At 39.6% G+C, this 72,089-nt stretch overlaps 4 protein-coding genes across 4 annotated transcripts; 1 reads left to right on the forward strand and 3 right to left on the reverse strand.

The window, feature by feature from the left end:
* Nucleotides 1-19,609: 19,609 nt before the first annotated feature.
* Nucleotides 19,610-20,347, reverse strand: LOC123319200. Its single transcript, XM_044906064.1, has one exon. The coding sequence runs from the start codon at nucleotides 20,345-20,347 to the stop codon at nucleotides 19,610-19,612; it is 738 nt and encodes a 245-aa protein (XP_044761999.1).
* A 1,699-nt stretch (nucleotides 20,348-22,046) lies between these two features.
* Nucleotides 22,047-23,672, reverse strand: LOC123319201. Its single transcript, XM_044906065.1, has one exon. The coding sequence runs from the start codon at nucleotides 23,670-23,672 to the stop codon at nucleotides 22,047-22,049; it is 1,626 nt and encodes a 541-aa protein (XP_044762000.1).
* Nucleotides 23,673-32,327: 8,655 nt separating this feature from the next.
* LOC123319204 lies at nucleotides 32,328-34,510 on the forward strand. The gene is made up of 2 exons (XM_044906068.1): nucleotides 32,328-33,628; nucleotides 34,299-34,510. The coding sequence occupies exons 1-2, from the start codon at nucleotides 32,836-32,838 to the stop codon at nucleotides 34,508-34,510; spliced, it is 1,005 nt and encodes a 334-aa protein (XP_044762003.1). The 5' UTR covers nucleotides 32,328-32,835.
* A 4,858-nt stretch (nucleotides 34,511-39,368) lies between these two features.
* LOC123319205 lies at nucleotides 39,369-42,896 on the reverse strand. The gene has a single exon (XM_044906069.1). The coding sequence runs from the start codon at nucleotides 42,894-42,896 to the stop codon at nucleotides 39,369-39,371; it is 3,528 nt and encodes a 1,175-aa protein (XP_044762004.1).
* Between the last annotated feature and the right edge of the window lie 29,193 nt (nucleotides 42,897-72,089).

Genomic DNA, 72,089 nt, shown 5'->3' on the forward strand with positions numbered 1-72,089 from the left:
ATGTCTGGATTGATAGCTGTTCCAGGAAGCTATCTGGAGCAGATGGATAAGCCAGCCTGACTAATCTCGCCACATCAGCTTCAAACTCTTGGAGATTTTCCCCTGTTTTCTGCACTCGATTCTTTATTTGTGCACGGTATACTTGTTGTAGATGAGCATCACCATATCTCATCTGAAGTTTCGATGTAAGAACTTCGTAACAGGCTTGTTGGCTCTCCGGAATCGTTTGCAGAATGTTGAGCGCCTCTCCTCGTAGAGCTATTATTAATGCCGTGGCTTTTTCGTTATCGTTCCAATTGTTTGCCAGCGCAGCAGCTTCAAACTGTTTTTGGTAAGTTGACCAGGGTATTTTTCCATCAAAAGTTGGAGGCTTGTTCTTCATTCTACTACCTTCGCCGTCATTTTCCGCTTTCGCTGTGCTGTAGGGTGTTGAAGCCAGAATATCTGTTCTGTTTGACATTCTTTTCAAGGAATCTATCAATTTGGAATGATGTTCAATTATTCCTGCCATTTCCTCCAATTTTCCATTAACGTCGTCATAAACTTTGTCAAACTTTTCGTCAACTCTTTCATAAACTTTGTCAAACTTTCCATGAACACTTTCATAAACTTCGTAAAATTTCTCGTTCACTATATCAAACTTCTCGTCTACTTTTTCAAATTTTTCATTTATGGTTTCCAGTTTCTTATCCAATTTATCTGTAAGTTGACTCACCACATCATTACAATTTTCCTTAATCTGGTCCATTTTCTCATTCAATTTTCGAGAATTTTCTTCCAACTTACAAGAATTCTCGTCCATTTTCTCATTTAATTTTCTCAAAAAGTCCATTACCGCTTGAGTCTCCATCGCGTTCTGCAGTCTTGTGGTCACTGGCATGAACTCCAAATATCCAAAATTATTTATTTAATTCGAACGATGTTGAACCGCACACTTGACACCAATGTAACGTTTTCTTCGCTTGATTAAAACGTCCAACTTATTAAAATTATTTATTTACACTTAATACACATATAACTCACAAACTAACTATTACACTATTTATTTGCACTCTTGTTTATTCCCACTAGTCGCTTGCACTGTAACTGTACTTGTACTTCCTACCTGCTCCTCCGCTGGGCTTATATAGGCGCCGGAAACATTCAGGTAGATTCGCGGTTATTCTGGAATTTCTCGACCGCTCTGTTTCTCGAAAGGTCCGACCGCAAGGGCCGGACTGGTTACAATATTCATAATGTCACTCTCAAGACTTCTTGAGCACTGGTTTTGATTCTCAGCTTTACTTATTATTGAAGCAACATCTGCAAACATTATGACATCATTTTTGGTAATTTGTATCAGATCGTTGGTATAGATTATGTAGAGTAATGGTCCCAATATTGAACCCTGCGGTACCCCATATGATACTTCTTTGGGATCAGATAATATTAAGTTTTCGTTTTTTCCCCTACTGATTGTCCTCTGCATTCTATTTGATCAATTTCCTTCATCTGGATCCAAATGCTCCACGACTCCTTGCCATGATACCTTCTTCAAACTGCAAAAAAACTGCTCCATTTTAGTATTAGTGAAAATCCTCTTTCTCACACATGTATCCTTAACAGTGACTCCATCACTATCAACTGTTATGAACTGAGCTGTGTTATGGTCTGCCAATAGTGAATGTTATGATTATTTCTAAATGTTGTGGTGTTGGTGATTATATTATCAATTAACGATTTGGTTGTTTTTGTAATTCTTGTCGGTTTATCAGTTGTTGGCTGTAGATCATATGTGGAGAGGATTTATAAAAAATATCTTTTTATATGGTTATCTTCCAATATATTTATTTTGAAATCGCCACAGAGCACTACAACATATTTACTGAATTTCACACTTTTTTCGTGAAGTATTAGGTCTAAATTATGGACCTGAACATCACCCAAACAGGTCCTATAACGAGACAGGATTAGTATTCTCCTGGAATTACTAATAGCACATGATGTTTCTATTTGCTTCTCTATACTCATGTCATTGATCCATTGGACGTTCTCAAAGTCAGTAATATTATCACGGACTAAGATTGCTGTTCCACCATGTATATACATCTTCCTTGCATAGCTCGATATTAGACAATAATTCGGAATCTTCAAGAATTGAATTTCATCTTTATCCATCCAGTGTTCACTAAGACAAATTACATCTGGAACATCAGTAAGTGAGTGTATGAATAGTTCGAATTCTAAAAGCTTGTTTCTGATACATTGTATGTTCTGATGTAAAATATTTAGGAATTCTTTCTTTGCTTCTTTATTCACAAAAGGTAGCTCCTTGGTTCTTGCTAAGGAATTGTTTATGTTTCGTGAAGTTGAAACGCTTTATTCCTACATTTTCAGGCCAGAAAGATGGGTCATACATATTTTTTTTTTGCTGAACGGGGCTACAACTAAAAATCTTTTATTCAATTCGGGATTTCCTTCTATTTCCTTCACTTCCACCTCACAGGAATCAAAATTTGGCTGCTTTTTAATGTATTCCATTATCATAGTAGATGGTTCCACAAAGTTTCGAATGCAGAAGTCTTGCAGCGCGCGAGTTGTACAACAATTGAGACTCAAGTAACGAGGGCCCGACTCAGATGGAGCGGCCACATTCTGAGGATGCAAGACACAAGACTCCCCAAAATAGCTCTATACGGCGAACTCACTGAGGGAGCCCGGAAACCAGGAGGCCAGTATAAGCGGTTTAAGGATACACTACATCAATCCCTAAAATCAGTTAACGCTAATCATCACTGGGAACAACTAGCGTTAGACAGGTCACAGTGGAGGTCTTTGGTCCACAGTTATAATGGAGAATCGAGAAGGATACAGCGGCGGCCAGATCTGGTTGGAGACTATCCATGCCCTGAGTGTGGAAGGATCTGCAGGTCACGGTTGGGTCTCTTTAGTCACATGAGGGCACACAGTCGCAACTAGCACTAAGAAGTTACAAGTCGTTTCGATTTTTTTTTTTTTTTTCTTTTTCTCTTCTTCTTTTTGTAGATTTATTCCCGGTAACGGGATACAGCAATGAATGAATGAATGAATGAAGATGTGACGTGATTATTGATGCGATGTAAATAAAGCCATACTTTCTTTTCAACACCAGAGAAGCCTGTTTTCTTATCGGTTTCTTCGATTTTCGCTGTTCCAAGATTTTTTGTTCTATTGTTTCTTTTATGATATAATACTTCCTGAAAACGGTTGTATTTCAGACAGTTTCGGTTGATTTACATTTGAGGTAGGAGTGTGTTTATTTTCCGACGAGGACAAGATGTCACCTTTTGTGGTTATGTTATTTTTATTTCTTGTCGTCATCAATGTCAACTGTTTCTGCCTCGGTGCTTCTTTCTGTTCAAGTTGCAGGTTTCTTCGCACTGTTTGCGCGTAGTTCATAGAACTGTTTACTTCCAATGCGTTTGTTGATTGATAATGTTCTGTGGTGTGCATTTGTTTTTGTGGTAATATATTGTCAATTTTGTTATCATTGTTTTTGGAATTTTTTTTTGTATTGTTTTGATTTTATCTAACAGTAATGAATTATTTAGGGTTAACACTTTGTTTTTATCACGCGTTTCCTCCAATAGTTCCTTCAAGTATTCAACTTCCATTTCAAGTTTAGAAATCGCCTCACCATCGTTTCTTGCATAGGCTGTTTGCCCGGTGGAGTTTTCATGACAGCACAGCACCTATGTTTCGTTGAGGTAAATGATGTTTTTCACCTTTTTGAGACAACTATCGTGGTACAATTTATAACAGTTCTTGCACACATAGATTTTGCATGCTCTTGAGCAGCACGATAACAAATTTTTCTCCCTCGTAACCACTTTTTGAAGAATTTTTTTACCTTCGCGATCGGAAACGTCCGTTTCGTTCGGCGCCATTTTACATGAACATGACCCTGTTTATCCCAAGCGAAGGCACTCAGGCGATTAAAACCTCTTGATACGAGTACAGCCTGATGACATTAATTCATGGCATCCATTTTTCGCATTCTTCCCGGGACATCCTGTGTATTCCACTAAAATCATCTGAAGAAGTGTTCATTCGCACCAGTTCTATAGCATCCAGTTGCTTTGATTCAAATTATGGATATAATTAAATTAATTATCTCACCTTCTCGGTTGCCCCTTTCTTCATCATTCGAGTTTTCCTTATCTGATTCAGAGTCGTTGCCACCTTGTGCCAATTCTAATATTCTAGATATTCTTAATTAATATCTCCCTACTAGCTATAGGTTGACGATAGTGCTCTTTGTGAATTTTGCTGCTTTGTCCCATGAAATTAGCCACATCTGTGACTTCAGTTTCAGAGAGGTCGAGATTGATGCAGTTGGTGGCAATGTGTTTCCTCAGTTTCGTTCCTCGCAAACTACTTGGAAAACATGCCCCAGAAGCCTCTGCGAATTTCCGCATCAGAACACAAGCACGTAAATACTTATGTCGACTTCTCTCGAAACCAGGGATACCAAAAACGTACCTGTTTTCTCGATGGACCCTCATCTCATCTCTATGTTCGATTATACTTTCGATTCACTTTACTTATTCGCGAGATAAGAGTACAGGTACAGTTCGGTTGAGTTTGCCGCGAATTACAAACCGAACATAAGGTTTAGCTAACTTTTGAGCATCAGAAGGCAAACTCTTCAACTCATAAGGACTTATTTGAGCATAACTCCTGAAATCTTCTATAAAAATGCGTTCTATTTCACCTGCTCTACGGCGGTTGAACACATGAACCGAAGTTAAAGCTGATTCTGCCAGTGCCAACCAAGAGTCTTCGCTGAATTTTGTCTGTAATTCATTGAGAGCGAGTTGCCTCCTTTCTCTCAATTAAGTATTAAAAGTTTTAATGTCTTCCGTTGAAGGCATTTCAATGACTTTCCTCCTCGCATTTCTGGTCTGAGTTTCCTCAACAGTTTCATTCACCGTCACTCGTATATCCTCAGCCAGTAGTTTAAGAAAATCTTCCGCATTTTGTTTCTTTTCAGTTTCCTTTGCCCTATAGATACATAAGAGTGTTCGGGTCTACACCGGCTACGATATTTATGGCCGAAATAGCATCATCAAAATGATTGGGAACGTATAAATCTTCCAGTTCCAATATGTCTCTATTAATGGACTTCAAGCTTATTAGGAATCTTCCTAAGAGTCTCAATTGAGCCCTTATCATGTAGTGTTGTTGTTGCAAGCGATACTTGCAGCACATTTTATTTCCATACAGAATTATAAGTCCATCGTATCGGATAGACTCGATAACATTACCTAACTTAAAACAGGAAATATAGCTTTTCGCAAGATATCGGATGCATCCGAATGGATTCTTCCTATTACCTTTCGCCCCATCACCATAACGGTTCGGCTTCTGGAGCCATCATAGTTGAAACACTTTTTTGCATGATGTCTAATATTGTTCTTCGTGTAGAAACCCTTACAATTCTGACATGCAATATAATCTGATGCTGTCTTGTTCAATTTGTCACCAGGCCTTCGACTTACTATCAGGTCACCATCGTTGACGTTGTGGTTTGTATTGTAGAAAAATTGAGACCGTTTTCTTATGGTCTCGATGATATTTCTCCTCTCAGTACAACCTTTCTTCAAATTTATCAATTTTTGAACCTCTGTCTCATTCGAATGCACCAATTCAATATGCCTAGCGAATTTACTTTGGAATTTTCCGCAAAACATACAAAAGAGCTTTTTATTTTTAGGATTTCTTTTAGCTTCACTATTACGAACGAACATATCATTATCATCCTTTGACGATTTTCCATATTCATTGTCCGTCAACGATATTTCCAAGGAACGTCTGATGTCATCGTTGGGAGTTGTTCTAACAGTTGTAGAATTCTCTTTACGTTTCGGAGTAGAAGAGTTCTTCTCAAATTCAGAATTCGAAGAAGAACCTAGGTACTCACTATCTTCATAAGTGTCATCTCCAAACGTATCCGCGAAGTCATCATCTGTGAAAAAATTCGCACATTAACTATAATCAAGAATATTTTTTTTAATTTTTTTACGTAAGTATATATTCCGTGCGTACCTTATATTTCTCTTCATTTAATATAAAGATTCGTGCGTTGTAGGGATTATCTGAATAAGGCTAGTATTCGTTAACATTATTTCAATAATTTGAATTGACTCCTTCAAAGGGAATGACTAAATAAAGATAAATTTCATCGAAAAAAACGGAGCCTATACCGGGTGTTTCATCATAAACTGGACAAGCATAATGGTGGGTAAATGACACCGGGAGAATCACTTTTGCCTTATGACATATACCCCGTTTTCGACGCATAATCGTATTTGGGCAATATTCTAATGAATGTGGACAGTTATGTATGAACCTCGAAGTAACGTTTTTTGGTCTCATCGGAGTTTTTTTGAGTGCTCAATTCATAAAAGATGAAGAACCCCGAAAAAAAAATTCGAAATGGCGGAAAACCTTCAATATTCGTGTTTTTTTTTCGGTTTTCAAATTGAATTTCATTTTCTGAATGAATACAATTTTCTAATTATTTCCGTGAAAAAATTTTTCCATAAATCGAACACAATTTTTTTTTACATGTCCATAGCGAAAAAAAAATTCACCAGAAATTGTTGAAATGTTACCCGATTGTACTTCTTTTTATACCTAACACGAATATGGAAAGAGAATCGAAAAATATCAAACCGTTTCTTTACTGCAGCCGTCCAAATATCTCGTAGGAACCTCCAACATAATTTAAAAAAAACTGGTTGGTATTTGAGGCCCAAAATTTTTACATTGAGCTGTCGAAACATTCAAGATGGAAATATAAATTAATCACAAAAAAAATTTTTTGGTGAAACTTTGTTGGGAGGCGAACTCGCAACTTTGTGGTATTTCCCTCACCTGTGGAATGTAAATTGAAACTAATCGAATACTTCATAGGTGGGTGATATTTTAAGCTGAATATAAGAATATTCAGAGTTTTTGAATTTCATGACATAACAAGGTTATCCAATGACAATAACACTCAATGGGCGTGGGTGATGTTAAGTCCTAGACCTTATTTTTTATTTTTTTTTGGTGTAGCAGGGGGAAAATCTGCAAAACAGACGAACACACCCTCTGCTGAGGGAGAACAGTGTGGGGATTCTCACTCTCTGAGCTCGAGACCCACTAAAAACCCTTAACTGCTTCTTCATAGGTTCCGGGCATTTTGCCTATTAACCAGTTGACTCTTATGGTTTCTGGACTCTCACACGATCATAGTCGTATTGATAGTTGTATGCTGCCTATAGCTTTTATAGGTTAAGCTCTTCTTTGGTTACATTTAAATCCTTAACTGATCTCTCAGTCTTCGGTGGTAGGTTCTTGACCTTCTAGCTTCTTCCGTTGGATCGTAGTCGACTAATCTTCGTAGTTCCTCATTTGGATGTTGTTTGGCTTTGTCGAATATCCTTTCCGCCTTTCTCTTCATAAATTCTGTAACTGGTTCCCATTCCAAGTCCTTGTAGATTTGTTTGTTCCCAACAAACCAGGGTACGTCCATCGCCATTCTACGGAGTTTATTCTCAGTGGCCTGTATTCTCTTGATGTAGGTCTTGGCTGCGAAGCCCCATGCCGCCGATCCATATGTGAGTTGTGGTCGCGCAATAGTTTTAATCATCGTCAACTTGATGTTCTTATTCATATGACTTCTTCTGCCTATGAGTGGATAAAGTTTACTCATTGCGGCTTTTGTTTTATCAACAGCACATTTGATGTGGTTTTTCCATGTAAGTCCTCTGTCAAGCGTCACTCCTAGGTATGTTGCTTCATTTTTCCATTCAACCTCTTCTCCATCAACTTCAAGGTTTTCTTCCATCCTCAATCTTCTCTTTTGCAGTAATATTGCTTGAGTCTTTCTTCCATTGATTTGGATTTTCCATTTGATGCACCATTTGAGTAATTCATCTATGGCCTCCTGCAGTCTCCGGTGTATGATCTCTGGGCGTCGATGTCTGAACGCTATTCCTGTGTCATCTGCGTACAAGGTGAGCATATTTCTAGCATTCTTCGGGATATCATGAACGTATATTACGTAAAGCAGAGGTCCAAGTACCGATCCTTGAGGCACTCCCGCTTCCAATTGTCTGCTTTGAGAGGTTGCTCCATCTATCTTCACATAAAAGTTTCTATTTCTTAGATAGTTCCTTATAATCTTGCATAGCTTGGTCGAATATCCTGCTTTTTTCATCTTGCAGATTAGGTCTTACTCTATCAAAAGCTCTCTCGATATCCATCAGAACTAATTCTGTGGCCTGTTTGGTCTGCATTCCTTCGGTGACGTATTCTATGAGCCGTAGTTATTGGAGTTCAGTCGAGTGTTCTCGTCGAAATCCAAATTGTTCGGGTGGAATTATCTTCAACATTTCTGTTTCCTCAGACCTTATAATAATACCATTGAGTATATATCCAAACAGTGATAGGCGGGGTGAATTTCCGCTTTGATTATCAATTTGAACGAGCGTGAAAAAGCTTCTGACTTTACGTCAGTGCTTTCCTAATTTTTTTGATTAATCAGAATCAACTGACTATTGAAGTAGGATTTTTGGAAACTTCATTGTCCTACGCCACTGTTGAAAGGGAAATATAAGTCGGCCATATTTCTTCTCTATTCCGGTCAAATTGAAATATGCTCCTTCCTGTTATTCTATATTTTAAGATCTGAAGTCTATTGCGATAACAGGGTTACCAGAATTCAGATGAGAGTTCTCGTAAATTGAGCATAATACGATTGTTACTGCTTTCGACTCGATCTTCTTGATACAGATACGGATTCGTGACTCTGAGTGTAGTTTACAATTGATCTCAAAATTTTATATACATAGAAGAAACGTTTCAGTCAGAGTATGAAATTAAACTGAAAAATTAAGGGCATGTAAACAATTATTAACATTACTTTTTCCAGAATTCTGTCTGCATACTGTTTTCATCTCAAAATTTAATTTTCGTCCGAAAATTAATTGGGACTATCTTCAGGACGGTTGTTATTGATTAAATATTTTAGCATTTCCGTTAATATAATAGAACCTGATGACGCTTATGAGATTTAGCAAAGTGCTAGACCTAAAGTATTTTTACCCATTTCGACACTTGTTCGATAATGATTTACTGTTAAGGTTTTACAAAAATCACACAAATTTACTCCCCCCATTTGTTTATTGTATTCTTTTACAATTTTCGGGCACACGATTTCCACTCTCTTTTATTCTGATTTCTGTCATACCTCTCGATTTTCGTTTTTGGAAGTGTCCCGCAGAATGTCGACGCGAGGGATACTGTTTTATTGTCCTTCCATGATACCAAATTAATTGGTACACCTTCCATTTCAGAAATATATTCTTTACTAAATCTTCGACTTTTTTTATCCATTTCATTTTCAGCTGGAAGGGGACACTTAGGTATACGATTTATGATGGTAGCCAATGCTTGCACACCGCGATGGGATAGTTGTGCGAGGAGTGGAAGAGAGGTGTGATAATTATCGAAGTAAATATGATAATTCGAATTGTTTGGAATGTTACGTTAAGAGTCTTGTCACAATATTAGCACATGCCCCCAAATCTTTCTCGTTTGGATTTGTTCTATTTTCTTGGCCACTATAAATTTCGAAATTATATGAATACCCCGAAATTCCTGCCAACACATAAATCTCCAAGCCCCATTTATGAGGTTTTGCTGGCATGTATTGTTTCAAGTAACTCTTCGTTTTGGTTGGGCACATTTGTTCATCTATTGATAAGCATGCCTCATAGGGTACATTTTGATAGCGATTCAGAAGGTGATCAATTATTGGTCGAATTTTGAAGAGACGATCATGCATCAAATGCGTTCTGGGCAACATTTTTGAATTATCATTGAATTGAAGATTCCTTTTTATCTTTTCGAATTTCTTCAATGATATGGTATTTCTTATAATATCTATACCGATTGTACTGGACCAATAGCTTCTTATATTTGGCATATGTATGACCGATATAAGAATGCATATTCCTATATATCTTTTCACATCAGTTTTCTGTAGGCATACGGGATTGGTGGGATCTAACTGAACCGAGAATAGATTCGATTGTTCTACTATGAGTCCAATGAGATATTCATCGAAAAAGAATTAAAAAAACTGGTATGGTGTTTGTAACTCGCATATTTTTCCGAAAAGAGTTTCGTTACCTTTGAAGGCAACTGATTCCGCTTGCATATATCAGGTTGTCTTCCCTCCATTCCAGCGTTGACAAGATATTTCTGAATTTTTTTTGACAGATTTTTTTTTCTTTCTATTTCCGCATCATTGATTTCTTCGGCGTTCTTGCGTTTTCGATTGGACCGTAAGATCCGATCGATTTTTACATTTTCAGACGTTGATTGATTTTCCGGTGATAAAATTTCCATGTTATCAGATTCTTTGGGTGGATCTGGTGAAAAATTGGCATTTTGTCTATATCGAAAAGCTCGTCTGTTTCATCTTCGATATCACAAGGTGAAATATTTTCTGAATCTTTAAGAACGTCCATTTCATCATCTTCTGAAAATTCTTGTTCGTCTTCACTGATTTCTGATAAGTGATCAGCAAAGTATTCCATCTCGGCCTGCGTCAAAATTTTGTTTTTTGTTGCGTCCTCCTGAAAAAATGAAAAAAATGTGAAATATTTTCATCGGAACTACAATGGGCACAGTTGCAGATATGAAACTCTTTAATGAAAATACTTCATGCTCACCGGGGCATTGTAGCATAAACGCAACGCTTATTGAAATAGCGCTGAAAACTTTCAATTGGGACTCATATTATCGAAAATATGAATTTGTAATACTACTTACCATATTTGACTTCACTATAATTTTTCGGCACAAATTCACTGCGAAATTTTACTCCAGGAAGACAGAAAATTCCGACAAATTCGAATGATCTGTCTTGTACGCAGTCGCTGAAATTTGAACTGACGTTTACCATTAGTTAGACCTCCATCTATTTATAAACTTTTGAATTATCGAAGTATTAGTTTTCGAGTGAAGTATTCTTCACAGACCTTTCTAATTTGAATCTTTTGCGGAAATAACGAACATGAACGCTAGCGTAGCATACAGGGTCTTTCACGAGGAACCTCACCCATATTTATACGGGAAACAACTGAACGTAGTTTCATGAAATTCAGCACATTATTTTTTAACGTAGATTCAATATCTGCCATAAAAAATGGGGTTCTAATTTGAAAAAATTGATTTTTCACGATTTTGTCATCCCTAACTTTGAAAGCGATTTTTTCACCCCCTGTATCATGAATCGCGATTTCGATTTTTAAAGTGGATACATCAATCTTACATATTGAAAAATCCCAAAAATGAAAATTTTCCATCCAAAAACCTCGAAGTTATTCTTGTTTCAGCGGAGCTCTCTTTTCGAATTTTCCCGCTCAGAGAGAATTTTCCAACCAAAACTGAAAAATGTTACATCAAAATAACTTGAAATTTTCTAAGGAATCTATTTCTGCAATAAAAAAATTGTGTTCTAATTTGAAAAACGGAAGTTGACGTCATTTCCGGAAAAACCGGAGGTGCTCATGCCTTGAAAATATTTTAGATTTCATCAGCATCGTGAAATACTTATAAGTGCTGAATTTCATGAAAATACGTTCAGTAGTTTCCCGTATGAATATGGGTGAGGTTCCTCGTGAATGACCCTGTATATGCTACGTCGCGCAGTTAAGGGTTAAATCGTCCCAAGTACGCTTGCATGTTTCCATGTCCTGTCATTAGTTGCGTGGCTTTAAACGTCAGTACCAGTCTGTCAGTTCCTATGTGTTTACAATATTTGTAGAATTCTCTTCCAGTTTCGCCACCATCCCAGATTGATTGCCACTCATTCCCTAATTTCAACATGCGTGCTTTCTTTCTTTCTTCATTTTCTGCTCTATTATGTACGTTTGCTTGTGCAGGGTGTCCACTGTTTACTGTCTTAGTTCTTGTGTTTTGTATTGTCGTCTTGTTCTGTTGCCAGTCATCATGTATTGTTTTCGCCTCTAACCACCATGGTAGCGTGCCTGCCAAGTTTTGTAGCGTCAGTGTTCCTGTTGTGGCGTATGCTCTCTTAATCGTTAATAGTAATGGTCCTTGTATATCTGTCTTCTCTGATGGGTGCGGTCTGCTCTGTCACCCCATATCTCAGAAGCGTACAGAGCAGCCGGTTTCATCACTCTGTCCGTTATTTGTCTTATAATTTCCCTGTCGTGTCCGTATGTTTTACTTATATTGTTTGTTATTATAATAGTCATTTTGTTAATTTTCTGTTTTGTGTTTTTCATGTGTTGTATGTATGTCAACTGTCTATCTATTGTTATTCCTAGATATTTTGTTGTATTTTTATATTCTATAGTTTGTCCGCGTATCTTTATTGCTGGTGGTCTTATCTAAGTTTTTAATGGTATAAACATTGTTTCGGTCTTTTCCTCGTTGTACTTGACTCCCGTGTGATTCTCCCATGTCTTGCATGTTTCCCATATAAAATTCCACTTATGCTCTATTTCCTTAGACGAATTGCCTGCAATGACGATGAACATCGTCAGCAAAAGCTAATATCGTCGCAATGTCGGTTATGTATTTTGGCTCTATGTTTTTCCTTCTGGATCCCTCGTTTTTCCACCTTTCGTTCGCTCCATCCATCATTCGAAACCAACCCTGCATGACCAAAAGCCATAGGGTTGGTCCCAGGCTGACCCTTAGGGGCATCCTTTAGTCATGGATCTGGTTACTCTACCACAAGTTCTGACGGTTCATAATAAAATCCTCACATATTTCCCTTAGTGTTCTGGGTACATTGGCAATTTCTAACTCATACTTGATGTAAGGAGTCCATGCTATGTTGAACGCATTTTGTAGGTCCACCTCAACAAGTAATTGATGTTTGTTCATGTTTTTATTTTCTTGTAGTTGTTCTATTACTTTGTCTATTGCATCGACTGTCGACAATCCCTCTCTGAATCCAAATTGTCTTGGATCAAGTACTTTGTTTTAATATTGTAATCTGTTATTTAGCACTTTATCTAGGCTCCTACCTAGTGCTGGTAATAAACTTATTGACCTTAATTGGTCATCTTTTTAGGTATCCATACCACTTTTGCATTATTCCATACATTGGGAAAGATTCGGTTATGTACACAGTTGTTAAATTCATTCATTCATTGCTGTGTCCCGTTGCCGGGAATGAATCTACAAAAAGACGAAAAAAGGGAAAGAAAAACAAAAAGAAAAGAAAAAGAAAGGAAAAAAAAAAGGTGCGAACAGACTTATAATTTTTCAGGGCTAATTGCGACTGTGTGCTCTCCTGTGACTGAAGAGTCCCAACCGTGACCTACATATCCTACCACACTCAGGACATGGATAGTCACCAACCAGATCTGGCCGCCGCTGTATCCTTCTCGATTCTCCATTATAACTGTGTACCAAAGACCTCCACTGTGACCTGTCTAATGCTAGTTGTTCCCAGTTATGATTGGCATTAACTGATTTTAGGGATTGATGTAGTGTATCCTTAAACCGCTTGTACTGACCTCCTGGTTTCCGAGCTCCCTCAGTGAATTCGCCATATAGAGCTATTTTGGGAAGTCTTGTGTCTTGCATCCTCAGAATGTGGCCGCTCCATCTGAGTCGGGCTTTCGTTACTTGAGTCTCAATTGTTGTACAACTCGCGCGCTGCAAGACGAAACTTTGTGGAACCATCTGATGTGCATTATCTGTCTTAGATGACGTTGTTGCGTTTGTTCAAGCTGTTTAATATGTCGCCTGTACGGCGTCCAGCTTTCGCTTCCGTAAAGAAGCGTTGGGAGGACGACTGCTTGTAAACAGCTGTCTTGGTTTTCAGATTGAGGTCGTGATTTTGAAACACTCTATCCTTTAGCTTCCAGAATGCCCGTGATGCCGAATTGATACTGTTGTGTATTTCCGTGTCAAGGTTAGCCCTAGTATTTATGAAGCTTCCCAAGTATTTGAACTGCTCGACCTGTTCTAGAGTTTCATTCTCCAGGCTGATATCTGTTGGAAGGCTTTCTGACGGACTAACCAGGATTTTGGTTTTGTCGATATTTAGTCTAAGGCCTAAAGCTTCGTATACCGGGTGTCCCAGAGCTTTTAGGCCAGCAAATATTTCAGTTACCTGCGGAAAAAAAAAATTGAAAAAAATACTTGTCGTAGGAGACCATACGCTCTTTCATGCAGCATAGCAAAATCCACCCCCTGACAAACAACCCCCGAGAAACCACCCCTAACTTTTGTTTTTCAAATGGCACCCCCATGTTTGTTTGGCTTCAACTGACAGCTCTTTTTAATTCTCAATCAATGATATATCATAATATGTAGTTGTAAAGATAGTCACTCGATAAAATTGAATTCGTTAGTGGGTACTGTTAATTGGACTGATCGAATTAGTCCACATTGTAGAGACAAGAAAAAGTGGATGTTGAAAAAAAAGAGTCAATAAAATGTTAGAACTTTTTGTGTGGCAAGTGCTGGCCAACATTTTGAACATTTTCTTTAGTATAATGTTGCAGTAACAATACAGCTGAGCGTATAAATTCGTATTTCATTTGTATTTTTATTTTCCATAATTCTGCATGCCATTCTAGCTACCATGATATATCATTGAATGAGAAATGAAAAAAACTGTAAGTTGAAGCACAACAAACATGGGGGTGCCATTTGAAAAACAAAAGTTAGGGGTGGTTTCTCGGGGGTTGTTTGTCAGGGGGTGGATTTTGCTATGCTGCATGAAAGAGCATATGGTCTCCTACGACAAGTATTTTTTTCAATTTTTTTTTCCGCAGGTAACTGAGATATTTGCTGGCCTAAAAGCTCTGAAACACCCGGTATATGTTTATAGGTGTCCAACATTATCTGTAGATCCTCCGAGATGCTAGCGATAAGTGAACAGTCGTCTGCATATTGAAGTTCAGTGATAAACTTGGTACTGGTTTTTGCTCTGAGGCGCTTCAGGTTGAACAGGCCTCCATCAAATCTGAATCTTATCCCAACACCTCTTACAGGCATACTCATGTCAGCAATCATCGACACAGCTATGGCGAAAATATTGAACAGTAAAGGCGCTTATACGAAGCCTTGTTTTATTCCAGAGTTGGTTGAGAAATGGTCGGTTGTAGAACCATTATGCTGTATTCTAGCGGTGTTGTTGGTTTGAAGGCTTTCACACACTGCTAAGAATTTTTCGGGGACTTCAAGACGTGCCATGATTTTCCATAGCGCTCTCCGATTCACCGAATCAAACGCCTTACTTAGATCGATGTAGGCTGTGTGTTGATTGTTGTTCACGGGCCTTCTCTTGCAGCTGTCGCAGTGTGAAAATTAGGTCCACCGTACCTCGATTTGGTCTAAAGCCGCACTGGGATTCAGGCAATAGCTTGTCCAAGAGTGAAACCAGACGATTAGCCATAATCTTCGAGAGAATTTTACCGGCCACACTAAGCAACGATATGCCCCTGTAGTTGTTGCTATCCGACGTATCGCCTTTGTTCTTATAGAGGTTGATAACTAAAGCGTCTCTGAAATCTTGTGGCACATCTCCCTGTTCCCAGATCTTGCGGAATAGTGTTAGGAGACTATTGACAATGTCTTCATCCAAGGCCTTGAATATCTCCGCTGGAATGCCGTCTAGACCAGGTGACTTATCATCTTTTATATTTTTAATCGCACTTATGATTTCCGACATTGAGATTTCGTCATCAAGGGATGTCATCGGACTATACGCGGGGAGAAGGTCTAAAATGGACAAATCCGAGTCGTTATTTTGATTCAAGACCTGTGAGTAATGCCCCTTCCATCTTTCGAGAATTTTTCTATCATCAGTAAGAATAGCTCCATCAGTATCTCTTATAGGAAAGTTTGCTTTTCTGCTTGGACCATAAACAGTTTTAATAGCTTCGAAAAAACGCCTGTAATCATGGTTATCGGCGTAAGCTTGTATTTCCCTAGCTTTTTCGTTCCAGCAGCTGTCCTTGATTCTTCTTATTTCTTGACGGACCTCGCGTTTTATGTTAGTAAAACATTTTTGGGCTGCAACATCGCTAGGCTTGTTAATTGCTGTTTTCATCGCTTTGTGTTTTGCCTCCAGAAGGGGTGCGATATGAGTTTCTTTCTCGGCGAACCAGTCTGGGGATTTTCGGGAGCGTTCTGTGCCCAGTATTTCTTTCGCTGAATTTGTAAGAGATGATTTGAAGCGAAGCCAATGACTCTCAATGTCTTCGTCATAATCCGGTGGTGTTAGGCTATCTTTGACGGCAGCTGTGAAGCTTTCCTTTGTAGAAGGGTTTTGTAGTTTGGAGATTTGAAGGCGCTCTCTTAGTAACTTTGGCCTGCGTTGGTATTTTGGGAGCATTGAGATCTTCATTCTCGAGATTACCAGCCTATGATCAGTCCAGCACTCCAGATCTGCTCTGGGTTCAGTGACCAACACCTCTTTGAGATCTTTTCTTCTCACGATCACATAGTCGAGAGTATGCCAATGCCCTGAGCGCGGGTGGCGCCAGGTCCTCCTTGGATTGGGTCTCGTAATGAAGAAGGTGTTCGTTATACAAAGATTTTGTTCTGCACAAAGAGCCAGCAGACGTTCTCCGTTCGAATTAATGCTATCTGTGCCGTGTTTCCCTATTATTCCCAGCCATAGTTCTGTGTCTTGACATCTGCCCACTCTGGCGTTGAAGTATCCAAGGAGGATAATTCGTTCCCGTTTTGGGATTTTACTTAATGTAGCAACTAGTGATTCGTAGAAAGTGTCCTTTGAGTTGTCAGAGGAGTTCAAAGTGGGTGCGTATACTGCAATGATGTTCACAAACGTGTTGTTTGCTGCAGGAAAGCGTAGAGTCATTAAACGTTCTGAGATGCCAACTGGATTTTCGGTTAATTTGGCGGCCAGGTCGTTTCTAATGGCAAAGCCTACACCATGTTGTCTGATTTGGCCTTCTGGCAAGCCCTTCCAGAAAAAAGTATAAGCATGTTCTACCAAGCTACCTTCCTCCGAGAAGCGTGTCTCGCTTAAGGCAACTATTGCAATGGATGTTCGTTGCAGTTCCTTATCGATTAGGGCAGTACGCCTCTCTGATCGGTCGGCCTTGCTGTTGTCTAGCAAGGTTCTAACGTTCCATGCTGCAAAAGCTATGTGCTTTTCATTGGTTGTTGTACGATGATTCACTCGCTCAGGCACCCTCCCCCGGAGATCCGAATGGGAGGGTATTTTACCTCCGGATACAAGTTTTTTCCTGTTCGACTGATCCATCTTTTTGTAGGAGCTGCGTTAGAAGGTGTTTTAAAGCTGCATTGGTAACGCTGTCAGTGCAACTTTGGTTGCGGTTGCGACTAGATTATCTTGTGGCACAGGTAACCTGAGACGACAAGGTCTGAGACGTAACTTAAGCAACGCAGAATGCCATTTCCTGCTCAAGCCAATTTTTGGGCTAGGTGATCGTGGGAAACAGAGATAAATGCTCATGTTCGGTCGCCAGAGCCTCGTTAGTAAGAATAGGGTGCACCGCGAGAAGGTGAGGTTGGCATTTGTGTGGAGAGGCTTCAAAACGCATCCTTCCCCCTTACACCCCAGTTGTTAAATAATAATAATAATAATAATAATAATAATAATAATACACTCTGCAGAAAGTAAAATGCAGAAACTGATTGGCAAACCTTTGCATGGGAGGCACCAGAACGAGGTCAACCATTGTTAAAAAATCGAGGGTGTTATGATTTTTAATTAAAGAGTAGTGGACTGTATTAAAAGATAATTGAGTTGGAGATGGTATAAAAACATTTATTAAGAATCATTCACAACCATAAAATGAATATGTCACCTGCATGAAGCTAATACAGTAAAAAGCAACTAATATTAACAACATCTATAAACTCAGAGAGACAATATCCAATTAAAAACAAGAGATGGTCAAATGAGTTCAAATGAGAAGTCACTTGATGTCAGACTTAGACGTTGAGGAGTTCAATAAATTCAATATCAACACAACGGTTACACAGTGATAGGGCAATCAATTGAAAATTGATTGCGAGAGCCTCCTTTTTCTATCAGAAAACGCGAAGGTTAGAATATTGAATTTTAAAGAGAAGACGCGAGAGTACAGAGAAATAGGCCCGAGGTGAAACTGCAATGTCTAAGTCTGATCATCAACGAGAAATCGATACATTAAATTTGAGTAGATCAATAATGTTAATGTAAATATGAGCAGAACAAGAGTAGCACAAGTTAAATGAGAAGCACAGAATTAATGAATTTGAGAAGCACTCGAATATTAAAAATAATATGAAAAGGGCAATCAATTCTAATTAAATGAGAAGTTCGATAATAATTAATTAAATGAAAAGGACAATCATAATTAATATGAGAAGAACAAAGTATAATTCATATACATTGAGATGATCTTGAAGAGAGCAAAAATCTATCAATGTATTCAGCATTTACAGAGACGAACTGCTTACAAGTAAGCACGATTAGAACGTTCATCAGAAAAATAGAAGAAACAATTGATAAATTAAGAGAAGTCATGAGAGTACTGAGTTGAATAAATCTCTAATCGTAGATTTTGAGATGTGCTGAAGGCTGAGAAAACTAACATGCATGTTGAGTCCGATGAATGAATATAGAAGAGAAACAATGAGAGTACATATTATAAAGAGTAGACCATACCAAGTGAGTAGACATGAGTGTTCGTGCAGACTTTCCAGGGTGGAGCCTAGGTCGAGGTGTATCGAGCAATGTCATTGATCGTTTAACTAACGTTGAGGTGTTCACATCCTTTTCTGAGAATAACAGCTACATCCAGGGTCCACCCTGGAGAATATGAGGATTCATTCATCTGAAACTCAACACCAATGAATTAGTCATATGTATAAGAGGTGATCATAAGAGTTGTTATAAAAATGATAAAACTGATTCTAATAATAAAGAATATTACGAGAAGACAATGAATCAGATATCAATTCTATGAAGATGAACTTGAGAAGTTTCAATCCTGGTGCTACATACCCATTTTCATGTGAGATGATCTAGAGAAGTCTGAAAATCTATATAAATTATGAAATATGATAAAATATATAGTTTTGAGAGGACAATAGTTCGATTTGAGTTGAGTAGACATTTCAATTGAGCAGTGCTCGCAAGGATTCGGAATCTATTTCTAGATTCTGAATCTCTTGCACGTGGACTAATTTCAGTATAATGAAATTATCATGAAAATGGTGTAATGTATGATGTTGAGCAGTCTGAGAGTACTTTACCTTAAGAGATGAACAATTTAGCACCAGGATTGATGCGAGATGACTTGAAAATTAATAACTAGAAGAGGTGAGCGTGAAAATGAGAGGTTAGAAAAGCACTATGAAAGCTAAGAGACGTTACTACTACAGAGCTAACAAAGAGAATGAATTAAAAATGGCTTCAACGGAAACTGGACATCTGACATCTTGTAGAGGGGGCTGCGCCGTCGATGCTGTCGAGTGGAACATCCTTGAGAACTGCCAGTGGCGTCGTTGAGAAGGGGCTGAATTTTTAACATTCCGCCCGCCATAACTAACAGCGTTAGTTATCGAGAAGACTTGAGGGGTTGAAATTCTTTCTTGCTTCGTCTGGAGTGGACACTGGCAGGATTGCCAACTTCGAGATCGGTCTGGTTAGAGTGGACGTGGAGGTCTTGAGAGCGACGACACGAACAAGGCCGTCTGTCCCTGGGTGCACAGCCATTACTCGCCCTAATGGCCACTTGCATGGAGGTAATCTTTCATCGGTGAGGAGTACTAGTGACCCAACCTTTATGTCATGGGCTGGATGGTGCCACTTTGAGATGGACAGTTGACGTTGTAGAAATTGAGTTGACCATTTGGACCAGAACTGCTGGGTGCGTTGCTGAATTAACTGCCATCTTGACAGTCGAGAAGTCGAGAGGTCTTCGAGAGATGGCTCAGGTACGGTGTTCAGAGCTGTACCTATTAAGAAGTGGCCTGGTGTGAGAGCGGAGCAGTCTTCAGGATCATCGCTGAGCGGTTCGAGAGGTCTAGAATTGAGGATGGCTTCGATCTGTGTGAGGAGTGTGATCAGCTCTTCCATGGTGAATGGCTGATCCTTGGTAGCCCGGGCGAGGTGATATTTGAAAGATTTCACTGCTGCTTCCCATTTTCCTCCCATGTGAGGAGCTGCCGGTGGGTTGAAGCACCAGTTAGTACCTTCTTTCAAGAGGAGTTCGGCGATGACCTGGTTTTGTGAGGTCGAGGAGCACGTACACTGGCCAGTGATTTGAGATCTTCTCTGATGGTACACCATCTTTCTGTGAGTTGAGGTGACAGTGGTTCGTCCCATGACAGTTTCTGGAGCCAAAGTTCCTGCAACAACATTTTGGCCCTGATCGTGACAGGGGATACTAAACCAAGTGGATCAAAGAGTTGAGCGATATGAGATAACATAGTACGTTTAGTTACCACAGACCCAGATGAGCTTGAGTTGATCTTGAACGAGAAGTAATCCTCTTGAGGATACCAGAGGAGGCCTAGAAGTTTCGTTGAAGTAGGACAGTCGTCAAATGAGATCGGCGATGGTATCATTTCTTCCTCGGTTACCATCTTGAGCGTACTTGGAGAGTTCGATTGCCACTTTGCTAAGGGGAGGCCGCCCGCCATGCAGAGATTTTTCAGGTCGATAGCGATTTCTGAGAGTTCTTCTTTCGTGTCTGCACCACCATAGATATCATCAACATAGCGACCTTTGGTGAGTGGTGGAATGGCGAGTGGAAACTTGTGACCTTCATCTTCGATGAGTTGGAGGAGGACTCGAATGGCCAAGAAAGGAGCAGCCTTGGTTCCATAGGTGACGGTGGTGAGGTGGTACGTCGCTATCTCATCTTCTGAGGTTCGCCAGAGAATGCATTGGAGATCCCAATCGTCCAGAACAATACATCAATCACATCTAACTGAAGTTTCGCTCCTGTGTGCATGATGTCGTTCAGTGAGAGGCCGGTTGAGGTGGGACTGGAACCATTGAACACTACTCGCAATTTGGTGGAGGAGCTGTCTGGCTTGAGAATTCCATGATGCGGCAAATAGTATCTGGGATGCGAGATGTCTGAGGGAGCCTTCTTCATGTGCTCGAGTTGTTCATATTCAGTGAGGAAGTCCTTGTAGAGCTGGCAATATTCTTGGTTTCCCTCGAACTTGCGAAATTGTCCTTGGAGGCATCGGAAGGCACGTTGTCTGGAAGATCCCAAAAGATTAGATGATGATTTTAATGGGAGTCTTACCATGTATCGTCCAGAAGGAAGTCGAGAGTGAGTGGTCTTGAAGTGGTCTTCACATTCCTGCTCGTCAGCAGTGAGGTGACTTACGGAGGTGGACTTGACTTCTTCTTGTTCCCAGAACTTTTCGAGAAGGCTTTGAAGGTCAGATTCTTGAGTGGCATGGTATTGAGGAGACACACTTGAGCAGACTTCTTGATGAGGGCATATTGGACCTAGGACCAACCATCCAAAGATCGAGAGCTGAGCTGTTGGAGTTGACCCATCTGGCCCTTGTCGGAGTTGAGGAAGAATGATGGAACCATAGACATCAGCACCCAATATGATGTCGATTGGCCTTGAGGTGTAGAACTCTGGATCGGCGAGCTTCAAATTGTCGAGGTGTGGCAAACGTGGTCGTGTGCAACAATTGAAAGATGGTAAATTAGTAAATGGAGATGACAAGATATGAGCATTTATATTCACGGTTTTGTGATTGTGAAGAGATTTCAGTGTGATCAATACTGATCCTCTTGATCTTGAGGTGGCTCCACCAATTCCAACGATGGTGACTTTGGATTGGCTTCGAGGAAGGCTGAGCTGTCTTGAGAAGTCTTCAGAGATGAACGAGAGTTCCGATCCTGAGTCGATGAGAAGTCTTGCTTGGTGCGAGGTGACTGGAGTGAGAACGTGAGCTAGAGCGGTCGAGAGAAAGGTGAGTTGTCTTGGAGAAGTTTTGACGACTGCCCGAAATTTTCAGGCCCTTTTTGAGGTGGCTGGCTTAGCTTCACTGGGCTTAGAAGTAGGCCTAGACGAGGAGGCTTGAGGGGTTCTGGCTGAGGAGGCTTGAGGAGTTCTGGCGGAGGAGACCATGATGATGTGGTCATGGAGTGAGGAGTGATGTCGATCAGAGCACAACCGGCATGTTTGATGAGACCTACATGAGCGGACATTGTGACGGCCAAGACAATTGTAGCACAACTGTCTTCGATGAACAACTTCGTGTCTTTCCGATGGATGACGGCTGTGGTAGCGAGGACAAGTGGCGATGAAGTGTTCGTCACCGCAGTCGTCACAATTGTAAGAGGGCAATCCATTGGGGCGAACTGGTCGTTGAGGAGACTTTGCGGCGGTTTTCGCCACAACACGAGGAGGCACTACACCCGAGACGGGCTTTGAGCAGACCTTTGACGAGGAGACTTTGGATGAGGTGGCAGTGGAGGCGGCAGCGTGCGAGTACGACGTTTTAGGTCGTGAGGCGGGCGTTTTTGAGGAGTCTTCAGGTTCTTCCAGCCACTCCAAAGAGCGGGTATGGGCCTGGAGGAAGTCCATAAGTTTGGTGAGAGGAGGCGATTCGGTGGAGGATCCCAGTTGGGATTCCCACTTTTCGCGAGTTGAGCGGTCGAGATGTTTCGTGATGACATAGACCAGCAGGAAGTCGCATGAATCCAGTGACTGGCCGAGAGCGGTCAAACCTTGTAGAGCTTCTACAAGGTTGGTGAGGAGTGTCTTGTAATAAAGACGAGGATTTTTTTGAGGAGAACAGTGAGGCGTTGAGAATATCTTATCGCAAAGAGCTGCCAAGAGAAGACGTTTGTTCTCATATTGAGAGAGGAGGCTATCCCATGCTATGGGGAACGAGGCGCCAGTGAGGGCTAAGCCAGAAATTAGCTTGAGAGGAGTTGACTGAAGAGACGATCGTAAGTAGTGGAGGCGTTCGACATCAGATATGGAGGTGTTCTGGATTACAAGGGACTGGAAGAGGTCCTTGAATCCTGGCCAACTGGAGTAGTCGCCTGAGAAGACTGGAAGAGGTATATCAGGGAGGCGTGGCTGAGCGGACGTCGACGAAGCAGTCGGTTGAGATGACGGTTGAGATGACGGTTGAGGGGGCTCGAGTTCTTCCTTGAGATGACGGATTCGAGAAGACGATGAGGCGTACAGGAATTCTTCTTCGACGAACACGTCGTTCGAGAAGTATGGATGTTCTATTTGAGACTCCGGCCATGCGCTCTCAAAATGAGCGTGGGTTTTCAAGAACCCTTTATGTTGTTCGTCGAGGCGTTCTTGAAGACTTTCCAACTTTGAGGTGGTCCATTCACTGGGCTCGTCAACGAGCCCAGCCGAGATGTCTTTCATGATCTTGAGGCGGTTCAATTGAGTGGCCATTTTGATCATTAAGCCTGGCGTCACCAGGCGTGATCTTGAGCGGGTCCTTGGTCCCTCTTTCGGAGGGTCGATTGAGGAGGCTTCGTCTTGAGACGGCATGAGGTGGTCAGATGATCCTTCTTTCCGCTGATCAGAGGCGGTCGAGTCTTTGAGGGGGTCTGTGAGCTGGTCTTTGAGCTGGTCTTTGAGAAGTTCTTTTTTCGAGGAGGCCATTATTGATGCTTAAGAGATGAACAGAGAAATATGATTAGTGAAGATGATGAAATTCCAACTCAATCATCCGGCTCGAAGGACCAAATGTTAAAAAATCGAGGGTGTTATGATTTTTAATTAAAGAGTAGTGGACTGTATTAAAAGATAATTGAGTTGGAGATGGTATAAAAACATTTATTAAGAATCATTCACAACCATAAAATGAATATGTCACCTGCATGAAGCTAATACAGTAAAAAGCAACTAATATTAACAACATCTATAAACTCAGAGAGACAATATCCAATTAAAAACAAGAGATGGTCCAGAGCAGTTCAAATGAGAAGTCACTTGATGTCAGACTTAGACGTTGAGGAGTTCAATAAATTCAATATCAACACAACGGTTACACAGTGATAGGGCAATCAATTGAAAATTGATTGCGAGAGCCTCCTTTTTCTATCAGAAAACGCGAAGGTTAGAATATTGAATTTTAAAGAGAAGACGCGAGAGTACAGAGAAATAGGCCCGAGGTGAAACTGCAATGTCTAAGTCTGATCATCAACGAGAAATCGATACATTAAATTTGAGTAGATCAATAATGTTAATGTAAATATGAGCAGAACAAGAGTAGCACAAGTTAAATGAGAAGCACAGAATTAATGAATTTGAGAAGCACTCGAATATTAAAAATAATATGAAAAGGGCAATCAATTCTAATTAAATGAGAAGTTCGATAATAATTAATTAAATGAAAAGGACAATCATAATTAATATGAGAAGAACAAAGTATAATTCATATACATTGAGATGATCTTGAAGAGAGCAAAAATCTATCAATGTATTCAGCATTTACAGAGACGAACTGCTTACAAGTAAGCACGATTAGAACGTTCATCAGAAAAATAGAAGAAACAATTGATAAATTAAGAGAAGTCATGAGAGTACTGAGTTGAATAAATCTCTAATCGTAGATTTTGAGATGTGCTGAAGGCTGAGAAAACTAACATGCATGTTGAGTCCGATGAATGAATATAGAAGAGAAACAATGAGAGTACATATTATAAAGAGTAGACCATACCAAGTGAGTAGACATGAGTGTTCGTGCAGACTTTCCAGGGTGGAGCCTAGGTCGAGGTGTATCGAGCAATGTCATTGATCGTTTAACTAACGTTGAGGTGTTCACATCCTTTTCTGAGAATAACAGCTACATCCAGGGTCCACCCTGGAGAATATGAGGATTCATTCATCTGAAACTCAACACCAATGAATTAGTCATATGTATAAGAGGTGATCATAAGAGTTGTTATAAAAATGATAAAACTGATTCTAATAATAAAGAATATTACGAGAAGACAATGAATCAGATATCAATTCTATGAAGATGAACTTGAGAAGTTTCAATCCTGGTGCTACATACCCATTTTCATGTGAGATGATCTAGAGAAGTCTGAAAATCTATATAAATTATGAAATATGATAAAATATATAGTTTTGAGAGGACAATAGTTCGATTTGAGTTGAGTAGACATTTCAATTGAGCAGTGCTCGCAAGGATTCGGAATCTATTTCTAGATTCTGAATCTCTTGCACGTGGACTAATTTCAGTATAATGAAATTATCATGAAAATGGTGTAATGTATGATGTTGAGCAGTCTGAGAGTACTTTACCTTAAGAGATGAACAATTTAGCACCAGGATTGATGCGAGATGACTTGAAAATTAATAACTAGAAGAGGTGAGCGTGAAAATGAGAGGTTAGAAAAGCACTATGAAAGCTAAGAGACGTTACTACTACAGAGCTAACAAAGAGAATGAATTAAAAATGGCTTCAACGGAAACTGGACATCTGACATCTTGTAGAGGGGGCTGCGCCGTCGATGCTGTCGAGTGGAACATCCTTGAGAACTGCCAGTGGCGTCGTTGAGAAGGGGCTGAATTTTTAACAACCATGATTACGTCGACATATCTGCGTCGAACTACTGGTTGACTTCCGGAAGGTTGTTTCCTGAGACAGAGGGCTTCATGCTTGCCATCCAGGATCAGGTGATTCCAACAAGGAACTACATGAAATATATCGCCAAGGATGCCTCAGTGGCGGATGATAGCTGTCGTTATGGCTGTGCGACACATGAAACTATCCAGCACATCACCGGGGGATGTCAGAAGTTCGCGGGCACGGAGTACAAAAATAGACATGATGCCGTTGCGAAGATTCTTCACCAAGAATTGGCACTAAAACACCAACTTCTAAGTTCGAAAAAGGTTTCTTATTACAATTACCATCCGGATGCTGTATTGGAAAATGAACATCACAAGCTCTATTGGGATCGCACGGTTCTCACAGACCGGAAAATAACCCACAATAGACCAGACCTCATATTGCTCAATAAGGATGAGGACACAGCACTTTTCATCGATGTGGCGATTCCAAATAATAACAATCTTCTAGATAGGCACACTGAAAAAATTTCAAAGTACAGAGATCTCGAGGAGCAAACCAGGAGACAGTGGAAGCTGAAAGATGTCAAGACCATCCCTATTGTCATATCATCTACAGGCCTGATACCGAAGAAACTACTAGAGAACTTGAGGAAACTTCAGCTGGACGAAAATATCTATAGAGTGATGCAGAAGGCGGTACTGCTGGGAACGGCGAGAACTGTACGCAAGTACATGGGAAATTCAGAGGAACACCGTCTGCTCCGACAGGAAGTGCGGACGGAGCAGGAATCCAACCTACAGCAGGGAGCCGAGGAGCGACCCGAACCCGACCGACACCACGAGCCCGATAACCTGGGAAGGGCTCCAACAGAGCTTAATCCTTTTGATATCTGAGATATCTGGGATAAGTGAATTTTCCTCTGGAGAGGAGTGTGAAAGCCGCAAGGCTAAAGTCATAATATGTTTATTAATTCCAAGAAATTACACCAAATAAGATATAAAGATGGAATAAGTCAAAAAACATATTGAACAGGAATCAAACAGACAAAATATTAACATACCTATCTCCTACAGTACGAAATGAATTCAGATAAACTGTATGGCTCTGATTTCAAAATAAAACAATATAAAGATTTCTTAAAATCCTTATCGCAAGTGATCATTCTAATAGTTTTTGGTAGAGCATTGTACATAGATATTGCCATACATTCAACAGTTCTCTCCCTTAGTATTGTCCTTTGAATAGGTACATTATAAGGAAACATTCTTCTGGTGTTATTAACATTTTTGTAATCCTCAAAATAATGAATTTGTTTTCTAAAAAAAAGTAAGAGCCTATATACATATAATCCATAGACAGTGAGTATATTATTTTTTTCAAAATTTCCTCTACATGATTCTCTATAACTCAAACGTAACATAGTACGCAATGCCCTTTTTTGAACAACGAAAATATTTTCCACATTTGATGAACTTCCCCAAAAAATTATTCCATATGAAAGTATGGAATGAAAATTTGCAAAATAGACAAGTTTGAGCACATCGAAATTCACTTGACCTCTTAACATAAATAATGTGTAACATGCAGAGCTTAATCTGGTCTTAAGTTGTTCTGTATGAGGTCCCCACTTTAATTGACTGTCAAGAACTATACCCAAAAATTTCACATTATCTTCAACCACAACACAGCTATCAAGAATATCCACAGTTTCAGGAAAATCTAATTTGGAATTATCACTATGAAAAATCATACATTTAGTCTTCTCAATGTTTAGGACAAGATTATAATTACATAACCAAGTTTTTACCGAGTTAACCACAATATTGCAAACATCAACAGCGTATGGAATACATGACGATCGGGTCAAAATATTTGTATCATCTGCAAATAATCTCATTGAGGTAGTATCCCGGGACGGCATTGTAGACTTAACTGAAAGAGCATGATTTGTTTCAATGCTTTTAGTCAAAACAGCTGGTGATTTTACTTCAGTCCGAGATGAGGGTATACTCTTCATCATCCTCTCAATTAGAGGTTCACATTCACTTTTGATCGCCTTAGGTAGAGAATTAACATAAATTATGAACAATAGAGGACCAACAATACTACCCTGAGGGAGTCCTAAAATTGTTTCAATTTCATCCGAGACAAAGGTTTCACCATCAGCCTCCAGAACTACCCGTTGTTTTCTGGACTTCAAATAGCTCTCTATGAGTTTGAGTTGACTATCTCTGATTCCACAATTATCGAGTACTTCCAAAAGCTTCCGATGATCAACACAGTCGAAAGCCTTCGAAAGGTATAATGTCTATTATGGTATCACCTACTCTTTCGAAGATCTGACTCATTGCTTCATTGGGTATTTGGTCGTTTGCTATGCTTTTCCCATTTTTCAATCGTGCAATTATGGCTCCAATTTATTCCCTATTAATAACTTGTTCGGTCTTCTCATTTTATACGCTTTCCCTATTTCTGTACTGTCTCATACTTTCAGTATCCTCTGTTTCTCTATCTTGTGGGAAATATTTGTCTATAAGGTAAGAATATTAGTCATCGTCATTAATTGTGTTCCATCTTCTTTTCTGATGTTCGTATTTGGTTTGCTACGTTTTTTGTTGATATATTTCCTTAATCTATCCCAGGAAATATGGTAATTTATATCTTTAATTTGGGCTTGTAGGTGTTTTGACCTTCCTCTTGTAGTCATTTTTCTGTTGTTTGTAATCATTCCATAATTGTGTTTTTTGACTTGTATCCTGTTCTTGTTGAGCTGTACGTCTTAGTTGGCGTAAGTTTTGTCGGTCAGTTTGCAACTCATTTGTCCACCAGTCGTTCTGTTCGTTTGATTCTTTCTTTTTGGTTTTTTGTTCGATGTTTTGTTTGTTCGTGATAGTCCTTGTTGTATTTGTTTTTTCAGAGCCTTTTTGAATTTGTTCCAGTTTGTGTTTTGGAAGTCATATGTCTTAATTATTTTCTGTTTATTAGTTATATTTGTCTCATATGTGATGTTTTTGTGTAGGCTAAGTGGATCGTCGTCCAGTATTTTCCAGTTTTGTATCAGTATATCTTTGGTCATTGTCAGGTCTATGTAGCTCGAACCTCTAGGTCCACTAAATGTCGGTCCTAGTTTCTCATCGTTTTGGATATGATAGCGGTTTGTCATTGCCCATTCTAGTAATTTTTCTCCTCGCCTGTCTGTATTATGCCCTCCCCAGGTTTGATTGTGAGCGTTCAAGTCACCTGGTAGTATGTGTTTTCGAAGTTTGTTTCCTGTTTTCCGTGAGTATTCGTTTAGTTTTTTGTTATCAATTCCCCCTGGTTCGTCATATATTGATGTAAGTATTATGTTGTTTCTACTGTCTTTCGCTTCTGTAATCTCCACCGTTGTATAATTTCTGTCAGTTAGATCCTGTCTGGTGGATATGTTTAACGTTTTCTTTGTTAATATTTGTGTTTTCGTTTGTGGCTTACAATTATGTGTTACGTATTCGTCTATTTCGGTGTGTTTGTTATATGGTTCCTGAATTAATACTATGTCTATGTCTTCTTCCCTGATTTTCCTTGTCATCAGTAGAGTTGCCCCTCGTCCTCTGTCAAAGTTGACTTTCAGGATTTTGTATTTCATGTTTGTTTGTCAGTTTGTCCGTAGTCTGTAGTTTGTCTCGTCTGTGTTTCTTTTCTGATGTATATCGGGCAATTTCTATCTCTAGCCGTGTGACGTCTAAGTTCAGGTTCAATTCTAAATATTTTAGAGTTAGGGCAGTCTAATATCCTTGATTTACATTCAATGACTTTAGCCTTGCGGCTTTCACACTCCTCTCCAGAGGAAAATTCACTTATCCCAGATATCTCAGATATCAAAAGGATTAAGCTCTGTTGGAGCCCTTTCCAGGTTTTCGGGCTCGTGGTGGTGGTCGGGTCCGGGTCGCTCCTCGCCTCCCTGCTGTAGGTTGGATTCCTGCTCCACCCGCACTTCCTGTCGGCGCAGACGGTGTTCCTCTGTATTCCCCATGTACTTGCGTACAGTTCTCACCGTTCCGAGCAGTACCGCCTTCTGCATGACTCTATAGATATTTTCGTCCAACTGAAGTTTCCTCAAGTTCTCCAGTAGTTTCTTCGGTATCAGGCCTGTAGATGAAATGACAATAGGGATGGTCTTGATATCTTTCAGCTTCCACTGTCTTCTGGTTTGTTCCTCGAGATCTCTGTATTTTGAAATTTTTTCAGTGTGCCTATCTAGAAGATTGTTATTATTTGGAATCGCCACATCGATGAATAGTGCTCTGTCCTCATCCTTATTGAGCAATATGAGGTCTGGTCTATTGTGGGTTATTTTCCGGTCTGTCAGAACCGTGCGATCCCAGTAGAGCTTGTGATGTTCATTTTCCAACACAGCATCCGGATGGTAATTGTAATAAGAAACCTTTTTCGAACTTAGAAGTTGGTGTTTTAGTGCCAATTCTTGGTGAAGAATCTTGGCAACAGCATCATGTCTATTTTTGTACTCCGTGCCCGCGAACTTCTGACATCCCCCGGTGATGTGCTGAATAGTTTCATGTGTCGCACAGCCATAACGACAGCTATCGTCCGCCACTGAGGCATCCTTGGCGAAATATTTCATGTAATTTCTTGTTGGAATCACCTGATCCTGGATGGCAAGCATGAAGCCCTCTGTCTCAAGAAACAACCTTCCGGAAGTCAACCAGTAGTTCGACGCAGATATGTCGACGTAATCATGGTTGACCTCATTCTGGTGCCTTCCATGCAAAGGTTTGCCAATCAGTTTTTTTTTACAGTTTAAAGCACTCATCAATAGAAAAACATCGCGAAAACTTTCATGAAAGTGGGTGGAATATGACAATAGTATAAATTTTTCAAACTGCCGCACTATTTATTGTCTTGTACTACTAATCTCGTACTAGTAAAATCTCGTAGCACTAATAAAATCTGGTAGCACTAATAAAATCTCGTAATACTAATTTCGTAAGAACCGAATGGAAGAGGCAAGGGGGAAAAATCGGCTGATTTAGAGGTTTGAGAAAGCTCTGTCTCTTCGCGAACCGCTGCACGTCTATATCCGCGAAAACTGCCAAACGAAAGACGAATAACCGAAACATAAGCAGCGAATACTCTCGTCCGGGGAGCCAGAAGAAAACCTTAGAAGAAGCACTAGAAAATTGGTGATTTCTCAACTCAAATGTAAACAAATCCACGTCGGTTGACATAATTGACAGAAGAGAGGTTAGAACCGATCATGGACAGGGAGGGGTACGACCAATTCAACAAATCGATTGCGGAGAGTAGAGTTTTTGGGCTCGGTATTTATGAAATTCATTTTATTGGGTTTTTTTTAAGGAAATCGCCTGGCCTAGCCTGCTAGTGTGAATACTACATTCCTCAACACTTCTTGTTTATCATCCGATACGTTTTTTGTAGTAATTGAGTAATTGGCTACAAAGGTGAATTTTAGGTTGAAAGCGATGGACAAACTGAACATCATACCAGCAAGTTGTCTTTTTCTAGAATTTTGATTGGTACACACTAACGTCTATTCTGAAACTCTTCAGGGTTTTCACTCTCAGTCTCTGAAAAAAAAATCAATTAAAAAATTTAAATAATTGATTTGCCCTTTTGCGTAAATACTTGTCACTTATTAGTCAGGAGCCAATCAGATTGTTGCCTGACAATCAACGAAAAATAGAACTTTAAAATGGTAACTTCGTTACGTCTCCTTAATAAATTAATGTCAATGGAGAAACTACAATTCAAAAATTTCTTGGAAAACTTTACAATGCAAAATTTTAAAGTTCTATTTTTTGTTGATTGTCAGTCAACAATTTTTTTCTATATGATTTGCTCCTGACAAATTAGTGCAAGAGTTTACGCAGGAGCAAACCAATTATTTCTATTTTTTAATTGATTTTGTTTCAGAGACTGGGAGTGGAAACCCAAAAGAGTTTCAGAAGATGCAGAGTCCTCCCAGATTAAATTTCAATCGATTACTAACGCTATGTCTACAGTAAAGAGACAGGTATTGGCCTGACGATCATTTCTCTCTCTATCAATAAAACAGCCAATTTCATGCTAGTATTGTTCAGTCTGTTTCTTTATGTCTATGATTCAAGCGAACTATTTCTTTTTCAGATGAAGATCCTACATTTCATCCGGATAGGGAGAGTGACACTACTGACTACGAGCAGAGTATTTCTCTAGGGGAAGCAAACTCACCGAAAGCGAAGTCTCTTGATAATTCCTTACAGAAATCATTAGATGTAACTATTGACTCCACTACTGACAATTGTGAGAAGGAGAACCTACATGTTTCTGTGTCGAAAGCGAGTGGAGGAGATTTAAAAAAAGATTTTTGCCTGTTTTGTCACAAATGGCAAACAAAACTTGCTAGACACTTAGAAAACGTACACAAAAATGAAGAAGAAGTAAAAAAATTCATCTTTCTACCGAAAGGATGTCATGAGCGAAAACATCTAATTAGCCTTTTAAGGAAAAAAGGAAATTTTCTATATAACACCAAGACGTGTTTGAATGATGGAAGCCTGGTACTGTCAAGGAGACCCAATGCCTCCAAACAGAGAAAAGCGATATATTTCCTTCCATGTCTGAAATGTAAAGCGTTCCATTCGAAGAATAGTTCACGCTTACACGTCAGAGCGTGCACGGTACTATCTAAGAAGTGAAAGAACTCGATCCGTAATTATCAATGCTAAAAAAGTTGAGGCAAGGCTCCATCATGCAGCAAATAAAATGGTGAGAGAGAAAGTATTTCCACCTCTAAGGGAAGACGATAATATTCGAGCTATAAAATATGACGAGTTAGTGATCATCTACGCGAATAAAATGTCGGAAAAATATAGAAATGAGCGATATTTTGAGATGATTAGGCAGAGGATAAGATTAATATCAAGATTTCTAAAAGCCTTGAAGTCCATCAATAAGAATATCCACTGTTTATCCGACGTTTTCGATCCTGCCTACTGCCATGACTCAATAAGGGTTATAAAAACATTGGCAGGAGCAAATGATGAGAGCGGACATTTCAGAAATCCAACGGTAGCCTCATCTTAATGTACTGTTCTAAAGTATCTTGGGAAAATATTGATAAATCACTGCATCATCAAGCATGATGACGTCGGACGAAAAAATGCAAAAAACTTTTTATTAATATTCACTCAAGAAGTTGAGATTAACGTCACTAGAACTGTAACGGAATCCCAAGTTCAAATGAGGAGACAAAAGAAAATTGAACTACCATCCACCGATGATATAAAAAAGTTTTATGATTATTTAAGAAAAAATTTGGATATATCCTATAAAAGACTGAAGAATAAGTTTAGTCCGTCTTCCTGGCTGAATTTATCAGAATATACTCTATTGAGTATACAGGTCTTCAACAGAAGAAGACCTGGAGAACTTGAGAGAATTTTAGTACAGGACTATAAAAGACATGAAGGCATCGGTGCAGATATCGATGAAACAATATCTGAGGAAACTAGGCAGAAGGCTTCGCGATACGTACGTTTTCTGATTCGAGGAAAACTCAATAGCACGGTTCCGGTCATTTTAGATAAGAAACAAGTAAAATGTATTGATCTCCTTTTAAAATACAGGAGCTTCGCTAAAATTTCTAATAAAAACCAGTATGTTTTTGCCATACCTGGAGTAACTGATTTCAAATATCTGAGATCTTGCAACATTATACGCAAACATGCGATTCTTTGCGGGGCCGAACACCCAGAAAGGTTAAGAGGAACACATTTACGCAAACATATAGCTACCACCTGCTTGAAATTCAATTTAGAAGAGACCGAAGTCAAGGATTTGGCAAATTTCATGGGTCATAGTGATAAGATCCATGAAAATATATATCGTCAACCTGTTGCTTCTCGGGATATCTTGAGAGTATCCAAATTACTAGAAAAGGCACAAGGAAGTAGCGAAAATGGGGAGAACAGTTGCAGTGATAATGGGGAGGAAGAAGAGGAAACGAGAGAAGAGAGAAGAAAAAAAAGATCTAGTAAGATTGCGGCTTATTTTCTATATGATATATCTTTCAGCCAATAGATAATATTTCCAATAAGTGATGGCATGGTGACAAATTATTGACTGCTGAAAATATACACCTCCGGTCAAGACTCGAACCCCCGACCTTTCGATTACCGATCATGTGATATTACCAACCGAGCTACCAGACAACAGGAACTCCATTTCCGTTTAGAGGTATACTGAACCAAAATCCAATTGTTGCAAACGTTTTTAATATTCGCAAAGAGTTAGAGATTGTTGAGGTTGCAAGGGAACAACATTCACTTTCGGTGAATCAAATTTCGGCTTATTATGTTCAGTGCCAGAGATTCCTCACCCGCTCCCTGCAGATGTCGCTAATTATAGGCGATGTCAAGGGAAATAGGTAGAAAGGATCTTGATGATCACTGAAAGTGAATGTTGTAGCCTTACCACCTTAACAATCCTTTACCTCTTGCGAACATTAAAAACAATTGAATTCTGGTTCAGTATACCTCTCGACGCAAATGAAGTTCGGGTTCTCTGGTGGCTCGGTTGGTAAGAGAAACAAAAGGGTCGAGAGTTCGAGCTCTGCCCGGAGGTGTACTTTTTCAGAATTCAATAATTCGTTTATATGCCGTCAATTTTCCTTAATTTCCAGTATTAATATCATGTCCTTTCAGCATCTCCATATGGGCCCGTTAAGAGGCGGAAATGGACAAATGAAGAAACTCAGACGGTATTGAGGGAGTTCAAAGAAAATATGGACAGCGGAAAACTGCCATCCTTCAAGGAAATAGAAGAGGTTAAATTGAGATGCACTGAACTCAGTGCAAGATCCTCTCCACAAATTAAAACTTGGATACATAACCAAATAAGAAAAAATAAATGTTGAACATTTTTCATATTTTTATATTTTTTCATTTTTTTCTATTATATATATATATATATATATTTTCCATGTTATTTTCGTTATATTTATGTTATATTTTATTCTGGTTGATCCAAATTCTCGGAAGAAATAATAAATTTATAGCGTACTGAAGTTTGTGTGAATGACTATTATTTCGGAAGTGAATTTCAAAATAATCTTGAATTCAATAATTCATAATTGAAGGTCACTTATATCCTCTTCTCGATATCCAAGTTTTTCAACACTCCACTATCAAGTTGAGGTCTTCGCAAAAATATGAAGCACCCATTTCATATCAGATTTTCGAACTCTTTTCATCTTTTCAAATATGCAAGCGAATTCTCAGAATTACGAATACTGGGTGTAATTTGATAGATACAATCGTTTCATTAATTTTTGTCAACTTGGTATTTTCCAAGTGGTTTTCAAGTGATTCGATATAGAAACAAGAAACATGTGTATCAAATATAAATTAAAAAACAGGGTGATTCACTTATTAAGATTCTAGGAAGAAATTAGTACAGTTCATAAAATACAGACTTCGATGCCCCTCCTTTCGCCGTTTCCATCTCCCAATTGAACACCATGTATAAGTTATTGAGAGAGTGTGCTAGGACACAAAGAAAAACTAAAATTAAATGAATGATTTGAAAAAAAAATCCTTTCTAGTTGCTAATTGAGTAATTAACTCCTTTTAACAGAATAAAAAACCTTCGTGAGTATCTTGAAAAGAGTTCGAGTGATATTTCATTATTTATGTTCTTCAGTTCTTTTAATGAATAAGCTTCAAAATTCGTTGAAACGTATGGTGCAATGCATTAATTTATCGGTGAAAAAAAAAGAAAGAGTTCTCTCAACACAACACAACTGATCAAACTAATCGTAGTGAATGCACTCCGATAGTATTGTTAGTCACAAAATAATAGAACGTTAACTATAACCAAAAATATTCACGATTCACGCAAATACAAAAACAGAATCCAAGAACTACAGCGCCCTCATATATTTATAATAAAATACAAAACTTAAAATTTTTCAAATTGATAATGTAATTTTTTCGTACTCTGGTCGCCCCTTGCCTTTGCTCGGGCGCCAGTAGGGCAATCAGTGAACTCCACGTCTGTCAAAAAATAGAGAGCCGGGGTAGAAATTACAGTGGATAAGGGAGGCAGAGACTTCTCAGTCTCTGCTTTCCAACGGTTTTTAATCGTTCAAGAAAAACCTACCTCTTCTAACAAAAACCTAGATGTAACTGGTTTAAGAACAAACTCTCACTGGCAATGAATGGCTACAAAGTAAATGATCAGTTCTTTATTTCGCCTAGATTAAATTATATACAGAAAAAATACAGGCAAAAATAAATGTTAATATCAACTGGCGGACTGGTCGGCGTGGGGCGGTTGATGAAATACGGTCACTCCAGGAAAATACGGTTAAAATATAGGGTAAATACGGTTAAATTTTGAAAGCCTGGCAAGTCACTCCTTCTGTCGGCTGAAATCAAAGATATTATACACCAAGATGGAGCATACCTTTACTCGATGCATAGAATGTTGTGTCCTCATAATAAACACTGGATATTTACAAACAAACGCGTCAACAGTAAACAGAAACCAGTGGCGTAGTTGAAAAGTTGTAAATAATAATATGTGATATCTTTGATTATAGCCTTGTGAAGATTAATAATGATGGGTATATATGAATTCGATAATTCCATCAATTCGTTTGAAAAATAAAATTGTTTGATATAGTTTCTCGATGAATTGAACTGAAATGACCTGAGCCATGAATTTTTTGCGATATAACTCCGAAGTTTTAAAAGAAATTTTCGCAAAAATGTTTTCTATATTCCGTAAACAAATATCTTTTACTGCTTGCAGACCGCCCATATTCAACCCTGGGGTTACCAATCTGAGGCACGTAGTCCTCACTTTTGGTCTATTCAATAACCGACTGGATTAGTTTGATACTATGCTGAAAACTGATTACTGTAAAGTGATTACTCAAAATGTCATGATCTGAGCGATCTCCCCTCATTGGCGAAATGAAATGATCCACTCGAAATCATGAAATGTTTTCAGAAAATTAACATTTAATTTTTCATGATAGATTCAAATAATGTTCACTGTCCATGCAGGTATTCATAGCAATAAAGGGAGCAATGTAAGAATATTTATTAATTGAAAAATACACCCGTATTATACAATTTTCGTAAAATGTGAATCTTATCAATACAGTAGCATAAACCCCTGTTATAAAAGATGTTACATATGTTTGGAAATAAACGCTAAAAAATATCTTTCTTACAGTAGGATAAACTTATGTAATAATGTATTTCTCAACTTTCGAGAGTAGCCAGATATAAATATTTTGCTCAGGATACTTCGAACAATTTTCCATCCTAGAATAACCTTTCAAAAGTGGCAGCGTAGAAATATCAGTTCTCATCTATCCATATCGATATCGTTCGATCGCGGCCGCTCATATGTGTTCACCGCTTTAAGCGGTGAACACATATGAGCGGCCGCGGCCACGATCACGATCACGATCGTGAGACATCGCGACTGAACGGCGCTATATCGCTGAACAGATCGTGATATTATGTGCGGAATAAAGCGGTGAACACATATGAGCGGCCGCGGCCGCGATCACGATCACGATCGTGAGACATCCCGACTGAACGTCACTTTATCGCTGAACAGAGCGTGATATTATGTGCGGAATATGACATTTGCATGGGACGTTTCTCGATCGTGATCGTGATCGTGGCCGCGGCCGCTCATATGTGTTCACCGCTTAATACAATTTGCATGTGACGAGTTCGATCGTGATCGTGGCCGCGGCCGCTCATATGCGTTCACCGCTTAAAGCGGTGAACACATATGAGCGGCCGCGGCCACGATCACGATCACGATCGTGAGAGATCGCGACTGAACCCCGCTCTATCGCTGAACAGATCGTGATATTGCGTGCGGAATATGACATTTGCATGGGACGCTTCTCGATCGTGATCGTGATCGTGGCCGCGGCCGCTCATATGTGTTCACCGCCTTATTCCGCACATAATATCACGATCTGTTCAGCGATATAGCGCCGTTCAGTCGCGATGACTCACGATCGTGATCGTGGCCGCGGCCGCTCATATGTGTTCACCGCTTTACTCTCTAGGGAAAAGTAAAATTTGACATAACCTTCGCTCATCTACGCTTGAATTGTTCTGCATGCTATGAGAAAATCTTTATAAACATATATATACTATGACTGTTTGAGAAAAGTTGAAAAAGATGCATTTAATTTGGTCAATTTTTTTTACATGCAACTGTTCAAGAATCAGCTGATTTTAAAAATATGTTTTTTTAGAGATTATATTTGTATATAGACCTGCCTCTGAGGTTGATCTCTCAAATTGAATTATCTTCCAAGGGCCCTTCTGATAAAATCAACTCCTCGTGAAGTGATCAACAAACTTCTATGTCGTTCTTTTTGAGCAGAATTCTCAAACCATCAGAAAGGATCAATTCATAGTAAAATACATGTTCATATAACATATATGAGTTTTTTGTAGTATATAGATATAGGTATATCAAGAAACCGTAACAGGAAAAACTGCACTCATTTGGTACTTCATGTCTCAAAAAATTACTTTCAAATTCAGAAGTTCATCAAGAGACTCCAGCAAAGAAACTTTCGTTGACCCATTCACTAGCAGACCAAAAATTCTGAATTGACACCTGTAAATGCTTAAAATTTGATATAACATATTTTCTGCTGTGTCGAATTTTCAACTTTGAAAAATATCTGCTCCGAAACCTCTCAAGTCCTAAGTAAATGCCGTGAACAGAAGAGTGAAAAAACAACAGGTTTTTTCATATAACTTTAGAATTTGAAGTGGATCCTTCCAGCTTTCGCACTACCAAATGTTAAACTATGACAGGTGTTGCTTATTATAACTCGAATTTGCAATTGATTTCATGAACACTTTTTCAGATATATGTAAATTTGACAAATCTCAATGTGGTAAAAAATTTTCTTGTTTTGTTTTTTTATGTACGAAAATTTGTATTGAATACCCATCTCCATTTTCACCAGTGTCCTTGAATATAAGCTTTTTCAAAAATGATGATAAAAAGTTCAATTCGAAACATCATTACAACAATTGGGTGCCCCAAATGCCGATAGTTAATAATTAATATAATTTTAATAGTTAATATCCATTGTTCCTCGAAATGACCTCTAGGTGCAATTTCTTTAGTTCCTCAAACTACCCGTTTTGTACTTGAAAGTTCCCCAAACTGCACGCTAGAAGGAGTTCCTCAAACTGACCTGAGCATACACGATAGTTCCCCGAAGTACACGCTACGTGATCTCCAAGTGACCCAAAGTGACCACTTGTTCCTCGAAGTGACCGTTCTGTATATGATTTGTTCCCCGAACTGACCGCAACGCATATATATATATTTTTTTTTTTTTTCACCATCTAGGGTTCTGGTTACTAAGAGGAACCGGGTCATATCTGACCAAAATTCTCTTAGGTCGTTGTCAGGAACATTCTCACAATCCTAGCTGTCCACAGGATCACTTCCTTCTGTGCTATGCTAATGATGTCAGGTCTGTTATGTGTTATCATTCTATCCGTTTCAACTGAGTTGTCCCAGTAAAGTTTGAAGCCTTGGTTGTCCAGTACAGTTGCAGGTACGCAAGGTATATATATATATATTTTTTTTTTTTTTTTTTTTTTTTTTTTTTTTTTTTTTTTTTTTTTTTTTTTTTAGTTTCACACATATTCGTGGGTTTCTCGCGACTACCCGGACTTGCCGTCAAGGGTAGTCCCGTGCTGCTGCTAGTGAGGGTATAAGGTTTTCCTTATTATATTCACTGTTCCCAGTATAACCGCCTTTTGCATCCACATAATCGTGTTTTGTGGCAGCTTCAATTCGAGTAGATGTTGGGTGGTTTTTCTGTGGACGAGACCGTTGGCAGATATTATCAGCGGCATTATTCTCGCATCCCTCAACTTCCACATATCCCGGATTTGTTGTGCCAGCGCTTCATATTTTGTCATCTTTTCGGTGTATGTTTTCGTTAAGTTCTGGTCCTGCGGCACAGCAAAGTCTATGATGATTGCTGTTTTATTGACCTTATCGAATATTACCATATCGGGTCTATTGTGTACGACCCTTCTGTCGGTTATTATTGTTAAGTCCCAGTATATTTTAAATTGCTCGTTTTCTTTCAATGTTTGCGGTGCGTATACGTGGTGTGGTGTAAAATGCGGAATTAATTCTTTTTGTAGGCATATTAGTTGATGCACAACTTTCCCCATGTTGTCATGTCGGGTGAGATATTTGGTGTTCGCTATTGTTGTGCAGCCTGATGTGAGGTGTTGGACTGTTTCCTCAGCGCTGTTACACAACCTGCACTTTGTTGTTTCTACCTGTTGTTGAAGGATGTGTTTCAGGTAAGTTCTTGTTGGAACAACCTGGTCTTGGATGGCCTGGAGTGTTCCTTCCGTTTGAGGAAAAAGATAGCCTTGCTTGAGGTAGGTGTTGGAGGTTGTCATGTCTACCTCAGGTTGTTGAAGGCTATTGAAAAATCTGCCATGCAGCGCTTTGGATTTCCATTTGTTCCTTAATTTTTCCGCAGGGTCTTCTTCTTGTATATTTCTGGATGTTGAGGCAATTCGGCGCTGTGCTGCTATCCATTGATGGAGAGGTAAGTTGTTTTTTTCGAAGTATTGTGTTAATTTTTTTTCCTCTTTCAGGCAGGTATGTTCCAGGCTGCTGAGTCCGCGTCCTCCTTCTTTTCGAGGTAAGTAGAGCCGCTCTATCGCAGAGTTTGGGTGTAGCATGCCTTGTTGTGTGAGTGTTGTTCTTATTCGTCTGTCCAAGTTCTCCAAATCTGTTTTCGACCAATTTAGTATTCCAGCCGTGTACGTAAATGTGGGTATAGCCCAGATGTTGATGGCGTTTATTTTGTTTTTGGCGGACAATTGTGAGTTGACTATCTTTCTTGTTCTTCTTATGAGTTCTGTTTCTGCCGCTTTCTTATTTTCTTGTTGTTTAATTTCGTACGTTTGCTGTATGCCAAGATATTTGTACCTATCTTCCGCCTTCATGTTCGCCATCTCTCGTCCATCTGCCAGTCTGATGTTCTCGCCTTCCACCAATTTTCCCCTTTTTACCTCCACCGTTGCACACTTCTCCAGACTGAATCTCATCCCTATGTCTGTGCTGAACCTCCGTACGAGTTCAAGCTCTCCTTCTAGTTGTTTTTTTCCTCTAGCGTACAGTTTGAGGTCGTCCATATAAAATAAGTGTGTTATTTTCTTCTGTTCTTCTATTTTGTAGCCGTATTCAGATCTGTTCAGCATGTTGCTTAGAGGATTCAGAGCGAGGCAAAATAGCAGCGGGCTTAGTCCATCTCCCTGAAATATGCCCTTTTCGATCTTTATTTCCTCCGTGTTGTATTTGGTCCTCTCGGTGTTGACTGTAAGTGTTGTGCGCCACATTGACCGTAGGCTTTCTATTAAATTGATTATTTTCTTGTCCACCTTGTATATTTCCAGGACTTCCAATAGCCACGAGTGGGGCACCGAGTCGTATGCCTTCCGATAGTCGATCCAGGCCATTGATAAGTTCTTCAGTTTCCTCTTTGCCTGTCTCGTTAAGATGCTGTCAATCATCAGAAGTTCCTTACTTCCTCGCCCGTTCTCTCTGCATCCTGCCTGTTCCCATGCCATAATGTTGTTTGTTTTTAGGTGGGTTCGAATCTTGTGTCCTATGGTAGAGGTTATTATTTTGTACGCTGACGGTAAACATGTTATGGGTCTGTAATTTTCAGGCTGTGTCAGGTCACCTTTTTTTGGGAGCATGAGAGTCGTGCCGTGTGTAAAGTACTTCGGTATCTTGTTGGGATTTTCTATGGCCTCTTGTATCAGTTGTGCTAGTGTTTGATGCGTGTGTGAGAACGATTTCCACCAAAAGTTATGTATGCCGTCTATGCCGGGAGTAGTCCAGTTTTTCATTCTCTTAATTGTGTTCTTGACGTCTTCCTCTTCTATGTTCATCGTGGACATTTCTTGAAGATTGGCATGTTTCTTTTTTTCTTGCTCAATCCATGTTGCCTCTGTGTTATGTGTTCCTTTATTTGACCAAATCTTCGACCAGTACTTGTGCATGTCGGTTGGGGACGGGGTTTTCGTTGTTTGTACGTTCTTGTCTTCGTCCAGTTTCCTGAAGAACTGCCTCTGATTGTTTGCGAACAGGTTGTTGTCTCGGTATCTTTGAGTCCTCTTATTGTATCTCCTCAATCTGTTTCCTAATGCTGCGATCCTTTGTTTAAGGCCTTCTGTGTACGTCTTTATTCTCTCCTTGTATTGTGGTTCTTTCTTTTTGAGTTTGAGTTTCCGAGTATATTCTTTTATCTTATTTTCGACTCTCGTGCTAGGGCTTGTGTTGTTTAGGTATGCATGTAATACTCCTATTTCCTTCCTAAGATTGATTATCTTCTTCTGTATTCTTTCTTCCCATGGTGGTCTTTGTTGGTGACGTTTAACTTGTGTTGTCTTTTTGACTTCGATTTTTAGGATGATGCTGGTTACTGTCGCAGCGCAGTAGACTGTGTGGCAGAGCTCTTCGAGGTTCCTCGCGTTTTTGAATTCTGGCCCTAAGGCGTTGTTAACGGCTTGAACAGTTTCTCGGGTATTCTGGTTTTGGTCAATTCTTGGGATTTTGGGTCTTCTATCTATTTCTATTCCTTCCCATTTCATGGTGACTTGCTGGTAGAGCGTCCTCATTCCTCTTGCGACCTCATCGAATTCAGGTTCTATTAGTTGGTGTTCCCTCTCATCTTCTTCGGTCGGTGGTTGTGCTGTTGTGCTTCTCCGTTGTATGCTCCTTCTTATGTTCTCGACCGTTCCGCCCATTGAATTTCTCGCTATGTTTGCCTTAATTGCTTCGATCTCGTCCAGCGCTAGAAGTTTTCTGGTCTTTATATTTTTCACCTGGGCTATGAGGTGTTTTCCCGTGAATGGTTTTCCTGGGTGTGACTCCGCCCAAATTCCTGCCAGTTTTTCGGCGTACTTTTTTGTTTTTGTTTCACCCTCAGTGGCTTCAAAATAAGCATTGATCAGACTGACGTTCATTTCTCTCGTCCAATGCTGCCTTTTGGGTTTTTGGGTTATAGCGGGATTGTCTTGTGTGGTCGACCGATCCAAGCTGTTCCCCCCTCCTATCCTGTTTGATCTGCGAGGCCTTGTGGTTCCATTTCGTAGAGTAGCGCCACTTGCTTCACTGTTCTCCACTAGAGACTGTGCCGGTCTTCCTCCAGGAGCAGTCTCCACTCCGGAGGCGGTTTCCGAGGCTTCCATTTCTTCATCGAAAGCGATTCATTTTCACAATGTGAGGGTTGCTAACCCACCACATTGGTGACCTCGGGTATGCGGGGTCGTCACTCCCCGAGAGCACAAGTCTCCCCTGCATATATATATATATATATATATATATATATATATATATATATATATATATATATATATATATATATATATATTTTTTTTTTAATTTCACACTTTCGTGGTTGTATCAGATTGTCCGGGCACAAATGCCAAGGAGTCAATCTTCCGTCAATAAGGATAGACCACCTGCCGTACGATGTTCACTGTACCCAAGATAACAGCCTTCTGCATCCAACATATTGTGTTTGGGGGTAGTTGGAGTTCCTGTATATGTTGTACAGTTTTCTTATGGATAAGCCCATTGCAGCTGACGACTAGAGGCTTTATTTCCACCCATTGCAGTTTCCAGATGTTCTTTATTTGCCGCGACAGCGCCTCATACCTTAAGATTTTCTCTTTATATGCTTTCGCCAAATTCTGATCGAGAGGCACTGAAAAGTCAATAATAATGGCATTGTTTTTCCTCCTATCCCATACCAGCATGTCGGGTCGGTTGTGTTCCACTCCCTCGTCGGTCGTAATCGGTAAGTCCCAGTACACTTTGATGTTGTTGTTTTCCATCAGCCCCTGGGGATTGTAAGCGTGGTGTGGGGTGAAGTGCTGGATAAGTCCCTCCTTCAAGCAAAGCAGCTGGTGCACAACCTTACCCATATTATTGTGTCGGCTGAGGTATTTTGTTCCGGCTATAGCTGAGCAGCCCGATGAGAGGTGTTGGACTGATTCCTCTTCTTGATTGCAGTCTTCATTTAGTGGTTTCAACATTCTGTTTAAGTATATGTTTTGTGTATACTCCTGTTGGCACTACCTGGTCTTGTATGGCCAAAATGGTTCCTTCTGTCTGGGGGAAAAGGTATCCTTGTTTCAGGTAAGTTGTTGAATTCTGTATATCGACTTCCGGTTGATGTAGACTCGCATAAAACCGTCCATGTTTCGATTGCCAGCTTTGTCTCCACAATTCATATGGGCTTCCTATTTCAGGTTCTGTGCTCTGGGTTTCTGAAGTTGCCCCAGGAAAACAGAGGTTAGACACCAGGTGCTGCAGAGGTAAGTTTCCCCGAGAGAAGTCATTTTTCAGTTTACGTTCTTCTCTCAGGTAAGAATGCTCTATGTTGCCCAATCCCCGTCCGCCCTCATTACGTGGTAAGTATGTTCTCTCGATTGCAGATCTCGGAATCAACATGCCACTTTTTGTGAGCGCAGCCCTTACGCGTCTGTCCAATCTTTCCAGATCAATTTTGGATCAGGAAAGTACCCCAGCTGTGTACATAAATGTCGGTAGTGCCCAGATATTTATGGCCATTATTTTATTTTTGGCTGATAGCTGAGTGCTTAGGATTTTTCGCACCCTCTTCATCATCTCCTCCTCCACTTCGGCTTTGTTTTCTTGCTGTTTGATTTCGTAGGTTTGTTGGATACCCAGGTACTTGTATCTTTCTTTTGATCCCAATCTACCTATAATTTGACCATCCGATAAAACAACATCCTCCCCTCGGTCCAGTCTTCCTCTTGTTACGTCCACCATCGCACATTTTTCTATGCCAAACCTCATGCCAATATCCTTGCTGAATTGTCTCACTAGTTCCAGTTGTCCTCCAGGTATTTTCGACCCCTAGCGAAGAGTTTGAGGTCGTCCATAAAGAATAGGTGTGTGAGCTTATTAATTTGATCTATGGAGTAGCCATATGCCGATCTATTTAGCATAGTACTTAGCGGATTGAGAGCAAGGCAAAACCATAATGGACTCAGGCTATCTCCCTGGAATATTCCTCTTCTAATTTTTATTAGCACTTCATTTTGCAAGGTTGATGTTGAATTACCTATCTTGAGTGAGGTTCGCCATGTGGACATCAAGTTTGTAAGGAGAATTATCACCTTTGGGTGTATTTTGTAAATTTTCAACACCTCCAGGAGCCATGTGTGAGGGACACTATCGAATGCCTTCTGATAATCCATCCAAGCTATCGAGATATTCTTTTGTTTTCTTTTTGCTTGCTTGGTGATGGCATTATCTATGACGAGCAGTTCTTTACTTCCTCGTCCTCTCTTTCGGCATCCATTTTGTTCCCAGGCCATTATTTTGTTGTTCTTCAGGGGATCTTCGATTTTGTGGGCAATTATCGATGTGAGGACTTTATAAGCCGATGGAAGACAGGTAATCGGTCTGTAGTTTTCAGGACGGCCCAGGTCACCTTTTTTGGGTATCAAGAGCGTCGAGCCTTTTGTAAAGTATTCGGGGATATCAGAAGGGTTTTCTATAGCATTCTGGATGAATAGGGCAAGCATTTTGTGAGTGGCTGTCAATGTCTTCCACCAATAGTTGTGGATTCCGTCACCTCCTGGGGTCGTCCAATTTTTCAATCTCTTAACAGTGGCCTTCACATCTTCCTCTGTCACAATTATCTCAGACATCTCTCCAACATTTTCCCTATCTCTTGTTTCAAGGTCTATCCATGTTGCCTTCCGGTTATGGCTTTCGTCCTTGGACCATATACTGGACCAATACTTGTTTACTTCGTCCAAGTTAGGCACGGGTGTTTGTTCATTATGTTGGTTTGTTCCCTCGAGCTGTCTGAAGAAATTTCTTTGGCTTTTATTGAAGAGGTTGTTTTCTTTGGGGTGTAAGGGGAAAGGATGCGTATTATAGCCTCTCCTCTCAAATGCCAACCTCACCTACTCGCGGTGCACCCTGTTTTTACGAACGAGGCTCTGGCGACCGAACATGAGCGGTATAACTCTGTTTTCCACAATTACCTAGCCTAAACATTGGCTTGAGCAGGAAATGGCTCTATGCGTTGCTCAAGTTACGTCTCAGACCTTGTCGTCTCAGGATACCTGTGCCACAAGATAATCTAGTCGTAGCCGCAACCAAAGTTGCACTGACAGCGTTACCAGTGCAGCTTTTAAACACCTTCTAACGCAGCTCCTACAAAAAGATGGATCAGTCGAACAGGACAAAATTTGTATCCGGAGGTAAAATACCCTCCCATTCGGATCTCCGGAGGAGGGTGCCTGAGCGAGTGAATCATCGAACAAACACCAATGAAAAGCACATAGCTTTTTCAGCATGGAACGTCAGAACCTTGCTAGACAACCACAAGGCTGACCGACCAGAGAGGCGTACTGCCCTAATCGATAAAGAACTGCAACGAACATCCATTGCAATAGTTGCCTTAAGCGAGACACGCTTTTCGGACGAAGGTAGCTTGGTAGAACAAGCGTATACTTTTTTCTGGAAAGGCTTGCCGGAAGGCGAAATCAGACAACATGGCGTTGGCTTTGCCATTAGAAACGACCTGGCCGCCAAACTTACCGATTATCCAGTTGGTATCTCAGAACGTTTAATGACCCTACGCTTTCCTGCAGCGAATAACACGTTTGTGAACATCATTGCAGTATACGCACCCACTTTGAACTCTTCTGACAACTTGAAGGACACTTTCTACGAAACACTCGTTGCTACATTAAGTGAAATCCCAAAACGGGTGTAATGAGAAAATGGGTTTTCCAACCTATTCCCTCATTTTAGAATAATTATTTTAGTTTTCATTTTAAATAATTTTGTTTCGAATTAATTTCCGAAAAATCTTTTCGAATTTCCAATTCAGGATTCCGACATCGTTCGGAATTGTAAACATACCGTACCGTTTTTATTCCGTTTTTATTTCCTAAAAACGATGTCGCACCGTATAAAACATCCTGAATTGGAAGATAACCGAGTTTTTTTTGGTTTGCTAGCACAGATAAGTCGAAATTAAAACGTCTTCATCGACGCAAATTTACCGAATTTCGACTGTCGGGCACATCTGATTTCCGCACCCCCCCTGTGGGTATAAAATCAGATGTTCCCCCGCAGGCCACTTCACTTACGATTTATTTTCAGTGTGTTCACTTACGTTGTCCACTTGTTCTTAACTTGCTGTCAGATAGTTTTGACTTACGAATTATAGCCTGATTGTTCACTTACGACTTACGAGTTATTACGATTTTCGCCGGACTTCCGATTTTCACTCTACGCCGTTGAGTTCTAACATAAGTTTCTTTTTTTCTTTTGAGTTTTGGGATCAGTTTCTTTTTGGCCGTTCAGAATATAAATTTTTTAGTTTTGTTTTCTCACCATAATTACCGTACATTCGAGGGATTTCGAGTTTTGAGTGTAAGTGGCCGAAGATAGAACCAGAGGTAAGACGACACGCCGTTATATTTGTTTTTAATATTGGAACTTCAGTTTTCCGTCTGCATCCCTCTCATACCCGAGTCTGAGCTCCGCCCCTACTGTCGTTAAAGTACCCTGCTGGTGCGGACGCCCGGGGGGTACCGAGGACACTTTGGGGTGGCTCACCCTTTCCTGAGATTTCCCGTCGTATCTAGTTCCACCCCTACTGTCGTTAGAGTACCCTGCTGGTGCGGACGCCCGGGGGGTACCGAGGACACTTTGGGGTGGCGCACCCTTTCCTCAGTTCCCGTCTTTTTACCCCGTTCCGGTGTTCACCTTTACGGTTAGGGAGGCATTCTGCTGGTGCGGATGCCCGGGGAGTGCCGAACGAGCCTAAGGGTGAGCCGTCGTATTTCTGTGCTGTCTTTTATCCCCTAACCTGGCTGAAGTCCAATATCTGTCCGTCAAGTGTACGTCTCAGGTTCTGGCTGGCGAACAACTCCGTTAACCCCCGTATACCGTTGAGATCGGATCCAGTGTTATTCCGTTAGTCTTTGCCCTGTAAATCTCACCGATTTCGAGTCACTGAATTTTGTAATAGTGCTAGTTGTGTTCCCCTTTTTCGAATCGACAAATAAAAGTTGTAAACGTTGATTCTGCCTATCATTGTGCGTCGCTAACACCCTAGACACAAGGGAACCCTGTCTCAGGCTAGTAGCTGCCAGGGTAGGTTTGCTATTCTCCCTTAAAGAATAGCTGGCGCTCAAGTCCACCGAGGAAAACCCCGTTACACGGGAACGAATTATTCTCCTTGGAGACCTCAACGCCAGAGTGGGCCGATGTCAAGACTCAGAACTATGGCCGGGAATAATAGGGAAACACGGCACAGACAGCATTAATTCGAATGGAGAACGTCTGCTGGCTCTTTGTGCAGAACACAATCTGTGTATAACGAACACCTATTTTATTACGAGACCCAATTCAACGGGGACCTGGCGCCACCCGCGCTCAGGGCATTGGCATACCCTCGACTATGTGATCGTGAGAAGAAAAGATCTGAAAGAGGTGTTGGTCACTAAACCCAGAGCAGATCTGGAGTGCTGGACTGATCATAGGCTGGTAATCTCGAGAATGAAAATCTCAATGCGCCCAAAATACCAACGCAAGCCAAAGTATCTAAGAGAGCGCCTTCAAATCTCCAAACTACAAAGCCCTTCTACAAAGGAAAGATTCACAGCTGCCGTCAAAGATAGCCTAACACCACCGGATTATAACGACGACATTAGGCGTTTTCGGAAACTTACCCGGGTTCATTCGATCCCTAACCCTTGCGTTCGTTTACCTAACCCGAACATCCAACCCGTGTTCGGAAAGTACGGTGCTGCTAACTCGATCACTAACTCGGGTTGTTTTACCGTAACCCTACACAAAAGCAGGGTCGTTCGAATCGCTAGAGTCACCGCATGCGCACTGCAGTTTAGTTTTGTATCTGAAAAACGCGGGAATAAGCTTTCTACTCTTATTCTCAATATTTATGGAAATAAAAGAGAATTCGGCTCAATGTGAAATGTGTAGTTTCATTAGCTAATTCCACTATAGCTGCAATTTTCTTCTTGCTCCTAATTTTGATGAATAGATATTGATATTGATCACACTACAAATTTTAAGATATGGCAAACGCCAATGAATTCAAGCAAAGCATCAGAAAATCCAATTATTAATTGGGAACAGGAACCCAGAAAAACTGACTGGGAATAAAATCATTCCATATTTTGTTATTTATTTATTCTTGAAAATTACAACGCTCAAACTAGCAGCCCCTCCCAATTTCTACATTTCAACGATCTATTATTGACGAAACACACTCAAGTTTTTATGAATTTCTTGCTTGTTCCTGGAGCATCAAGAATCTTGTGTATCCAATAATCCCAGAACTGTCTCTGGTAATATAATGTAAACAGGCTATGTATCGTGTATAAATATTCATCCATGAAACGAAGTTCCAATAGGAATATAAAATTTCTCTGCAAAATTTCAAGAAGATTCTTACGACTTTTTCTTATAAACTCTGTTTCTGCATCAATAAAATGTGTAAAGTTTATAATAAATTTGAATGACGTTTTAGTTATGTTATTCTCACGACTGACACTTCCAAATCCTAACCTGATAAGTTCGTGAACTTAGAACCGGGTCAGTGATCCGAGAAGATCCGTCACGTGACCTCAATGGTTCGAGTTAGTAACCCTGAGTAAGTTTCCGAAAACGCCTATTGAGACTCATTGGCTTCGCTTCAAGTCATCTCTTACCAATACAGCGAAAGAAATACTGGGCACAAAACGCTCCCGAAAATCCCCAGACTGGTTTGCCGATAGCGAAACTCATATCGCACCCCTTTTGGATGCAAAACACAAAGCGATGAAAACCGCAATTAACAAGCCTGGCGATATATGTATGGTGTATATATATATATATATAGGAAACTTTTTTATCGGGTGAACCAAGTGCTCAAGTCCAAATTAAATTCAAAATCTTTGTTTCTAGCCTTGAACACATGGGCATTGCCCATAATGACGTACACCTTCGGGATACTTACATGGTCGGCTACAGAACTGCAGGCATTGGACACGAAGATCCGCACCATTTTGACGAAATACGGAGTACATCACCCTCACTCATCCGTGGCAAGACTCTATCTCCAAAGACATCTAGGGGGAAGAGGAATGCTTAACCTAGAAACAACAAATGCAAATCCGTATTAAAACTAAGGGAATACTTCATGAAGCAGAACTCACCTTTTGTCAGGACCCTTCGTTCAGTCGATGTAGGATGCTCCCCATTGCGGCTATCGGATTCCGACTTCACACAACCGATTCGCACTCAGCGAAACCTGCAGGAGGAATGGAAAGCTGAGGTATTGCATGGTAGATACCCTAATAATTTAGAAAACAACAATGTGAATAAAAAAGAATCCTTAACTTACCTTAAGGCGGGCTACCTGTTTCCTGAAACCGAAGGCCGGCTGCTTGCAATACAGGATCAGGTGGTTCCTACCAGGTCTTACCTCAAAAACATAGCGGGACAACAACTTACCTCTGATCTATGTAGAAAATGCAAGCAGGGACGTGAACACATCCAACATGTTACGTCTGGTTGCTCAATCCTTGCGCCGAGAGAATACACGGATAGACACAACCAAATGGCAAAAGTTTACCATCAGGCCATGGCACTGAAGTTAAAATTAATTAAAACAAAGAGAAAAAATCATCTATACTTACCTGAGAATGTCCTCGAGAACAAAGAATTTAAACTGTATTGGGACACCACGATGGTGACAGACAGACCAGTTGCAAATAACCGACCGGATATCGTCTTACTAAATAAAAGAGAAAAAAGCTGTGTGATCATCGATATAACGGTTCCTTCAGACGACAATATTTCAAGGGCCTACACTGAAAAACTAACAAAATACTTCGATCTGTCGTTCGAACTAAAGGAGATGTATAAGCTCAAGAAAATATCTATTATCCCACTGGTGATATCGGTCAACGGACTCGTAGAAGTACATCTTGTTGATAATACAAAGCTGTTGGAACTTGACAGCTATGTTGTCTCGAGTGCCCAGAAGGAAGTCATACTGGGCACTACACGTATCGTAAGACGCTTCCTTCATAGCTCTTGATCCCACTTTGGCTCCCAGAGCCCGGTGGTATTTCGTAATTCCCTGAAAGGTGATTGACAAAAAAAAAAATATATATATATATATCACAAGAACCCATTAACCTTATTGGAGAGATATATATATATATATATATATAAGAATGGAAATCAATTCAATTTCTCACTTCAAGAAATAGACGATTTGATGTCTTCAATCTGAAAGATTTATTATCTTTAGTTGGAAATATAACAAATAAACTCTGATAACTCTTAAGAATAACTTACTAACCTGAAAGAAATCAAAAACAATGCTATTCCTTTAGGTTTTCAATGAACAATATTTGAAATATGAATTGACATGAATTAATAATTGACAAATCAAGGCATTCTCTAAGTTGAAATTAAATAAAACATAGAAAGGAAAATAGAAAGTTGTCTTTTAAAGAAAATGACACTGTTCATTTTTACATCCCCCCACACAAAGTATGCAACAACCACTATATGTTGGCGTTGTCATATGGGAGCAACTTTGTTACATGAAAATAATTATTGTCCTTTTTTCTATTTCCAATGTCTATCTCGTAGATAGTGCCGGAAATTTTCTTCACTATTGGAAAAGGTCCTATTCTTATTTCCTCAAGTTTTTTTCTATTCAATTTAGATTTATTTTCAACATAAACATAATCTCCAATTTTAAAATCATAATCTTTCCTGTTCTTGTCTACAAGTTTTTTATTGTATTCATGATAACGTAAAGAATTTTTAAATGCTATTTCCTTATCTTTTGGTAAATTACTCTTTTTTATAAGTTCTTCAGGAGCAATGGGATCAGTTTTTCCATAAAGTAAATATTCTGGGCTATATCCAGTTACAGAATGGTCCGTCCTATTGTATTCTTCAATACATTCATCTGCTATTTTCGTCCAAGCTCTAGTTTTCTTCTCATTTTGTTTGCATCTTATTCTGTTCACTAATGTCTGATTTAGCCGTTCATTCAAACCATTTGAAAAAGGACAATCTACTGCTGTAAAAATCAACTGTATATTCAAATTTTTCATGTGCTGTCTGAATTTTTCCGAATTTATTCCTGGGTATTGATCTGTTAATAATGTTTTGATTGGTCGTTTATCTTGAATTTTATTAATTAATGTGATGAAGTCTTCGGTTGTTTGGTGTTTGGAAGTACTCGCAAATGCATATCGAGTAAAATGGTCAACTAGGAGATGAAGGTATCTTTTTGAAGAGCGATTTCCAGCAAAGCCTCCAATTGTGTCCAGTGACATTATCTCAAAGGGTTCTTTTGCTGGGCCCAGCTGTGAAAGAAGTCCATACTTTTGACCTACTCTCGTTTTATTTTTACAACAGATGTCACATGATCCACAAATTTCTCTCGCCAGCGAATCCATATTTTGAATGTAATAAAACTTTCTAATTTTTGTATTTATCTTACTAGCACAAATGTGGCCATAATGATTGTGCAATTTTCTGATTAAATCTTTTCCAAAATCATTCGATAAAATTATTTTTTTGCTATTTTTCTGCAATTTGTAAAATATTTCTTTCTGTACAATAGTTCTTTTCATATTATTTATCATTGAGAGATTATTCTGTTGATCGTTTTTTATTTCATTTAATGCCACCAAATTAACTGTTATTAAACATTCGTCCATATTCTCCGTTTCCTCCAGAACTGGGTTTCTAGAAAGACAATCTGCTTCTACATTTTGTTTTCCTGGTTCATATCTAATTTCAAAATCAAATTGTGATAAATAATTCATCATGTCACCCAACTCTTCATCTGGTCTTGTGCGAAATTCTTTTCCTTCTAATGGCTTATCATCAGTAATAACAACGAATTTTTTTCCCATTAGCCAATATTTCCAAAATTTTATTGCCTCCTTAATTGCCAGACATTCTAGAAATATTGCTTTTTTATTCTTCTGATATTTATTCAATTTTTTGGAAAAATAGGCTACGGGTTTCATTTCACCATTAATCTGTTTTTGTTTAAGAACAGCTCCTACTCCTTGAATACTGGCATCAGTATATATAGTCGTATAGGCATTTGGGTCGAAAATTGCAAGAACTGGTTCAGAACAAAGGATGTCCTTAACCTTAAAGAAAGCTTTCTGACAATCCAATGACCAATTGAATTTTACATCTTTCCTCAGTAAATTATGCAACGGTTCTAATAATCTAGCGGAATCTTTTATATATTTGTGATAAAAATTAACTTTGCCCAAGAATTGCCTTATCTTCTTCCGATTATCTGGTGGAGAAAAATTTCTTATGGAAATCAAATTGTCATTTATGGGTCGTACTGTGTTATTTCCAACAATATGTCCTAAATATTTGACTTCTTCTTTAGCAAAATTGCATTTGATAAATTTAAGTCTGAATCCTTCTTCACATATTGCTTTCAAGAGTTCCTCCAAATGTTCTATATGTTGTTCAAATGTTGAAGAAAATATCAGAATATCATCTATATAATTTTGGCAGAATGAATTCAAGTTATATTTCCTGATAATATTATTCAAAATACGTTGAAATATCGCTGGGGATGTTTTAAGTCCAAAAGGTAAACATTTCCATTGCCAGTGACCATTTTGCGTCACAAAAGCAGTCTTATATCTATCTTTGATACGAACAGGAATCGACCAAAAGGCAGAATTTACATCTAATGTAGTAAAAAACTTTGCATTACGGGTTTTCGCTAAAATTTCATCGATCAATGGGAAAGGCTGTGGTTCGGGAACAATCAATTTATTGAGTTCACGGAAATCGACACACAATCTTGTCTTAGATCCCTCATCTCTTTTATATGCCAACGTGACTGGTGCTGCAAAAGGTGAGGAAGATTCTTCAATCAGATTCGCCTTCAACAATTTTCCTATTTGAAATTCTATCTCTTTTTGATCCTCCATTGAACATCTGTATGGCTTTTTAGCTACAAATTTGTGTTCTAAAAGTTTTATATGTGCTTCATTATTCTGCACCAAACCAATATCAAATTTGTGTTTTGCAAAAATATTATCATATTTATTTATTAACATTTCAATTTTATTCCTCTGATTTGTTGTCAAATGTTCTAATTTCGCTTCGAAAAGTTCTGTAGGTATACCTTCATTGAAGTTGATATTGTAATAATTGTTATTATCATTATTATTATAGAAAGAATCGATCTTTCTCTCTTCATTCATCTCTAATCTTTGATAAATTTTCAAATCAAAATCTTGTTTCAATTGAAAATTGAAAATAGAATCTAATCCGAGTAGAATATCATACTCGAAATTTTTATCATTAATTACAAAAAACTCAACTTCTTTTTCAATATCATTGATTCTCATTTTTGTAGTTATTTTTCCTGAAAAATTTGCCCTGCCATTGACTGTTTTGAATGTGTTCCTATCCTCTCGAATGTGTAGACATAACTCATCTGCCACTTTCGAATTCAGAAGAGTGACATTTGAGCCTGAATCATAAATTCCACATAATTCATTTTCATTTACGAACACTTTTAATTTGATCAATGGCAACAAAACTAGTTTTTTTGATCGGAAATGGCCTCATTTAATTCATCCTGTACCCCAACATTGTTCACCGTTCTTATGCTACCGGATACGTTCTCTTGTTTAAAATTAAATCTCCTATTCTTTAGCCGACATAGAGCTTCTGGATGGAATCTCCCTGGGAAACCATTTTTATCACAAATTGAACATGGTTCCTTCTTATCTGCTTTTGTTAGTGAAGGAAGTTGTTCGGCCGATTTGTTCATTTTGCCATTTTTGGTATTTCGAGCATTTTCATATTTTGTTGAACCTTCTAACATTCGTAACTCACCTAATAATTTCTCAAAAGTTGTTACATTTGATCGATCAATTCTATCTTGTAAAAAATTTGGCAAACTTGTCACAATTAAGTCAATTAATATGTCAGTTGGAAAATTATTTCGGAGATTCAACAACAAATTTTCTTTCCTGAAAGCGTAGTCAACTAAACTTCCTCCTATGTACCTAAATGAATATGCCTCTCTATGCTTATGCCAACTTGTTTCACAAAAACTCTCTAAGCAGTTATTTTTCCATATTTGAAAATCAGTTTCCAAACCTAATATAATTAATTTAGAATCAAACCATTCTTTCGCTATCCCATCCAGAAACAAACGTAAAATCAAAATTTTGTCCATATCTTCTTCCACTCCACAACGCATGCATTCCGATTCAAATTTCTTCAACCATAAAGTCACGGAAACATTCTTCCCATCAAAATTATTCAGCACAAAATTGTCCTTTATCTTCTTGAAATCCTTTTTATTCTCCTTGGTCTTGCCTGAGGACAGTTCTGTTGTATTTCGTGATTCTGCTAGTTCTCCTCCAAATTCTGTTTTCACGTATGCAGGTGAATAAGTCATTTGTAAATACTCATCCCTAAACATCACATCTTCTTCGGCATCAAAATATATTCCTTTCAATTCCGGAGTCAATGAAATAACACACGTACGAAATGAACCTCTTGTTTTCATTGATTTCAAGATATTTTTCACCTTCGGTAGAGCAAAAAGTTCATGATGGTCATGTGGATTCTGTTTGTCTTCTGGAATCTCATAATATGTTTCCGTTCCTGTAGTCTGAATCCATTTGAACTTGAATATATTTTTCTTCGCTTTAGTATTTGATGTTTCAAAAGCTATGCAAATTTTCATGGATGTGGTCATTATAGCTCGAAATCCCAGTGCAGTCCTTCGAATATCAACCAGATAGCTTTTGTTTTTGATTTATAAGAATGGAAATCAATTCAATTCCTCACTTCAAGAAATAGACGATTTGATGTCTTCAATCTGAAAGATTTATTATCTTTAGTTGGAAATATAACAAATAAACTCTGATAACTCTTAAGAATAACTTACTAACCTGAAAGAAATCAAAAACAATGCTATTCCTGTAGGTTTTCAATGAACAATATTTGAAATATGAATTGACATGAATTAATAATTGACAAATCAAGGCATTCTCTAAGTTGAAATTAAATAAAACATAGAAAGGAAAATAGAAAGTTGTCTTTTAAAGAAAATGACACTGTTCATTTTTACATATATATGTTACGGGCAATGTAAATAATTGGGCATTGTTTATAATGCCCGGGCAATTTAAAAAGTGCCCAAAAGGATATGACAAAATGATACATTATGTTGCAAATATTACATTTCCCGGTTATTATGTATAATGCTAAAAATCAGGTGGGCAATTTGAAAATTATATATTATTCATATTTCTTATGAAAAATAACAAATTTTTGCATACCTGACTGAGAAAGTAACAAACAAAACATAACAAATGAAATTTCACATGCTGACAAACAAACTGGTGGGATGAAATAAGTACAAACAAAACGTAAGTCCAAATAAAACTAAAGTATTAGATATGTAGGTACTTTCAAATTTATATTCACACAAAATGTCAATACGTAGCAATACAGGCCAATACAGGATCTATTCATTAGAGCAGCTTCCACTTTGGTGACATTTCGAGTTACATAGCTTTTTTTCTTTACGACACTTGCGCTCGTCGGATTTACAGCTACCTTTACAGCCACATCGACTATAGCCTGTCTTGGATGATAATCTTGCACATTCTCTTAGTTAAATCTCTATCTGTGGAATATCTTCGCCATTCTTTTCACATAGGTTGTCCCTTTGGTGTCAATTAATCAAAGTGCCCAAAGAAATAATAGCGGTATTTATAATGACCGGGCAATGTGAGAAATTATTGTAAAGTAATTCAAATTTATCAAATTGCCCGATTTTAATGGTCATTATTCATAATAACCAAGCATTATGAATACTGACCTAAATAATTACATTGCCCGTAACATATATATATATATATAACAAATAAAAATACTCTAAAAAAACAGCTTGTCCATAAAATAAAATAGGAAAACAACCAAAAGTACATTCTGACGAAAACTCAACAAATTATTTTTATTCTGACTCTAGTGCATTTTGTAATGCAGTTCTATGCGTCTCTCTTTTTGTGATGCAAAATGGTCAATAACGAGGTCGAAGAACTTATCATCTTCAGCCATGTCTTTCACTAATTTCTTCTCGATGGAAATCAATGATAAATTTTGTAATCTGGATTGAGACATGGTGTTTCTTGAAAAAGTTTTAATTCGTTTGAGAGCTGAGAAAGATCTTTCTACCGATACGGACGTCGCTTGAAGTGTGATAATCAATGAAAAAAGTTTATAAATCTCCGGTACATCTAATTGAAGGGAATGTTTAAAAATAAAATTTAAAAGATCAGTTAAATCGCTACTGGTACCAAATATATCGGGATCTGAGTAAAAAACCTTCAATTCATTTTCCAATTTTTGTTTGTCAAAAAATAAGGGATAGTTTTTGATTAATATATCCAAGGAATCGCTTGGAAATTTCTTCCTGAAATTTTTAAATTTACTTTTATCTACAAGTTCACAAAATATTAAATTACTCAAATTTTGAAACCTCACACGTATCTGATTAATAACCATATCCAATACTTCACAAAATAAACGTTTGAAGTGCGTTTTTTCGTCAACATTATCGGCAGTCTGTCTCTTTGTGGGAGGTCCTATCATTGTTACCGTATCCTTATATATGTCATCAAAAAATTTATCATAACTTCTTAATTCGGCCAGATTTGTTACTAAATTTTCAATTCGCGAATTACAATATTTTATATCGCTACTGATACTTTGAAGAATTGAAAAAATTATATCAGTTTGTTGAAAAATTTTGTTAAATAATAGTAACATAAACTGAAATTCGAATTTATTCAATATTGCAATGAGTCCACGAGCTTCTCTAGGAGCATCTTTGTCTTTCTCAAATTCTTCATCATTTAGAATGAATTCGAATGTCTCAATCAAAGACCGCCTGTTATTCAACGCCGTTTCGGTTATTCTCGATTTAAAATTCCATCGAGTTTCAGAATTCTTCGGGAGACGTTTTTTACATATTTCGTCTAAAACCTTTGTTCTTTTGGTACTTTTGGAAAAAAAAAGAAGAGAAACCTGATAAATCGAAAAAAAAGATTCTACATTCCTTTATTTTACTAGACGTGTCTCGCAATATTAGATTCAAACGATGGGCATAACAGTGCACAAATAAAGCTTGAGGAGCTATATCTTTAATTTTTGACTGAAGGCCGTTCAATTCCCCTGACGTTACTGCAGCTCCATCGTAGGTTTGCCCTATTAATTTATGTTTTAAATCGAAAGACTGAAAATTCAAAGATAATGAATTAAAAAGATCTTCTGCTGTGCGACCTTTGCTGTAGTTGTGAAAACCAAAAAGTGTTCTTCAACTTTTCCTTCGAACGCATATCGAACTACAATAGATAATTGCGAAAAACAAGAAATGTCAGTAAATTCGTCAACCTGCCATGAAAAACATACACAATTCTGCAATTCATTATTAATTTTCCTGGTAACTATTTCATTGACTGATTCGATCAATTCATTCTGAATAGTTTTAGAAAGACCTGTAAAAACTGAAGATTCGTCCAAGAATTTCTTCAAAGTATCATCATAACGCGATAAGAATTTAACAAGTTCAAGAAAATTTCCTTGATTGACAGATGCTGTTTTTTCATCATGACCGCGAAATGGTAACTCCTGATGGGCTAAATACAAAATTATATCAATTAATCTTCTTAATATTTGACGGTTATTTCTGACTATTTTATTATGATTATCAATGCTCTGCTGGTAAGCGTTATCGATCGATTGCTGAATATTGGTAGTGCCGAAAAGTTTGAATTTTAGAGCTGAATATATATGATCTCGAGAAACTTCATGTTTATTGAATGATCTAGGAAATTCTTTAATGTTATCATAACCCGTAGTCACCCATGGGCTCTTCTTATTATCCGAAAATATCAGGCAATACCAGCAATATAATTTATTTCTTGTTGTACTTCCGGTTAACCATCCAAATTTAGAGAACCAATTACTCTCATTGAACGATCTATTAGATTGCTTTCCCGATCCCTTCTGCACCAAACTAGTCATTTTGGGGCAAGGTCTCGGCATGTTTTTCAAAAAGAGTCTATCCTCGTGTGATAGACTTTTCGCCGCATCAATCGAAAAATTAACCACGTCCGGAGTTTCACAAGAAGCGATAAATTCTTCAACCTAATTTCTGGCCATTTTGCCCGCGTGAAAAAAATAACCGCTCTAGAGAAAACGATCAAACGACTTACCACTCACCACTTACGCGCCAAAGATACGAAAACAACGTTTTATTTACAACGCATGCGACTGAAACTGAAAAGGGCACTGGGCGAGAATTGCGAGAAACAAACATCACCTCGAGAGCAAACGATAGAATCGTAATATCCCGAACGATCATTCTTCGAGTTACCGAAGAGAGGCATTCTAGGGTCGGCAGGGTCGCTGCCTGCCGGACCTATATGTCCTATTGCGTGCGAAGTATTGAGCCAACAATATCAACTTTCATCTTAGTTTTGGTCTTCATTCTTTGAAAAGTTCTTGAAAAATTGTCGGAATTTCATTAGTATTATACAGGGTGATTCCGGAGGAGACCGTCAGATTTTAGGTGAAGTATACACTAGTTGAGGCAGTTTCGAAACAATGTTTGGTTTATGGTTGGGGGCCTTTAATGAGAGTCTACAGAGTGATTTGTCCGATTCGACCGATTTTTCTTTTATTCATAACTTTGGTGTGGCTTGATCAATCTTGATGAAATTTTCAGTGTAGAACAATATGATTATCTTCTTTCAATCACTCCAACACTTTCTCAAAAATACAGGGTGGGAATTATGATAAGTTCAGATTAAGTTTGCAGGTTGAAAAAACACCCTGTACATTCCGTTTTCAAAAATTTTCTACATGCTTCAGATTCTATCATAAGTTTACATTACTGTAGCGTTTTTAATTTTTTTGGCACACATCCAGTTTTCCTAGAAAAATTTTTCAAGGATGAACAATATCGTTATTTCGCTCCAAGGCATTGAGAATATTCTGAACTGGAATGTAAACCGGTGTCGTCCAATGATACAAAGTTCTTCCTGAGTCCTAAAGTAGTTCTTTCAAATTCGAAATTCATATTTAATCACTCATATTCTGATGTATAAAATCATTTAATCCAGAAAATATCTTTATACCTACCTACTTAAACCAAAAAAATCTACAACTTATACAGAATAAACATTCGAAACATATCATAAACGGCAAAACTAAGGATTAACACAAAATTTACATAGAATGTTCGAAATGATTTCCCCAAGATATTACATTCTTCGAAAATCCTTTCAACTAGGTGTTCTCTACTTCTAATTTCAACCTTATAAACTCTTGTTTTCAGATATCCCCACACAAAATAGTCTAAAGGGTTCAAATCAGGCGATCTTTGTGGCCAAGCAATAGGGCCTCCACGACCAATCCATCTGTTCGGATAATTTACATCCAGGTGATTTCTCACATTCAATGCAAAGTGAGGTGGTGCTCCGTCATGCTGAAAGTACATAGAGCGGATATGTACATTTTCCAATAAATTTGGTAAAATATTTTCTAAAAAATCTAGGTAAATTTCACCATTTAATCTTTCCGCAAAAATGTGAGGGCCAACTAAATATCCGTCTATTGTTCCAAGCTAAATATTGGCAGAAAATCTGTGTTGTGTATTATGACTCTTCTTCAAATGCGGGTTGTCTCTTGCCCATTCGTGGGAATTGTGGATATTAAAAATTCCATTCCATAATTTTGCCTTTCATATGTTTCGAATGTTTATTCTGTATTTGTAGTAGTAGTATGTAGATTTTTTTGGTTCACGTACGTATAAAGACATTTTTTGAATTAAATGATTTTATACATCTGAATATGAGCGATCAAAAATGAATTTCGAATTTGGAAAATTCATTTTAGGACTCAGGAAGAGCTTTGTATTATTGGACGATACAGCTTTACCATCTAGTTCAGAATATTCTCAATGCCTTGGAGCGAAAAAACGATATTGTTCATCTTTGAAAAAATTTTCTAGGAAAAATGGACGTGTGCCAAAAAAAATAAAAACGCTCCAGTAATGTAAACTTATGGTAGAATCTGAAGCAAGTAGAAAATTCCTGAAAACGGAATGTACAGGGTGTTTTTTCAACCTGCATACTTAATCTGAACTTATCATAATTCCCACCCTGTATTTTTTAACAAGTATTGGAATTATTGAAAGAAAATAATCATATTGTTCTACACTGAAAATTTCATCATGATTGATCAAGCCATACCAAAGTTATGAATAAAAAAAAAATCGGTCGAATCGGATAAATCACCCTGTAGACTCTCAATGAAGGCCCCGAACCATAAACCCAACATTGTTCCGAAACTATATTGACTAGTGTATACTTCACCTAAAATCTGACGGTCTCCTCCGGAATCACCCTGTATATTCAGCACGCACGTTTATAAAAATTATCAAATACAATTAAAATTCGTTTTAATCGTTTAAGAGATCGCCGTATCTCTTGCAATTTGTTATGTGAAACTGAAACTATCGGACATTAATGAAAAAAACATTAAATAAGAGGCTTATCTAATTCTAATTGTTATCCGAATAAAATTTCAAAAAAAAAATTAGTCAAGTTTGAAGCAATTTGTCTCATTGATATTTGCGCTCCTGTGATAGACTTTTCGTACTCTGGCAGTAAGCTTTCAATCTAACACACAACTATTGTTATCGGTACACCCCCTATGACAGTATTTCGGTTTTCTCCAAGAAAAATATCTCGGTTATCAGGCATTATTATGCAAGTATCGGTTGAAAAATTTAATTCTCTATCTGGTTCGTCACACCCCCCTCTGCCGTGTGCAAGAAAAATAAAACGGAGTTTTATTTTTCTTCTAACCCTCCTGGGTTTTCGGTGTAATTTGCGGTAGTAGCCTGTGAACAAACCAAAGTTGCGGGGTTATTGAACTCGGAAATATTTTCTGGTATTGTGACCTAGTTAGCGGTACTTTGATGGTGGAAACGGTTAGCGCATCCACCATTTCGGTTGGTGAAATAAAAGATATTTTTCGGAACGGTATTTATTCAGCGGAAATATTCAATTCAACGGTATTAAACAACGGTGCCTTTTTTTTTTTTTACGGTAATAATTTAACGGTATTAATCTACTTTCACCTTCTTTTTCGGTGGGGTCGGCAACGGTGTGGGCGGCGACGGTTTGGACGGTACCGGTATGTGCGTCGGTGCAGGCGTCGGTTCAGGCGTCGGTGCAGGCGTCGGTACAGGCGTCGGTGCAGGCGTCGGTACAGGCGTCGGTGCAGGCGTCGGTAAGGCGTCGGTGCAGGCGTCGGTGCAGGCGTCGGTCCGGCGGGCCTCAACCGGAGATCCGGGAGTACGGCCTCTGCCCTGCTTCCTGAGGATCCGCTCCGGCTCGGGGTTCCTCGCTGGCTGACGGTGGTTAAGGGAGGTCTTCGGTCACGGCCGTTCGGGCACAGCAATCCCGTGATAGGACACCCACGCAGCCACACCTAGAGCAGAATTTCAGCCGCTCCCCTCTGCAGTGTTCTCTTCGGTGGCCTTCGTTGCCACACCGCCAACAGCTTCGGGGGCCCAACCCCGGGTAGACGTGATATCCATCGGTACCCACGGTCCTGGTGGCTGGCGGTTCTGTGCTGGTCCCGGCGTCTCTCTTTCTTTCCTGCGGCACCTCCCAGTCTGCCGCCAGGCTGAGCGTCGACCCATTACTTGCGGGAGAAGGCGGTCCGGACGGTGGGGTCGGTTCCCTAAATGTCAACGGTCGGCCCATCGAGTAACGTTTCATCCTGAAAATGTCACACGTTAATCAAACAGTAAATAACGGTTTTATCGGTACCCTGTTAGGTCAATCGGTTTTTTTTTTTTGTTAGTAACGGTTTTTTACATTTCAGACGGTCCGTCTCCAAGGGAGGACTTCAGATCCTTGATGTGAATGTGTCGGAGAATCTTACCACTGCCATCCTTGATGTCATATACCACAGGAGATACTACCTTTATAACGGTATACGGTCCGGAGTATTTCGGAGCCAACTTGGCTGCAATTCCCTCCACTGCGGAAGACAAGGGATGTTCCCTTCGGTATACTTGGTCTCCTACTCGACATCGCCAGTCCCTCCGGCGTAGATTGTAGTAGTGGCTCTGCTGGGAGAAAGCTCGTGCCAATCTAGATCTGACAAACTCATAAGTTTCGGTGAAACGGTTTAATTTGTTTGCATGCAAAGCAACTTGCGGTTCGGTATCTGGTTCGGTGTCTGGTTCGGTGTGTTCCTTTTCATCCCGGTTGGCCATCTCGGTTAGATACTTGGCGTTCGGTGAACGCATCTCCCTACCAAAATTCAGGAATGCTGGGGTGTATCCGGTCGACTCCTGCCTTGCAGAGTTTATTGCGAATGTCAATTCCTTCTGATGCTCATCCCAGGTACGCTGATCCTTTTCACAGAACTGGGCTATCATTGTTTTGAGGGTACGGTTGACTCTTTCTACGGGGTTACATTGGGGAGAATATACTGGTGCTAAACGGTGTCGGATCCCAAGGTCTCGCAGACTTCCCTTGAACAATCGGCTATCATATTGTGAACCATTATCACTGATCACGGTTTTCGGGCATCCAAACTTCAGGATTACATCCTCATATAAAGCCTGGTACACACCCTTTGCGGTTGCTCTTCTCAGAGGCCTGGCCTCCACCCATTTCGAATATCGGTCCTGCATCACAACTAAATAACAATTTCCCTTCCTCGAACGAGGAAGCGGTCCCACAATATCGGTGCTAACGGTATCCCAAGGTTCTCTTACCACATACGGATGCATTTTTCCAGGGGGCTTCTGTTGCGGAACTTTGTATCTCTGACACGTACCACATTTACGGACATATCGGGCTATTTCCTTGAACATTCCTGGCCAATAGTAATTTCGGGCTATACAGGTTATGGTTTTCGCTATCCCCAGGTGTCCAGCGGTCGGTCGGTCGTGGTTTTCCTGTAAAATATCTATTCGGTCATCCTTTGGAAAGCATAGCTTCCAAGGACTGCCGAATTCAGGCTCGGTAAAATCATCAGCATCCCAAAAATGGCGGTATAATTTTCCGGACACAATACTGTAATCGGGAAACGCTGCGGGATTCGCTCTTACCTCAGCCAATTTCTTTCGGTACCATTTACAACTTACTGTCTCCTCGGTCAGACATATAGTCTCGGTGGTCGGTAACGGATTTCTGGATAGGCTGTCTGCTACACGGTTGAGGGCTCCTTTCCGGTACTTTATCTCGAAGTCGTATTGCTGTAGAAATATGCTCCATCTCGCAATTCTTCCGGTGGGAGACTTGATAGATTGCAGCCATCGCAAGCTCATGTGGTCGGTTATAACGGTGAAACGGTAGCCTTCTAGATACGGACGCAGCTTGTCAATGCTCCAAACTATTGCCAGACATTCCTTTTCTGTAACAGAGTAATTTTTCTCTGGACCTGACAAGGTCCTGCTAGCATAAGCGATTACTTTTTCCTGTCCATCAACGGTCTGTGTCAGGGCAGCTCCCAGTCCTGCATCGGATGCATCGGTTTGAAGGACGAACGGTTTTGAAAAGTCCGGACAGGCCAATACCGGTGAGTGGGTCAATTTCTGTTTCAGGGTCTCAAAAGCGGTCTGTTGGGCGGTCTCCCATTTCCAGGTTTGCTTCTTCTTGAGTAATGCGGTCAGCGGAGTCACAACTTTGGAGAAGTCTTCGATGAATCTTCGGTACCATGAAGCAACACCAAGGAAACTTCTCAATTCTCGTACGGATTTCGGTGCAGGCATCTCATTTATGGCTGAAATCTTATCAGGATCGGTACAAATGCCGTCCTCGGTTACTACATGTCCCAGATATTTCAAGGATTTTCTTACAAACTCACATTTTTCCGGATTTAATTGCAGGTTGGCCTCCCTGAGGCGGTGGAAATCTTTCCTTAGGTTGTCAAGATGTTCGTCCAATGTCTCTCCAAGAACTACTATGTCATCCAAGTACGCAAATGCATCCGGTTCCATCTCAGGGCCAATAACTCGGTCTAAAAGACGTTGAAAGGATGCCGGTGCGGAATGCAGACCAAAAGCCATTACTTTGAACTGGAACAGCCCACGGCCAGGGACGGTAAATGCGGTGATCGGTCGACTCTCGGGGGCTAACGGTACCTGCCAATAACCCTGTTTCAAATCAATAGTGGATATATACTTGGCTTTTCTCAACTTGTTTAAAATTCCTGAAATATAAGGCAACGGATAGGCATCTTTAACGGAGACATTGTTGACCATTCGGAAATCTATACAAAATCGGGGTTTACCATCCTTTTTCTTGACAATTACTATCGGTGAACTCCACGGGGATGAAGACGGTTCTATAATGCCTTCGGCCAGCATTCGGTCGACCTCATTGTTTATTATCTCCTGCATCTTCGGATTTTGGGGACGGTAACGTTGCTTGATCGGTTCGGTGCCTGGTTTGAGTTTAATTCGGTGTTGTATCAGTGGAGTTGTTCCTCGGAGCTTCTCGAACGCCTTCAATTCGGTCTGTAGAAACTCCTCCAGCCTGAGTTTCTCTTCTCCACTCAGGTTCGACAAAAGCGGTCCTATCGCATGTAGTTGTCCTCGGTTCTCTGGCTCGCTGAGCCGGGCTTGGATGGACCTTCCATTCAGGAAACATTCGGCGGTTTGAAGATTGATTGAAAAGTTGTGTGTCCTCAGTATATCCATTCCCAGTACTACATTGATCGGTAAATCTGAAACTAACAACAATTTAGCTTCCATAATTTCAGACCCAATTCGGACCGGTGCGGTATATATTTCTTTAATCGGTATTGAACTTCCGTTAGCGACGGTGGTGGTAACGTCCCTAACATAATCCGGTTGTATACCCACTACCCTGCAGTGGGCGGCCACTTCACTGCTGATAAAGGACCTGGTGGCTCCGGTGTCCAACTGTGCTGGGAACTCCTTGTCTCCTACAAAAACATTAATTATCGGACGGTAATCGGTAGGTTTTTCTTTCTCATGGACCGAGGATGGGGTTGCTTGGAACTGACGGATCCCCGGTTTCGGACAGTTCCTTAGTAGTTTAACGGACACTTACAATCCCTAGACATGACACCCCTCTTACCACATCGAGAGCAGAACAGCAGCGGTTTCGAGGTGCATTGTGTTCGGAGATGATCCTTGCCACCACATCTCCAGCACTGGGGTTCGGTTGACGGTCGGTTCGACTTTTTCGGTTCATCCTGTCGCTGGGGTATTGCAGAGCTCTGAGCTACTTTCGGTTTTTCAGACGGTTCGGTGCGGTTCGGAGTGTTCAGATGCATTCCGATCGGTTTGACGTTCGGTGGGGAATTTCGGAAGGTAAGATGCGGTTCGTTGATGAGACTCTTTTGGATCGGTGGCGAAGCATAGTTAGCGGTTTGCCATTTGACCAACTCAAAAACTTTTCCTTTTCGGAGCAGTTCTTATATGGTTGAAGTCGGTTGGAAGGCCAGGGCGGTTTGCAGTTCTGGCAGTAAACGTCGTCGGATGATATTCACCTGTTCTTCCTCGGTCGGTCGCTTTACGGTCAGCTTCTGAAACAGGTTTTGCATTCGAGTTACATACAACAAGAGTCGTTCATCGGTTCCTTGAGTGCGTTTCTTGATTTCCTCCAAAAGGATGTCCTCGTAGTCGGGAGGAAGAAAGGCCTCTCGGAGTTGTTCTTTGAAATCGGTCCAGTCGGTGAAGGTGCCTCTCCGGGGAATGTACCAGTCTCTTGCATCCCTACGTAACAGCTCGTATATTGACTCGAATAACTGTTCGTGGCTCACCTTTCTAGCCTCGGCAAGATACTCAGCCTCCTCCAGGAATGAGGTCACACTGGTTGACCCATCGAACGTCAGGTTCCATTTCCACACAGGAACGGTGGAATGGTCGGTGGTTTTCGGCGGTTTCATCGGCGGGTATTCGGTCGTCAGTTCGGCTTCCTTGGTCGTCGGTACTTCGCTTCTTACGTATCTCACCCCAGCGGTATCGGTAGGAGATGACGCAAATGAAATTCTCCTGGTTGATTCGGCAAACTCCCTCGTTAATCGCCTTGACTCAGGGGATGTTATTAGCGGTCTGTTTTCCTCACTGGTTCGGTCGGTTGGCAGTGCTTGTTCAACGGTAAATGGGAGGATGTCGGCGGGCGGTCGGTGGTATGAAGGTTGTTTCTGCAAAAAAGTACGTTCAATTTGTTCGGTTATTAATCTACAAACTTCTTGTCGGTTTTGTTGCAGCCGGTCATCATGAGTGGTCGGTCGGGATATGTCACAATCTTCTCCCAAGTTCAACAAGTCTGCTTCTCCAACGGTGGTTGAGCACGGAATCAGACCTGGACCAAGTCTAGATGCGCAGTCCGGTAATTCCTGGTCAATCAGCGACGGTGTGCCAGCTGACAGGTTCTCTGGAATACCACCTAACCAGTGAGTATTCTCCAGCAATCTCATAGCCATCTTCAGAGAGTGCTCCAGCTCGGTTTTCTTGTGAAGCAGACTGACAGCTTCCGGAGATAGACTTCTCAGTCGGCCTTGAACGTGCAGTAGCCGGCTCCTAATGCGCTGCAACTCATTGTCTCTATTATTAAAATCGAACTCACATATCTCTCCCATCAAGTCGAACAACTTGGCACCACAAACCCCAATTTCCTGTGCCTGGTCAATTTCATCTCTTGGAATGAACGGTATGTCGGAATGGATGGCCCTTCTCAGTTGAGCTCTCTTCTCCTGAACGGTGTTTCCCACGGTGCAGCCTCTTGCCTCTAACTCCCAAGTAAGTTCGTCACTTTTCAGTCGGTTGACATCCATTTTTACGGTACCAGAAACTCAGAAGAAAGATTTACAATATGTACTATACGGATATATGCCAGAAACAAAGAACGGTTACCAATTTGCCAGTGAAGAGTATTTAAAGAAAACGGTACGGTACAGGAACTACTCACAGAACAGCAGAAGTCCCTGCTCGGGCGCCAGATGTGATAGACTTTTCGTACTCTGGCAGCTCCTTACGGTTGCTCGGGCGCCAGTGGGGCAATCAGTCAAACCCCACGTCTCTCACAGAATCCCCAAAGAATTGGAGAGCCCGGGTAGACTTGAGTATCAGTGGAGAAGGGTATCGATGAAGACTAGGGCGGTAGCGTCTTCTAGGTGTCTGCTTTTCAACGGTCTTTAGTGGTCAGAAAGAGTACTTACCTCTTCTAACTAAACTCTTAGATGAAACTGATTTAATAAATAGACTCTCACTGGCAAAATAATTGGCAACAAAAATAAATGTTCAACTATTTATTTCTATTAAAATAAACTGTACACAAAAGAAAATAGACAGGTACACTAAATCGTGGACGTCAACGGCTGTGTCTGGTCGGCGCTGGACGGCTGGCAAAATTTCACTTCAGGAAAATGGACGGTTTCGGAAATATACGGAAGTAAGTCAAGTCTCAACTAAACTTAGTGCAAAGAAACATGCACGATTTCGGAAAAATATACGGAAGTAAGTCAAGTTTCAATTAAACTAAGTGCAAAGAAACATGCACGGTTTCGGAAAAATATACGGAAGTAAGTCAACTTTCAATTAAACTAAGTGCAAAGAAACATGCACGGTTTCGGAAAGATATACGGAAGTAAGTCAAGTTTCAATTAAACTAATAGTAAGTTTACACATGCATGGATTTACCGGCGCCAGTCTTAACGCCAGTTCAACTTTCACGCCAGTAAGCGTTTACACGGTTTCCAGTGTTTTGCACGCCAGTTGCTAGTATCGATACTCTCGTTATAGTAGGTACCTACATCATGTCACGAAAGGAGCTTGTATAAAATTGTCGAAAAATTGCAAAATCGATAATTGATAGTATGATTGAAGATTTAGAACGGAAGAAACGACATAAAAGAAAAGGTCGCTTATGGGTGCGCAATTGGATTTCTCAGAGACCAATGATGGGTGCTTCAAATTCTCTTTTGAAAGAACTTTCAATGGAAGACCCCCAAAGCTTTCGAAATCATTTAAGAATGAGTGAAGAAGGATTTAATTTTCTTTTACAACGTGTCACACCACTAATTGAGAAAAAAGACACCCATATGAGAGATGCTTTGTGTGCTAGGCTTAAACATCAAATCACTCTAAGGTATTTAGCCACTGGTGACTCCTTTGATTTCCATTTCTCCTCTTTTTTGTTCATCGTTTAAACACAAAACTCACAAAAGAACCAAAGTAAACTATTGAACTGTGCCCCTAACCGTAAATGTGATTTGCCGCTGCGTAAACAATATTCATTGGCGTGCACGGAATGTGTTTACATTTGCAAGTTGTAATTTCACTGGCGCAAGAAAAGATACTGGCGCATGAAATTTTGGAAGCGACCAAAATTTTTAATCCATGCATGCCTGGATAACGTTTGCACGCCAGTAAGTGTTTACATATGCATTTTAAAGTTACTGGCGCGCCAGAAGTCACCGGCGCCAGTAAATCATTGCATGTGTAAACCTACTATAAGTGCAAAGAAACATGCACGGTTTCGGAAAAATATACGGAAGTAAGTCAAGTTTCAATTAAACTAAGTGCAAAGAAACATGCACGGTTTCGGAAAAATATACGGAAGTAAGTCAAGTTTCAATTAAACTAAGTGCAAAGAACGGTTTCGGAAAAATATACGGAAGTAAGTCAAGTTTCAATTAAACTGAGTGCAAAGAAACATGCACGGTTTCGGAAAAATATACGGAAGTAAGTCAAGTTTCAATTGAACTAAGTGCAAAGAAACATGCACGGTTTCGGAAAAATATTTCAACTAAAGCAAGACACAATTGAATGAAAAGTACGAACGGTTTTAAAAATAATCAACGGAATTCAGTCAGGTCGAAATTTGAAAACACCAGTTCACCGGGGTACGCCCTCTATCTCTGTCTCGGTGGTTTGTCTATGATCCGGTGTCCTTCGGTCTCTCTCTCTCTCTCTCGGTGACCTCAAGCTGGCTGACTGTCAAACAGCGGCCACAGAGTCCGGCGGTGAGGGTATTTGACGGTTATGGAATCCCAACTCTATGCTCGGCGAATCTAACCTATAACTATAATTCAAACGGTTGGAAATCGGGATGAAACGGTCAAATATTCAAGACTCGGAAAAATCAGGGGGCCCAACGTCCTCCTGGGGCCCAAATGCCACCCTGCGGTAACGGAAAACACTATATACAGCAGGAAATGGTCAATCTACGGTTAATTCGGATTTTCAGCCAAGCAAAAGTCTAGAGAGAATATTATTCCATAAAGGTGCAATGAAGCGGTAATAATTTCAACAATCACTTGCCTTAGATTTTCCTTTGCTTCGTAAGTACGGTTTTACTAACTTTGCACACACTCCACTCGTTCACCTCTCAACAACGATTGTCTCTTTTTTTTTCTTTACCTTCCAGGGCCGCGAAGAAATATCCCCTCTCTACTCGGAAAAACTCTTCCCCCTATGGGAAACTCACCAATCCATTGGATAAAGCAAAATTGATACGGTTATTCAATTGGCCCAGAAAAAGACAGAGGCAACGGATGAGAAGGAAAGTAGAAAAAGTTATGAGAACTTTTTCAGAGCAAACAAAAAAAAATGGTAGAACGGAAAGAATTATTAAAATAAATGATTTCTGAAAACATAAGAGATACGGTCTTTCCTACTAACATGGACTGACCGGTGGAAAACTATGAACTAACAATTATCGGTAAGGCTCCTTTCAATCTAACACACAACTATTTTTATCGGTACACCCCCTATGACAGTATTTCGGTTTTCTCCAAAAAAAATATCTCGGTTATCAGGCATTATTATGCAAGTATCGGTTGAAAAATTTAATTTTTTGTGGCGGAGCAAAATCTGGTTCGTCACACTCCTTCAATATGTTTACGTTTCAAGTCCGGCATGCCGTATCTGAATGGACTGAACGAACGCTAGGGAAAGCATCTGCGGCGCTGTCCGTAGCTCGGTTCGGGATGAGCGTATTTTGTCTACGGATCGAGTAGATGCGGCGCATTTAAAGAAGTTCCATGATCCATAGATATATAATATCAGATATCGTATAAATGGTTATTTCGAATTTTATATAATTCATTGAGAGCTATGTAATGTTTAGAATTTCTAATACATTATTATTATATTATTTTACAGAAGTGAGAATTTACATCTCTGCTGATCGCGAATTTTTTTGGGTCGGCACTGCCGACCCTGCCGTCCCTGACGGGCCGCCACTGCCTTGTACCCAAGTCACATGTGAACGAGTTTTCTCCAAACTTAAAATAGTCAAAAATCGACTTCGGTCATCTTTAGGCCAAGACCTTATGTCCAGTCTGCTTTTAATTAATGTTGAGAGGGAGCTTTTTTATGATCTGAACAAAAATAAAATAATAGATGAAGTAGCTTCAACTAGTGAGTTGCTTACAAAGAAGCTGTTACTCTAGGCCTAGGATAGGGGAGTAAAATGTTGAATCATCCAAGTTAATGAGTTATTTATTGTATAGTATAACGATTTTTTCAATTGTTAAATATACTCCTGTATATTTAACAATTTTTTTCAAAGATGTTAGTATTATTATTCTAATCCGTAAAATCCGTGTGTTATTATTTTCATTACATGAATAATTTTGACATAATTCGTTAATACTTTGGTGTGACTAAAATACTGCACTATATTTTGAACTCTGTTGTAATGGGCAAGTTTCCTAAAACTCTAATATCGAATTTAAGATTATTTATGGAAACCTGTTTCCATTAGTTATCCAACACGTGAAAGATTCGCCTCAAAATTCAGAAATACACCCTTCGAAATTTAGTAAACATTCGAATATGTGAAAGCTTGTGACGTAGAATGCCTTTACTAAAGTCTAGTTATTTTTGTTAATTCGACAACAGTGGAACCGATCAAGAAGATATCCACAGATTGCATAAAATTGTTTCTGTGATCTGTGTCTATATCTTCTTAAAACCGATGACATTTTGTGTCATTGTTTGTTTTTCTTGCATAGACATAGAGACATGAACTGTGCCTTACCTTTCTATCTATGCATGAAATACGGTCAAAAAAAGTGACAGAGAGAAACGCACGTCGGGCATGCAGTTGTCTTTTTCTAGAATTTTGATTGGTCCACACTCACCTCTATGTGAACAAAAAAGAGACAGGTAAATGCCCGACGATCATTTCTCTCTTTCTATAAAAAAGACAATTTCATGCTGACATTGCTCAGTCCATATCACTATGTCTATGTTT

Source organism: Coccinella septempunctata, chromosome 8, assembly GCF_907165205.1.
Source record: "Coccinella septempunctata chromosome 8, icCocSept1.1, whole genome shotgun sequence".
NCBI lineage: Eukaryota > Metazoa > Arthropoda > Insecta > Coleoptera > Coccinellidae > Coccinella > Coccinella septempunctata.

Bases quoted from the DNA above. Each gene is read 5' to 3' on its own strand.
- LOC123319201 (XM_044906065.1), bottom strand. From the start codon at position 23,672: ATGGCCTCCTCGAAAAAAGAACTTCTCAAAGACCAGCTCAAAGACCAG.
- LOC123319205 (XM_044906069.1), bottom strand. From the start codon at position 42,896: ATGGAAGCCTCGGAAACCGCCTCCGGAGTGGAGACTGCTCCTGGAGGA.
- LOC123319204 (XM_044906068.1), top strand. From the start codon at position 32,836: ATGAGGAGACAAAAGAAAATTGAACTACCATCCACCGATGATATAAAA. The intron at 33,629-34,298 runs GTAAGATTGCGG...ATGTCCTTTCAG, and splicing joins GAGAAGAAAAAAAAGATCTA to CATCTCCATATGGGCCCGTT.
- LOC123319200 (XM_044906064.1), bottom strand. From the start codon at position 20,347: ATGGTGTACCATCAGAGAAGATCTCAAATCACTGGCCAGTGTACGTGC.